Source organism: Musca domestica, unplaced genomic scaffold (assembly GCF_030504385.1).
Source record: "Musca domestica strain aabys unplaced genomic scaffold, Musca_domestica.polishedcontigs.V.1.1 16, whole genome shotgun sequence".
Taxonomy (NCBI): Eukaryota; Metazoa; Arthropoda; class Insecta; order Diptera; family Muscidae; genus Musca; species Musca domestica.
Genome location: NW_026712219.1, coordinates 1,933,282 through 2,005,370, shown reverse-complemented (window position 1 = coordinate 2,005,370; position 72,089 = coordinate 1,933,282). Strand labels below are relative to the sequence as shown.

The 72,089-nt window shown below is 36.1% G+C and overlaps 1 protein-coding gene across 3 annotated transcripts; it reads left to right on the top strand.

The window, feature by feature from the left end:
- Nucleotides 1–31,896: 31,896 nt before the first annotated feature.
- LOC131801371 (uncharacterized) lies at nt 31,897–50,827 on the top strand. Of its 3 annotated transcripts, none has more exons than XM_059119953.1 (9): nt 31,897–32,178; nt 42,169–42,451; nt 42,512–42,894; nt 44,309–44,512; nt 44,573–44,789; nt 45,136–45,360; nt 45,445–45,732; nt 50,372–50,437; nt 50,506–50,827. In XM_059119953.1, the coding sequence occupies exons 2-9, from the start codon at nt 42,202–42,204 to the stop codon at nt 50,667–50,669; spliced, it is 1,797 nt and encodes a 598-aa protein (XP_058975936.1). In that variant the 5' UTR covers nt 31,897–32,178; nt 42,169–42,201; the 3' UTR covers nt 50,670–50,827. The 3 variants fall into 3 exon arrangements, with proteins under 3 accessions (XP_058975936.1, XP_058975935.1, XP_058975937.1); XM_059119952.1 differs by having other exon boundaries at nt 45,130–45,360; XM_059119954.1 differs by lacking the exon at nt 45,445–45,732 and having other exon boundaries at nt 31,898–32,178; nt 45,130–45,360.
- The last annotated feature ends 21,262 nt before the right edge of the window (nt 50,828–72,089 follow it).

Genomic DNA, 72,089 nt, shown 5'->3' with positions numbered 1-72,089 from the left:
GGCTGATCATCTATCATTAAGTCAGAGGAGTTCTCTCAATAATATTGCAAGGCAGCACCGGAACCTGTTCTCAGATCCGGATGAGAGATTAACATACACCTCTGTTGTGGTTGGAGAAATCCGAACTGAAAACGAATCTCCAATCTATACGCGAAGTTATCCTTACCCAATGGCATTAAAAGATGTCGTGGAGGAAGAGATTCGTCGTCTCCTTCGGGATGGCATCATAAGACCATCCAGATCCCCGTACAACTCCCCTATTTGGGTAGTGCCCAAAAAGGAGGACAGTTCTGGTCGAAAAAAATATCGTTTGGTCGTTGACTTTAGAAAGCTCAACGCCGTCACCATACCGGATAAATATCCGATTCCCGAGGTGACGGAAGTCCTATCTAACCTAGGGGGGAATCAATATTTTACGGTCATTGATCTTAAAAGCGGTTTCCATCAAATACCCCTACGGGAGGAGGATAGACAGAAAACCGCATTCTCAATCAACAATGGCAAGTACGAGTTCACGAGACTGCCATTTGGCCTGAGGAACGCGCCAGCAATATTTCAGCGAACGCTGGACGATATACTCAGAGAATTGATTGGAAAAATCTGTTTTGTTTACATCGATGATATTATCATCTTTGGCAAGGACGAGAAGTCACACGCCGAGAACATAAAGAAAGTTTTCCAAACACTAGAGTCCGCTAATATGAAGATCCAGTTGGACAAGTGTTCATTCTTTAAACAAGAAGTGGAATTTTTGGGATTTATTGTGTCGAGGGATGGTATAAAAACCAACCCAAAGAAAGTGGAAGCCATTCTTAATTTCCCGATTCCTAAGACACTTAAGGAACTTCGTTCTTTCCTTGGCCTCTCGGGCTACTATCGAAGGTTCGTAAGGGGATATGCCGATGTAGCAAAGCCGCTGACATCGCTCCTCAGAGGGGAGGAAGGCAGAATTCCAAAGACAGCTTCCAGTCAAATTCCGGTGACATTAGATGTTTCCGCCGTAGAAGCTTTCAACGAGCTAAGAAATGCATTGGTTTCAAACGATGTGATACTTGCGTATCCAGATTTCAGAGAAGATTTTGACCTAACGACGGATGCCTCCAGCGTCGCTCTTGGAGCAGTGTTGAGTCAAAAGGGAAGACCAATTGCATTCATTTCAAGAACTCTGGATGAAACAGAGGAGCATTACGCCACAAATGAGAGGGAAATGTTGGCCATCATATGGGCCCTCACTACCTTGAGGAATTATTTATACGGATCGAAGAAAGTTATAATTTATACCGACCACCAACCCCTCACTTACGCCATTAGTAACAAAAATAGCAATGTGAAGATGAAACGCTGGAAATGTACTCTGGAGGAATATAATTACGAATTGCGGTACAAACCCGGAAGACAGAATGTCGTAGCAGATGCTCTGTCTAGAACGGTACAGAAGGACAATAATTCTATTACTCCGATTAATTCACTGACTCCCACACAGCATAGTGCGGAGAGCTCACCAGAGACCCTTATACCCAGTGTTGAGTCACCCATTAATGTTTTCAAGAACCAGCTTCTCATAAGTGTGGATGACACATCAACGTACCAGTTCAATGTTGTTTTCCCAAGCATCCACCGACACACAATTACTGAACCACATTATGACGAACGAAAACTTCAAACAATCTTGAAGAGGTATTTGAACCCGTCTGTAATTAACGGAATCAAGGCACCCGAACAAATAATGGGAAAAATTCAGAACATTTATCCACTCCATTTTAGCCAGTACAAATGCAGGTTTACTCAGAAGGTAGTAGAAGATATATTATCAGAAAATGACCAGGAAAGAATAATTATTGATACCCACAATAGAGCCCATAGGAACGACAGAGAGAACAAAACACAGATTTTGGAAAATTATTATTTTCCGGGGATGTCGGGAAAATAAAGCGAATTATAAAACTGTGCACGACGTGTAAGAAAAACAAATACGAGAGACATCCCAATGAACCTTACCTTTGTGAGACGCCTATTCCAAATTACCTAGGTCATACTATTCATATTGATATATTCTCTACAGATAGGAAATTAGTTCTGACCTCCATTGACAAATTCTCAAAGTACGTTAAAGTGAAAATACTAGACGGAAGATCTACTGAGGCTATTAGAAGACCACTGAGGGAATTATTATTCTCTTACGGAGTTCCGAAGAATGTGGTAATGGACAACGAACCGTCTTTAAATTCCAGTTCGATATTATTCATGATGAAGGACGAATTAGGAATAAATATTTTTACGACCCCATCCTACAGGAGCGAGGCTAACGGACAGATAGAACGCTTTCATTCTACCCTCGCTGAGATAATGAGATGTTTGAAAGGTGATGGAACATCCAGGAATTTTGAGGAATTACTGGAGAGGGCTGTTAATGAATACAATCACTCGATTCACTCCACGGTGAATAGAAGACCTGTTGATTTGTATTTTGCACGCACAATTGACTTTTCTCCACAAGACATAGAGACTACCAGACGGAATATTGTTGACAAACTCAGACAGAAACAGGCCAACGACTTGACGTATCATAACAAAAAGAAACGACCAGTTAAGGATTATATTCCCGGACAATTAATTTATGTAAGCAACAACAAAAGGTTAGGAACGAAACTAAGCGACCGTTACAAAGAGGAAATAGTTAAGGAAAACCGGAATACCACCGTTTTGACCGAAAGCGGAAGGGTTATTCACAAAAGCCATATTAGAAATTAATAAAATCCTAAATTTTACAGACTGTTTCCTGGAAACGCCCTGGCTGACTTCAGCATCCTCGACTACTCGAACGCAAGACTCATTTCAATTCATAATGGAATAGCAAGGAAACAGAACGGGACATTTAAAGTAATTCATTCAATAGATCTTGAACAGTATGAAAACCTCACTCGTGAAACCGAACACATTCTGGACAAATCTGTGAACCTAGACCATCCTCTCCGTCCATTTATGAAGCAACAATTAATTGACATCAATGGACTATTAGACCGTCTGATGCCGCACAGAGAGAAAAGATCGATAGACTTCATAGGAAGTGCTTGGAAGTGGATTGCAGGCAGTCCAGATAGTCATGATTTTCAGATCCTAGAACAGAAAATTGGCAATATTTTGGAAAATAACAATAGACAGCTGATAATAAACCAATTAATTTCGGAAAGAATAACCGAAATAACTAATAAGACGAATGAAATAATAAAAAGGGAAGGGTGGAACGATGAAGTAGTATTCAAAATCGAAAGAAAACTTAATTTTATTGAAAAAGAGTTACAAAACGTAGAGTTTGCAATACAGTGGGCTAAAGCTAATATCGTCAATTCATTTCTGCTTTCTAAAATCGAAATCGATCAAATAAACACTGTTTTTGAAAAATATAATATTCCTACTTATTCGATAGATGAATTATTAACTTTTGGATCCGTAAAAATTGTTACAAATAAACGAGAAATTTTGCATCCTTAGTATCCCTGTAACTCAAGAAGAAGTTTGTAAAGTATATTTCATAAAACCTATAAAAACTGGAGATGTAATTGATAAAATTGAATACGAAAAAAATTTGGAATGTAATAAAGAATTATTTGGAATAAAAACAGAATGTAAAAGTAATTACGACATAACAATTTGTAATAGAGATAAGCTTATTTCATTAAGAGATGATAATTGTATAACTAATTTGTTCAAAAGTAGAGTAGGGAAATGCACCCAAATAAACAACGAACACATACCAACAATTGAAGAGATCGGATCGGACTTGCTCTTGCTGAACCAATATCAAGGCGCTATCAGTGTAGACAACGAGCAGATTTTTTTAAACGGGACTTATCTCATCAAACATTTCAACGTCACTATAAGAATCGATGGCCACAGTTACAGTTCAAGAGGAATAAGTGCCAATAAACCTCTTCCCGCCTTTTTGCAACCAAAAGGTCCAAAAGACAAATTAGAAGAAGTAATATCATTGGAGCTGCTTAAACAGTTGAACGTAAAGAACATCGAACGAATACGATCTATGGAAACCAAAGGTACCTTAGCAGTCGGCATCGGTTGTGTTTCTGCAATAATCCTTACAACTATAACAATAATATCACTGAGAAGAAAATATGCAAAAAGCTCCGAAAATAATAATCTGAAAATCGAAGATGCCCCAGGAGATGAAATAGAGATTGCGGAAGTAAATTTACCTACAACTTCGAAAGAAACTAAAACATCCAGCATTTACAATATTCATTCATTTTGAACAATCGGGACGATTGTATTTAAGAGGGGAGGAGTTAACACCAGACATATTCAAATTCAACATTAGCAACCCAAAGAATTCATCAACCAAAGTATAAGCGTGTCATTTTGCTGACACTGCAGTTCCCACCGAAACACTGACAACAACATCCAACAGGCAGACAGCAACATTCCATCGCCAACACGAGCAGGTGTCCAGTATCATCTGGGTGCATGAATCCAAAGTATAAGTTAGGGTAGTTTTATTTCATTATTCACTTTGTAGTCCGGAACCTTAACCAATAAAGACGTGATTGCTTGCAGTAAGCAGCAATCACAAATTTTTAAAAAAATAAATAAATTAACATTGAATTAATTGGCGCCCGAGAGCAGGGACCTGTTTTTAAACAGGTACTCGAAACCCGAAGAAAGGATTTCCGACAAAAGTCAAGCCTTCAGGTGGCACCCCAGTAACTTAATTGTGAAAAGGACGTAACGTTATGTTACAGCCCCTAAAGCCCGCGACGCGGATCACTAGATTACGGTAGTTTACAAATAAAATTTTAAAAAAGTGAAAGTAAAATAAAAACATTGATACAAGAATTGTGAAAAATGAAAAACTATTAAAGAAAATAAAAAAAAACTCCTGAAAAATTAAAAAGCAAAGTAAATTAAATTAAATAAAAAGTGAGAATTTAAAAAAAATAAAAAAAGTATCAAAATAAAGGAAATTAAAATGATAATTACAAAATGAAAACTTAAAAAAAAAAAAAAAAAAAAAAAACTTGTGAAAACTTAAATGCAAAGTAAATTAAATGAAGTGAGAAATAAAAGAGAAACAATTGTGAGAAATTATAAAAAAAAAGAGATAAAAAATAAAGCAATTTAAATAAGTTTGAATGAATATAAATAAAAATAAAGTTAAGACAGAAATAAAAATTAAAAAAAAAAAAAAAATTGTTTGAACAATATTAAATATTTTAACAATTTATAAATAAAAGTGAAAAATATCGGACACAACAAAACTTTGAAAACTTTGAAAGGACTAAGAAAAACGATCATCTCATCTCATCTCATCTGTACTAGAAGGATGCTACTCCAGACTCTAATGATGCTGCTATTGTAAGAATAACTTTAAGAATTCAAATTAGGAACAAATTTAGTTCCTAACATTTTATAGTTATAGTTATTTGTTACCTATGAAATTTTTTTTTTTGTTCCCAATACTGATAAATAACGTAACTTTGATAGCTCCACCTTTCCTTTTGATAAAGAGAAAAAATGTTAGAATCAGTGGATGATATTGCCGCAAAATTAAATAGAATTACGATGAATCCATCTTCAAATAACATGGAGACTCAAACAAGGGCAAACACCCTTACATCAGGTAGTTCAGCACTCACGGACAGACAAAGAAATGAAATCACACGAATGATTACAAACCTTTTGGCCGGACGAGACGAAACGTTTGACGATGGTAGTGACATACCGGTAGGAACAGTCTCCTCGAGACTGGAGGAACTGGACAAAGTTCCAGATATAGTGAAATCCTTGAGGGAATTTTCGGGAAAACCCGGAGAATTCAGCTCTTGGAGGAAATCAGTCGAAAGGGTGATTGATTTATACTCATCACTTCGTGGTACCGGGAAATACTACGCAATTTTGCATACAATTCGTACGAAAATTATAGGTGAGGCCGATACTGCTTTAGAATCCTATAGGACTCCATTGGATTGGGCCAAAATACGCAAATGTCTGATGGTGCACTACGCGGATAAACGAGATATAGGTACACTAGAGTACCAAATGAATGTTTTGTGTCAGGGGCACAGAGGTGTCACAGAGTTCTATCAGGACGTCTATCAAACACTATCTCTAATTTTGGATAAGGTTTCCTGCCTGGAATTGGACGACGGTAGTCTCAGAGCCATGACGAATACATATCGAGAGAAGGCACTTGATACCTTCATAAGAGGCCTGAACGGCGACCTTCCTAGGCTGCTCAGTGTCAAGGGTCCTACATCTCTACCAGAGGCTCTACATCTTTGTTTGAAGCTAGACAATATGGCATTTCGGAGAGATTATGCCCAGAAGGGAGGCCATAGACAGGAACCATTGAGGATGTCAACTGGTTCGAAATTTTACCCAGAATTGGCAAATATTCCGACTCATAGGCCTAGAGTATCCCCAGCTTTTCCATTTCCGAACAATTTGAATATGCAGAATCAGCGTCCTCAGTTTGGGGGACAACCATTTGTTCATCGTCCTCAGCAATTCTTTCAACGAAATCAGATGGGAGGACACCAAATCACTCGTCCTTATACGGGAACCCAGAATTTTCCTCAGAACCAATTTAGGCAATTTCCCTCACCATTTTACAATAACCAGAGTAAGCCAGAACCCATGGATATTGACAGGTCAATACAAGTAAGACCCCAACAGAACCAGAATTTTAAAAGACCTGCCCAGTTTTCGGTACAGACTCCTATGAATAAGATTCAGCGTAATTTTCATGTAAACGTGGATAATCAATACCCAGATATTGAGAACCAATCCCCAAATATCGACGATTACCGAGACAACAGTGACTATCAGCCAGTAGACGAAAATGACACAGGGAATTACGGACAACAGGATATAATACCGGACGATTACCAGGAACGTAACCCCGATGACATTCCAGCCAACTTCATAGATATGAATTTTTTAGATTAAACTGTTCCTCGTTGCCATACTTTCAAGTCAAAACGAGGGACGGGAAGACATTAGACTTTTTATTGGATACAGGAAGCAGTAAAAATTATATAAGACCAACTTTGGTCCTGAGACCCAAGTTGAATGACAATAGGTTTAGCGTAAAATCTGTAGGCGGCGATGTGGAAGTTTCACACCACACTCTTCTTAACATGTTCGGCGTCAATGACGTCCCACTAAAATTCTTCCTTCTACCTGGTTTGGTATCTTTCGACGGGATTTTGGGGAATGACAGCTTGAAGGAATTATCGGCAGTAATTCATACTTCCGAAGATTATTTCCAAGTAAGAGGTGGCAAGAAAATTGCCATTAGACAGAGAATATCCCAGAATGTTAATAGTCTGGAGCTGGAGGCTGATCATCTATCATTAAGTCAGAGGAGTTCTCTCAATAATATTGCAAGGCAGCACCGGAACCTGTTCTCAGATCCGGATGAGAGATTAACATACACCTCTGTTGTGGTTGGAGAAATCCGAACTGAAAACGAATCTCCAATCTATACGCGAAGTTATCCTTACCCAATGGCATTAAAAGATGTCGTGGAGGAAGAGATTCGTCGTCTCCTTCGGGATGGCATCATAAGACCATCCAGATCCCCGTACAACTCCCCTATTTGGGTAGTGCCCAAAAAGGAGGACAGTTCTGGTCGAAAAAAATATCGTTTGGTCGTTGACTTTAGAAAGCTCAACGCCGTCACCATACCGGATAAATATCCGATTCCCGAGGTGACGGAAGTCCTATCTAACCTAGGGGGGAATCAATATTTTACGGTCATTGATCTTAAAAGCGGTTTCCATCAAATACCCCTACGGGAGGAGGATAGACAGAAAACCGCATTCTCAATCAACAATGGCAAGTACGAGTTCACGAGACTGCCATTTGGCCTGAGGAACGCGCCAGCAATATTTCAGCGAACGCTGGACGATATACTCAGAGAATTGATTGGAAAAATCTGTTTTGTTTACATCGATGATATTATCATCTTTGGCAAGGACGAGAAGTCACACGCCGAGAACATAAAGAAAGTTTTCCAAACACTAGAGTCCGCTAATATGAAGATCCAGTTGGACAAGTGTTCATTCTTTAAACAAGAAGTGGAATTTTTGGGATTTATTGTGTCGAGGGATGGTATAAAAACCAACCCAAAGAAAGTGGAAGCCATTCTTAATTTCCCGATTCCTAAGACACTTAAGGAACTTCGTTCTTTCCTTGGCCTCTCGGGCTACTATCGAAGGTTCGTAAGGGGATATGCCGATGTAGCAAAGCCGCTGACATCGCTCCTCAGAGGGGAGGAAGGCAGAATTCCAAAGACAGCTTCCAGTCAAATTCCGGTGACATTAGATGTTTCCGCCGTAGAAGCTTTCAACGAGCTAAGAAATGCATTGGTTTCAAACGATGTGATACTTGCGTATCCAGATTTCAGAGAAGATTTTGACCTAACGACGGATGCCTCCAGTGTCGCTCTTGGAGCAGTGTTGAGTCAAAAGGGAAGACCAATTGCATTCATTTCAAGAACTCTGGATGAAACAGAGGAGCATTACGCCACAAATGAGAGGGAAATGTTGGCCATCATATGGGCCCTCACTACCTTGAGGAATTATTTATACGGATCGAAGAAAGTTATAATTTATACCGACCACCAACCCCTCACTTACGCCATTAGTAACAAAAATAGCAATGTGAAGATGAAACGCTGGAAATGTACTCTGGAGGAATATAATTACGAATTGCGGTACAAACCCGGAAGACAGAATGTCGTAGCAGATGCTCTGTCTAGAACGGTACAGAAGGACAATAATTCTATTACTCCGATTAATTCACTGACTCCCACACAGCATAGTGCGGAGAGCTCACCAGAGACCCTTATACCCAGTGTTGAGTCACCCATTAATGTTTTCAAGAACCAGCTTCTCATAAGTGTGGATGACACATCAACGTACCAGTTCAATGTTGTTTTCCCAAGCATCCACCGACACACAATTACTGAACCACATTATGACGAACGAAAACTTCAAACAATCTTGAAGAGGTATTTGAACCCGTCTGTAATTAACGGAATCAAGGCACCCGAACAAATAATGGGAAAAATTCAGAACATTTATCCACTCCATTTTAGCCAGTACAAATGCAGGTTTACTCAGAAGGTAGTAGAAGATATATTATCAGAAAATGACCAGGAAAGAATAATTATTGATACCCACAATAGAGCCCATAGGAACGACAGAGAGAACAAAACACAGATTTTGGAAAATTATTATTTTCCGGGGATGTCGGGAAAAATAAAGCGAATTATAAAACTGTGCACGACGTGTAAGAAAAACAAATACGAGAGACATCCCAATGAACCTTACCTTTGTGAGACGCCTATTCCAAATTACCTAGGTCATACTATTCATATTGATATATTCTCTACAGATAGGAAATTAGTTCTGACCTCCATTGACAAATTCTCAAAGTACGTTAAAGTGAAAATACTAGACGGAAGATCTACTGAGGCTATTAGAAGACCACTGAGGGAATTATTATTCTCTTACGGAGTTCCGAAGAATGTGGTAATGGACAACGAACCGTCTTTAAATTCCAGTTCGATATTATTCATGATGAAGGACGAATTAGGAATAAATATTTTTACGACCCCATCCTACAGGAGCGAGGCTAACGGACAGATAGAACGCTTTCATTCTACCCTCGCTGAGATAATGAGATGTTTGAAAGGTGATGGAACATCCAGGAATTTTGAGGAATTACTGGAGAGGGCTGTTAATGAATACAATCACTCGATTCACTCCACGGTGAATAGAAGACCTGTTGATTTGTATTTTGCACGCACAATTGACTTTTCTCCACAAGACATAGAGACTACCAGACGGAATATTGTTGACAAACTCAGACAGAAACAGGCCAACGACTTGACGTATCATAACAAAAAGAAACGACCAGTTAAGGATTATATTCCCGGACAATTAATTTATGTAAGCAACAACAAAAGGTTAGGAACGAAACTAAGCGACCGTTACAAAGAGGAAATAGTTAAGGAAAACCGGAATACCACCGTTTTGACCGAAAGCGGAAGGGTTATTCACAAAAGCCATATTAGAAATTAATAAAATCCTAAATTTTACAGACTGTTTCCTGGAAACGCCCTGGCTGACTTCAGCATCCTCGACTACTCGAACGCAAGACTCATTTCAATTCATAATGGAATAGCAAGGAAACAGAACGGGACATTTAAAGTAATTCATTCAATAGATCTTGAACAGTATGAAAACCTCACTCGTGAAACCGAACACATTCTGGACAAATCTGTGAACCTAGACCATCCTCTCCGTCCATTTATGAAGCAACAATTAATTGACATCAATGGACTATTAGACCGTCTGATGCCGCACAGAGAGAAAAGATCGATAGACTTCATAGGAAGTGCTTGGAAGTGGATTGCAGGCAGTCCAGATAGTCATGATTTTCAGATCCTAGAACAGAAAATTGGCAATATTTTGGAAAATAACAATAGACAGCTGATAATAAACCAATTAATTTCGGAAAGAATAACCGAAATAACTAATAAGACGAATGAAATAATAAAAAGGGAAGGGTGGAACGATGAAGTAGTATTCAAAATCGAAAGAAAACTTAATTTTATTGAAAAAGAGTTACAAAACGTAGAGTTTGCAATACAGTGGGCTAAAGCTAATATCGTCAATTCATTTCTGCTTTCTAAAATCGATATCGATCAAATAAACACTGTTTTTGAAAAATATAATATTCCTACTTATTCGATAGATGAATTATTAACTTTTGGATCCGTAAAAATTGTTACAAATAAACGAGAAATTTTGTACATCCTTAGTATCCCTGTAACTCAAGAAGAAGTTTGTAAAGTATATTTCATAAAACCTATAAAAACTGGAGATGTAATTGATAAAATTGAATACGAAAAAATTTTGGAATGTAATAAAGAATTATTTGGAATAAAAACAGAATGTAAAAGTAATTACGACATAACAATTTGTAATAGAGATAAGCTTATTTCATTAAGAGATGATAATTGTATAACTAATTTGTTCAAAAGTAGAGTAGGGAAATGCACCCAAATAAACAACGAACACATACCAACAATTGAAGAGATCGGATCGGACTTGCTCTTGCTGAACCAATATCAAGGCGCTATCAGTGTAGGCAACCAGCAGATTTTTTTAAACGGGACTTATCTCATCAAACATTTCAACGTCACTATAAGAATCGATGGCCACAGTTACAGTTCAAGAGGAATAAGTGCCAATAAACCTCTTCCCGCCTTTTTGCAACCAAAAGGTCCAAAAGACAAATTAGAAGAAGTAATATCATTGGAGCTGCTTAAACAGTTGAACGTAAAGAACATCGAACGAATACGATCTATGGAAACCAAAGGTACCTTAGCAGTCGGCATCGGTTGTGTTTCTGCAATAATCCTTACAACTATAACAATAATATCACTGAGAAGAAAATATGCAAAAAGCTCCGAAAATAATAATCTGAAAATCGAAGATGCCCCAGGAGATGAAATAGAGATTGCGGAAGTAAATTTACCTACAACTTCGAAAGAAACTAAAACATCCAGCATTTACAATATTCATTCATTTTGAACAATCGGGGCGATTGTATTTAAGAGGGGAGGAGTTAACACCAGACATATTCAAATTCAACATTAGCAACCCAAAGAATTCATCAACCAAAGTATAAGCGTGTCATTTTGCTGACACTGCAGTTCCCACCGAAACACTGACAACAACATCCAACAGGCAGACAGCAACATTCCATCGCCAACACGAGCAGGTGTCCAGTATCATCTGGGTGCATGAATCCAAAGTATAAGTTAGGGTAGTTTTATTTCATTATTCACTTTGTAGTCCGGAACCTTAACCAATAAAGACGAGATTGCTTGCAGTAAGCAGCAATCACAAATTTTTAAAAAAATAAATAAATTAACATTGAATTAATTTATATATTCTTGATCAGCGTAAAATTCTAAGACGCTTTAGCCCTGTCTGTCCGTCTGTTGTAATCACGCTACAGTCTAAACGAATTAAGATAGGAAGCTAAAATTTTGCACAGACCTCTCTTTTGTCTGTAGGCAGGTCAAGTTCGAAGATGGGCTATATTGGTCCACGATATCGTATAGCCCCCATATAACGGTACCCCCGATATTCGGTATTTTGATGATTTTCGCCACATTTTTCAATGGAATTGTCTGAAATTCCACGAAAGAAGTCCCTTGTGGACTTTTTACCCCTTCAAAAAGAATTGTCTATACAGGTCCACGATATCGTATATCCCCCATATAACGGTACCCCCGATATTCGGTATTTTGATGATTTTACCCGCATTTTTCATCGGAATTGTCTGAAAATCCACACAAGGAGTTCCTTGTGGGTACTTTATACCTCGGCAGAGAATTATCTATATAGGTCCACGATATCGTATAGCCCTCATATAACGGTACCCCCGATATTCGGTATTTTGATGTTTTTAGCCATATTTTTCAACGGAATGGTCGCAAGGGGTTCTTTGTACACAAGGTGTTCTTTGTGAGCACTTTACCCCCCGACAGAGAATTCTCAATATAGGTTAACGATAACGTATAGCTCCCATATAACGATACCCCGCGATATTCGGTATTTTGTAAATCCACACAAGGAGTTCCTTGTGAGTACTTTACACGCAGACATAGATTTGTCTTTATAGGTCCACAATATCGTATATCCCCCCATATCGGCACCTTCCTATATTAGATATTTTAAAGATTTTAATGGATTTTATTTTTTTCTTTGAAATTTTTCTAATTCATTCCAAATGGTGGAGGGTATTCAAAGTTCGGCCCGGCCGAACTTACTGCTTTTTTAATGTAGCTTAAATCATCAAAATACCGAATATCAAGGGTTCCGTTATATGGGGGCGAAGACGTGGACCTGCACAGACAATTTTCTATCATAGGCTATAGTGTTTTTTACGAACTTCAAATACCAATTTCGAAACAATTCCGTTGAATAATGTCGCTAAGATCATCAAAATACAGAACATCGGGAGGTACCGTTATATGGGGGCTCTACGAAGACGTAGATCTGCAGAGACAATTTCCTGCCTTAAGCTGAAATATCCATTGCGAACTTCAAATACCAAATTATAAATAGTTCCGGTAAATAATGTAGCTAAAATCATCCGAATACCGAATATCGTGAGGTACCGTTATATGGGGGCTATACGAAGATGTGGGCCTGCACAGAAAATTTTCTGGCAAAGGCCCCAGTATACATTACGAACTTCAAATACAAAATTTTAAACAATTCCGGCAAACAATATCGCTAAAATCATCAAAATACCGAATATCGGGAGGTATCGTTATATGGGGGCTATACGAAGATGTGGACCTACATGGCCCATTTTCAATACCAAATGTAGTACACATTTAAGTAAATATTTATCAAATTCCTTCATTTCGATCGGAAGCTAGAGTGATTTCTACAGACGAACAGACGTATACACGGACAGACGGATGGACATTGCTAATCGACATAGAATTTTATGCTGATCAACAATATATCTACTTTGTGGGGTCCAAAATATATATTTCGAGGTATTACAAATGGAATGACGAACTTAATATACCCTTCTATGGTGGAAATTATAAACAAATATATCGGAACCGAGTTGCACAAAATGGAACGTACGTCCCGAAATTCATTTCATTTGGGCTAATATTATCCATTATTTGCACAATAAACCTGAAGTCGGATTAAGGATATATATTTAACAAATTTGATGTACTTGCTTCTAGACTGCATTCGGTCAGATGTACCAAAATTTAGGACTTATATTGGTCATTTGGTGCACAATTAACCCGAAATCGGTTGAAGATATACGTGAGCTACATCTAAATCTGATCCGATTATCACCAATTGCAATATTGTTTGTCTTTGGACCAAACAAATATTGCTTGAAAAATTTCATTTCGGGGATAATAAATGCGACCTGAATACGTGGACGGACGGAGGAATGGACAGAAGTAACTATGGATGTATCTTGCTTCCTTCTCCCTGTCACAAACAAGTCCACAAAGAAATAATACCCTTACCACTATGTGGTGTAGGGTATAACAAGGTTTACAATCGTCAAAAAATTTAATTTTGCCCAAATAGTTTCTCTCCTTATCCCACTGATCAGCAATATATTACAAAATAGCATACAGAATATATCATCCATTTTATACTAAAGGACATTCAACTAAAATGTTATCCTAAATCTCAATATTTTTGTCACTGTTGTCATTAATCCAGACTTAAGAACTTAAATCTTCTCATAAAAATTAGCAATCCTTATTAATTTGTTTAATCCTCCATTTCCATATTTTTATCTTCCTCTTATATACTAATGTAATTTGTGGTATCCATGGGTAAAAAGAATATTAATACCATTTCCGCAAAACACAAACACACACACACACACACATGCGCCGACTAGAAGACCACAATACAACGAATGACAAAATGAGACAATGTCTATTAACACTCCGCTACACAAATATCTGCATTGAGAAAAGCAGAAAGAAACAAAAAAAGTCAGCAGACAGAAGAAGCTGTCAATTACAACAATAACAACAACAACGACCACAGGAAGAAGAGGCGACAGATTCAGTATAAAGAAAACAACAATTACACCACTATACCAAAAACAACAAACACATCATTGTTACAACAACAAAGTCATAACAAGAAAAACAATAACATTCATTCATTCATTCATTTAACAGTCGCAAGGAGTAAAAATTCGAGGAGCATGTTTATATTTATGTGTGTTAGTGTGTGTGGGAGGGGTTTTGGGTTGGGGTGTATGTTTGGTCGTTTCTCTCATAGAACACCCATATTATTTAATTTTATTCCATTTGCTTTCGTTTTGTGCTCATATTCTCTATAAAACAAACACACACGTTGTTCCCATTTTATGGAAGCTAAAAACAGTGTTGCCGTGTTTGTGGACATTTCGGCGAAACAATCGTAATAATTTTCAGATTTTTTGGCAAATGAGTTTTATGTGGAGGTCAGTGATTGGCAAAGTAATTTGTTCTAAGAAGAAACACGATTGGATGCAAAACTCAAAACACGAAATTGATTATATGAAAACCGATCACTTTTGACGGTTGTTATATCAGTTATAAACATCTCAAAACACGTTATAGGGAGCAATGATCTTACTATTTTTTAATTTAAAAGTAGAATCAGAATTTTGATATTTTGTATCAGTTATGTCAAATTGCCAACAATTCTGATGAACAATGCCAGATAGCGGGAGGTGCCATTGTAGTTTCATTATGGGGTCTAATAGGCATATAGGTCAAAATTTAAACATACTTGGTTCCGCTCCGGAAATAGAAAATATTGAATCATTCATTCCTATACCTCCCCTGCAAGAAGTTAACACTTTAATTTATAACAACTTCCCTAAAATCGGAAACCAATGACCAATTTTCTTTGCATTTGTTATCTTATTATAGCCCCCATATAGTGGTATCTCCCGATATTCGGTATTATTTATTATATATATTTATTGGTCATAATGGGTTCTGCCTGCGGTGGCGAAATATTGTATGTATGGGTCCACGCTTTGGTATAGACCCCATATAACGGTACCTTCATATATTCGGTATTTTGACGATTTTTTGAATTTGTCTAAAAATTGGTATTTGTGTACCCTATTGGGTTGCTATTGGTACCTCCCGATATTCGATATTTTGATGATTTTTGGGACATTTTGTAACGTGACCGTTTCATTCTCCTTGCATCTTCAAAATAAACCAGTCATTTTTTACTCATACAAAGAAATTCTCATTCACTTCACTGCATAACACGGATTTATAGTTTGGTTACTTTCACAGCGGTCGTCGAATTCCGCCGACAAAGTACGAGTGAATAGTCCGCAGTCTCGGAAACTAGTACTCGTTAGCAAAGACTTCGACCACGCTCATAGCAAGCTCCACGCTCATAGCAAGCTCCACGCTCATAGCAAGCTCCACGCTCATAGCAAGCTCCACGCTCATAGAAGCTCCACGCTCTTAGCAAGCTCCACGCTCATAGCAAGCTCCACGCTCATAGCAAGCTCCATGCTCTTAGCAAGCTCCATGCTCTTAGCAAGCTCCACGCTCATAGCAAGCTCTACGTTCATAGCAAGCTCTACGCTCATAGCCAGCTCCAAGCTCATAGCGCTTGTCGCCCCCACTAATCAAAGTTTCTCCCGACAGCAACCCGCAAGCTTCGGAGGACCCGAATCGACATCAACCCGAATACTCCCGAGTCGATATTAACCGAATACTCCCGAATCGACATCAACCCGAATACTCCCGAGTCGATATCAACCGAATACTCCCGAATCGACTTCAACCCGAATACTCCCGAGTCGACAGCAACCGAATACTCCCGAGGCGACATCAACCCGAATACTCCCGAGCCTACAACTCACGAACACTGACCAGCTGAATTGACCTTCGAATTAACCGTAATCCGTCTTCATACGTACCCAGCCATCTCAAACTCACACCATATTCTTCACATATTATTCGAAATATAATCACCAGAGTTATTATAATCCTCTAACACTAAAATTATTAACACTCGTGTTTTACTTAAGGTTTGTGGGTTCTTAGGTTGATCCTGGCAACGACTGAACTTACCTCAGCCTAGACAAAACCACTCGTTATAATTTTCGCACGAATATGTCTAAAAATTGGTATATGTGGGTCACAATGGGTTCTAATGTTTCCTTTACCCTAACGTGGAGGGTATTAAAATCTTGGCCCGGCCGAACTTAATGTTTTTCATACCCTCCACCATAGTATTGAGGACTTTTGGTATAGAAAATGTGTCATGTAGGTCCACGTCTTCGTATAGTCCCCATATAACAGTACCTCCCGATATGCGGTATTTTAATGATCTTAGCGACATTATTTACCGGAATTATTTTATATTTGGTATTTAAAGTTCCTAATAGATACTTCAGAATATGACAGAAAATAGTCTGTGCAGGTCCACGTCTTCGAATAGCGACATTAGTTATCGAAACTATTTTAAAATTGGTACAGTTTTTTTACTTGTTTTTACTTGTAAATACCAAACATCCTAAAAACAATGCTAATTGTTGTGCCAAATTCTGAAGCTTTACGCCAAATAATTTGGCTGCATCGTGATTTCAACAGACAGTCAGATAGAGGGACAAACAATCGGACATCGTTAAATTGACTTTGAATTTTATGTTGATCATGATGGGGTCTACGACCAGTACAAACGGAATAACAAAGTTAATTTACACTTCTTGTCTAGGTACGACTGACAATAAGTACTATATTTTCTTTTGGGGTATTCCAAACAATGTTGCCAGTTCATTCATTAGTTTGTTCACAGGACTAGAATTGAAATGTGGAAATGAAAATCATTAAAATTTAAGACACCCATTCCAGAAGACAATCGTAGATATAATCGTAGATACGATCGTCTTCTGGAAAGCTTGTCTTAAATTTTATTGATTTTTATTCCCACATTTCAATTCTAGTCTTGTGAACAAACTAATGAATGAAATGGCAACATTGTTTGGAAGACCCCAAAAGCATGCTAAGTTTTATTCTCTTTTCTTTGTTTGGAGCTCAAATTGCTCTCTCTCTCTCTCTTTCTCAATCTTGCATCTTCATTTGATTACACGTTGTTGGCTGGATCCTGTGTGACTCATATGTGTATTGGTGGGTTGGTAATGTTTGTTGCTCCAAGAAAGGGTGGTGGTATGTGATGGATGTATGATTGGGTGGCCCATATATGTGTGTGTGTGTGTGTCGTGGCTCCCCAAACAATGACAAAAACAACAATAACAAACCAACATACCAAAACATTCTGCAAGCCTACTCTGTTGCGACTAATGTCGTGTGTGTATGTCAGTCGGTAGATGGGTCTGTGTGTACGCGGTGTATGTTTATATCTTGCCAACAACAACAACACAAGTGCGTGATTTGCTCCTTTCCCATGTAAAGTGGTTATGCTGTTGTTTTTGTTTTCATTTCATTTTTTCTATTTTATTTTTCCGTTTCTTTTTATATTTTTTTCTGGCCTATAAATTTATCCCTTTTTTCTTTATTCCATTTACATACATTTACGTGTTGTTGTGAGCTGCTTCTGCTACTGCTAAGGCTGTGACTGCTTCCGCTATGGATTTGGGTAATTTAATGATTCCTTTTGAAATGGAATTTAAAATATTTTTGGAGATGTCATTTATGACTTGGCATTATTCCCAATTGAGTTGCAGCTTTTTTTATTTATTTATTTTTTTTTTTTAAGGAATCGACGTTTTCACTTTGCTCCAGGAGCGCATATTTTTTTCAATTTTTATTTCATTTTCTTTGTTATTTTCTACATTAAATTTCTAGATTTTTTGAATTATTTTGTGTTTTTCTTTTTCACTTCACTTCACACTTCAAGTTATATTCACTGGACCGTCCGCGTTATATCCACATTCCGCTGTGGCAATTTACGTCGTTTCGCGCTTTGTATTCCGTTCGTATGAAGAGTAGGCACGCAACTGATTTCTTCTGGTGTGGATGTGAAAAAGCTTTCCGTTGTTAGACCTCTGCGTTTGTGTGTTGCTCTTGTGACATTTGCCGTTGTTATTATTTTTTGCTGGTTTTCCTGACCCGGGTAGCAAAGTAAGAGAATGAGAGAGCGCGCGCAAATAGAGCTTTTACGAGTTAGTGTTGTGTTCAAGTGACTGTTGCATTAGGGATATAAAAAGGATACGGATATTCGTTAACGTTGGGACTATATATTTTGATGAAGGGTATTGGCGAATTCGAACTGAAAAAAAATTGTATTATTACTAAACAATAAGTCTGCAGTTTTCAATGGGGATGTTTATACCGCCACCATAATATGTAGGGTATATTAAGTTTGTCATTCCATTTGTAACACCTCGAAATTCACATTTAAGCCCCCATAAAGTATAAATATTCTTGATCAGCATCAAATTTTATGCCGATTTAGCGATATCCGTCCGTATGTTCGTCTGTGGAAATCACTCTAGCTTATGGACGAATTGAAGTAGATTGATAAATTTTACTCAAATGTATATAATGTTTGCATGACTTTTGGTATTGAAAATAGGCCATTAGGTCCACGTTTTGGTATAGCCCTTATATAACGGAACCTCCCGATATTCGGTATTTTGATGATTTTAGCGACATTATTCACCGGAATTGTTTCAAATTTGGTATTTGAAGTTCGTAATGGATGCTGTAGCCTAAGACAGAAAATTGTGTGTGCAGGTCCACGTCTTCGTATAGCCCCCTTATAACGATACCTCTCCATATTCTGTATTTTGATCGTTTTAGCGACATTATTCAACGGAATTATTTTAAATTTGGCATTTGTTGTTCGTAATGGTAGCTACAGCCTATGACCGAGGACTGTCTGTGCAGGTCCACGCCTTCGTACAGCTCCCATATAACGGTACCTCCCGATATTCGGTATTTTGATGATTTTAGCGACATTATTCACTGGTTTTGTTTTAAATTTGGTATTTGAATTCGCAATGGATACTACAGTCTATGACAGAACATTATATGTGCAGGTCCACGTCTTCGTATAGCCCCCATATTACGGTACCTTCCGATATTCGGTATTTTAATGATTTTGTCGTTATTGTTATTCATCGGAATTGTTTATAAATTTGGTATTTGAAGTTCGTGATGGATATCGTCCATGTCGTCGTATAGACCCTAATATAACGGCTATTTCGACATTTTTAAGATTTTAACAGAATTTTTAACGGATTTTATTGTTTTTGAAAATTGACAAATTCGATCCAAATGGTGGAGGGTATTCAACGTTCGGCCCGGCCGAATTTACAGTATTTTTTTTTATTTAAATCCGAGTTGAAAGCGTATCAATTTTTTGGATATTCGTACTAAGAGGGTACGAAACTTACTAAAAATGGAAATTTTGGTGTTGGACGAACGGAATGTGTGACCTGTACTAAATGGTACTAAATTTGGAATAATTTGGTTTGGTGTAAACGGATGAAGCAGAAAATTTTGGGGGTGGTGGTAGATTTGTGATAAAAAGGTGTGTACTATATTTGTACGAAAAGTACTCAATAGTACTATATTTGGTACAATTTTGGTATTGAGTGAACAGATAGTGCTTGAATTCTGAAATTTGGCATTGGCATCGCAGTTCATGTGTAGCCTGGAAACATGGAGGTAGTGTCGGAAATTTGTACAATTATTGTCCAAAAAGTACTACATGGTGTTATGTAGTGTATTGGGTGAAGGGATAGATAATTGTACGAAAAATACTAAATAGTGGTTTTGGAAATTTGTACCATAATTGTACGAAAAGTACTAAATAGTATAAAATTTTGGTATTGGGTTAAGGGACAGAGCTGAAATCCCGAAAATTGATATTGAGGTCTCTGTTGGTATCCGATATTGATATATGACGGTGGTTTTTAGATTGTGTACAATATTTTTCCGAAAAGTACATACTACATATTACTTAGTAAATTTGGTATTGGGTAAAGGAGCATAGCTGTTGGTGGCTGTAGTTTAGATATGGAAGTGGTTTTGGAAATGTGTACTATAATTGTTCGATCTGTATAAGAGATATAAGTATTGCAAACCGTGAAGCTTTGTTAGAGAAGTACCAGTAGGCCGATGTCTGTCCTTTCACACCGGAACTTGCGTTAGTAGAAATATTTGGATATACTAAGTTGGAAGAGAATCTTTTGACCCGTTGTGCGGGAGATACCAGAAGAAGTGGTCCGACATATTTCATCTTCGCACCTGGTTTTGTGTTCATAGAAATATTGAGATATATGAAATTTGTAGAAAATCTGATGCTTATTTTTGCATTTTTTAAAATTCAGGGGAGAGGTACCAGAAGGAGCGGATTGATATATTGTATCTTCACAGCAGATCTTGTATTAGTAGAAATAATGGGATGTGTGAAATATGAAGAGAACTGGATGCTCATTTCGGATTATATAATCGTTTTGCTTATTCAAAACTTGGACCCATTTTTGGGGGAGTTACCAGAAAGAATGGTCCAATCTCTACCCTTTTTCTAACAGATATTCCGTAGATAGAAATATTGGGATGTGGCAAGTCTGAATGGAATCGGATGTTAATTTCGCGTTTTACGAGCTTCATGGATATTTACAAATTTGAGCCTTTGTGTGGGAGGTACTAAAATGAGTGGACCGATATATTCCATCTTCAAATAAAATAAATAAAATAAAAAAAAATAAAATATTTTACTGCCTAAAAAGAGAAAGTATAATCCAATTTTGCTCCAACTTTGCAAATCCTAATATTTGTATCAGTCCTAGCTCAGGTGCGAAAACGGACAATATCAGTCCGCTCCATCAAGTACCTCCACCACAAGGAGTCCAAATATTGATTAATTATAACTCTTATAAAATGTGATGTAAGAGCCCGCTTGCCTTAAAATTACACACACCACAATACTTTTATGAACCCAAGGTCTGGGTTCTTGATGGAATGGACCGATATTGTCCGTTTTCGCACCTGAGCTAGCACTGATGCAAATATTAGCATTTCCAAAGTTGGAGTAAAATTGTATTATCCTTTCTCTTTTTGTGCAGTAAACTATTTTATTTTTTTTTTATTATTATTATTATTATTTTTTTTTTTAATTTCGACCTTCTGTGGGGGAGGTACCAGGTGAACCTATATTGCCTATCTCTGAAATCGATCTAAGTTTGATAATAATATTACGATGTACAAAAGTTTGGACACAATCGGATACTCCTTTCGAGAGATATCGTGCGCACCAAGCAGACGAAGGGACTGACGGACATCGCTAGATCGACTCCAAAAACCCTGAAACGGACTTGGTTTAAGGAGACCTAGGGTCTAAAATGGTTATTTCGATGAGGCGCATTTTGGCCGTATCAAATGGTATTTAAGAATAATCATCTGTATTAAGTCCAACTTATATTTTCGCTCCAAACAACAATTTCATATATTCCCTATTTATGTAAATTTCAATTGTCGGGTACATAGGGTCACCAAGAGGCCGCTAAATAGAGCAACTGAAAACAATCAGATGAACTCAACACAATTTCCATTGATAATCTACAAATTGCCCGAATGTCATGATGTCATAATTACCAAGCATCATCTTCCATAGATACTGGAGAATTTTAAATAAGCTTTTGCCACACACACAAATGCACACACACAACACGCTAGACACATTAGGTGAGACAATACAATATGTTTGTTCCAAAATACAAAACACTCATTAAAACAATTATTTATTACTTTGCAAACAAAAACTAGAAATGAGAGCGAAAGAAGCTCATTCGAATGCATTTACCGGCTGACTGGCCATAGGTATGACATTGTCTGAGATTAAGAATCGATAGCGATTCTGAAATGAATATTATTTGGAATGTGAATAGCAAAGAAAAATGAAAACAAAAAGTAAACAAACATCTATGACGTCATGATATTTGAATATTTTAACAACAAAAACAAAGAAGAAAAAAAAAACATCACAACTTTCATGACTTATTGGATGATGATTTGTTGCGGACTGAGTTGAGGGGTGAACTGTTTCTTGTTATTCGTGCGTTGTAATTATATACTCGGGAAGTCTTTCAACGTATTTAATTGAAAGCAACAAAAAATTAACATTGAATCAATTAATTTATAAGCTATTTATTTGTAGCTAATTAATTTCAAAATAGTACGACGAATGAGATTTGTGTGGGGGTAATAGAGTAAATATGATAGTACGTTTTCGTTGTAGGACATTTGAAAAATCCAGTCGCATTAAATTGTAAATTCCAAACAAAAGCTGTAACTTCGGCCGGGCCGAGCTTTGAATACCCTACAAACAAAAAAAAAAACAAGTAAGCAAAGGCTATAGTCGTGCGGGGCCGACCATATGATACCCTACAATACTACAATATGTTAGAAGCCCCCTTATGTCCAAATCCATTTTGGAAGATTTCGCTTTTGAAATTACGTCACGGAACACTGCCCAGATATTACCCTAATATTTTGCCTAGGGGCATTTGCCCAATATTTACGCACTCCTTCGTGCTGTTAGTCGTTGCGCACCATTTTACAGCTAAATATAATCTAATGGTCATCCAAAATGCTAGAACTTTTCCCTGTCATTAACTCTCTTCTCAGGCGCGTCAATTGGCTTCAATTGTGTGAACAGGATTTTTTTCTGTTTTTGGGTCATATTTTGCGATCATCTCCAAAAGGAAGAGGCCCATATGTGTCTCTAAATTTGGACTCTTCTATATGATTTGATATCTATGACAATTGACTATATTCTTCAACAAAATCAGCATAAAAAAGCCAAAAATTCGCCTCTAGTGTATTTTGAATCGTGCCTGTAAGTTATTTTCAGTGTTTCGGTAGAATGGAAATGTTGGTATTTCTTCCCACAAAAGTAGTGATCCATTCTACCTGCTGTCTTAAACTCTAACTTTATGCGAGAATTCGTGTCCTTTGGTTTCTATTTGTGACCTTTATAATGGCTACAAAATCAGGACAATTTTTTAGTTGTTGGTCCATTTCAACCCCTAAATATATTGCGGACGTCTTAGAAAACAATAGGCCTAGCCCTTCTGAGCCCAACCGTACCCTTGTGAAAATGTTCGTGATGATCGGACGATATTTGCAATAATTATATAATATCCCCAACCTGTGTTGTAAGGTGAAAAAATATTACAAAATATTATAAGTCAAATTGAAAAAATCGCATGCGATAAAAAATATGAAATAATAAAAAATGTCACAAAACTCTACAAAATCTATAATAACATGATAATAGGCATCTTTTTATGCGATTTTTTTAGATTTTATATTTTTATAGTCGTGCGGGGCCGACCATGTGATACCCTACAACACTACAATATGTTACCCTACCCTTGTGAAAATTTTCGTGAAGATCGGACAATAATTGCAATCTGTATATAATAACCTCAACCTGTGTTGTAATGTGAAAATATTACAAAATATACACTTCAATATTTCAAGTCAAATTGAAAAAATCGCATGCGATAAAAAAAAGAAAAAAATAAAATATGTCACAAAATACCAAAAAATCTATATTAACATCATTATTGACATGTTTTTTTTGCGATTTTTTTTAGATTTTTTTTAGATTTTATTCTTTTATGCCAAGAGGGCTTTCTGAATTGACAAAATTTGTCAAAATCGGTAAAGCCATTCCTGAGATATATACATTCTAGCTAACACCCCCTTCCATTGTATATTTACATTGTATATATTTCCCGATATATATATCAGATATATTTACAATCGGCATCTACGTAACGGTCAGAATTGACCTCTTCATCTATTTGTGATTTCGCTGGGATTAAAAATATTCGCGGTTTAATGAAAAATTTGACTTTTATTTAACACAAATGCTATGGTCTATTTCCACCACTAAATATTACCCGATGGCCATCAAAATTGGAAGACTTCTAGCCACCCCTAAGCTCTAGCCCCATGCTAACTTCCGCTTCGATTGTCACACTATCACGCTTCGAAATCACACTATCTCGCTTGAATTCCATCACGAATAACTTTTTTTCTGGAAAATTCTCACCAAAATGCTTTGGTACGCTTGTCACTGGAATAATTTTAACAGCTTTCGGATGAGTGGCTTAGAAATGACAGCAGTCTGAATTTGGTTGCAGTTTTTTCATTTCACCCTGTATAGCCACACACTTTTGAATAAAATATTATCAACCTACTTTAATTCGTTTGGAAGCTAGAGGGATTTCCACAGACGGACGGACAGACAGACGGGCGGTCAACGTTAAATCGACATAGAATTTTATGCTGATCTAGAAAACATATACTTTGTGGGGTCTAAAATTTTTCGAAGTGTTACAAACGGAATGACAAGCACAAAATACCCTCCATAGCCTGGTGGAGGGTATAAAAAGTATTTGTGATTCTGAGAAAAATATATAGAAAACTAACTGACCCGGGCCACGTTGCTGTCCCGTAGCATTAGTGTATAATGCATATGTTTAGGAACCTAATATAAGATGTAAAGTTAAGCTTTTCTCTTTGAAAAAACCTAAACTTTGATATAAATGTTGACTTACAACTATGATATGGGAACATTGATATGTTAACACTTTTAAAGTTTTTTTTTTTTCAAATTTGGTATTTGATTTTCGTAATAACAGCATATGACACAAATATTTCAATATTTTGGTAAAAATAAGGATTTTAGATAAATAAAAATAGTGGGCGTAAAAGTGGACCAACAAACAACAATTGATTTTCATATATAGAAAATGTGCGACAAAATTATATTTTTCAGAATATATGTTTATGTGAAAATTTAATTTAAAGAAATTTTAAATTTCAATATTTGTACACAATTTTTATGATGTCATGTTCATTGAAATCATTACCTCCATAACAGCACCATCTGTTGATTTCTGTCGGCGAAATGATTTTTTAATATTGTGTGAAAAATCGGTAAACGTAAACAAATGTGTTCATGTTTCACGTATCATTAAATAATGATTTGTGACTTTTTGGCTGGTTTGCAATTTTGTGGTCTTGTTGAATACATTTTAGAATAAATGAAGCAACCGTTTCGGGTTGTAGCATTTATTAAAGGAAATAAATAAGATATTCTTCAAAATGATATTTATATCCTACAACACTATGTGTTGGGGGTATTATAAGTTTGATTGGGCCAAAAATTATGTAACACCTCGAAATATTGGTTTCCCACATAGAAAAGTATATATGGATCTTCCTATCTCGCCGAGGTGAGTCGATCTGGCTATGTATGTCCGTCCGTCCGTCTGTCCGTCTGTCCATGTTAATTTGTAATCACTCTACAGCTCGCAATTATGGTCCGATCTTCACGAAATTTAGAATGGAGGTGGGGCTAGGGTCAGAATAGAACTTTATTTCTTTTGGAGATGATTGCATAATATTTATGGACCAATGGACCAAAAACTGAAAAAATCCTGATTTTGCAGTTGCTCTACAGGTCGCAATTATAGACCAATCATAGTGGAGTTTAGCATGGGGCTAGAGCTTAGGGCTGGGCAGAAGCCTTCCAATTTTGATGGTCATCGGGTATTATTTAGTGGGCGAAATAGGCCATAACATTTGTGTTAAATAAAAGTCAAATTTTCCATTAAACCGCGACTAATTTTAATCTCGGCGAAATCACAAATAGACGAGCAGGTCAATTCTGACCGTTACATAGATGCCGATATTAAATATATCGGTTATATATAGCGAAATATGTACACAGTGTATATTCAAAGGAAGGATATGTTAGTTAGAATGCATATATCTCCAGAATGGCTGGAGCGATTTTGACAAATTTTGTAAATTTAGAATGCCCTCTTGACATAAAAGTATAAACTCTAAAAAAATCGCAGAAAAATAAGCCAATAATGATGCTAATTTTGTAGTATTTTGTGACATTTTTTATATTTTCATATTTTTTATCGCATGCTATTTTTTCAATTTGACTTATAATATTTTATAATATTTTTTCACCTTACAACACAGGTTGGGGATATTATATAAGTATCGTCCGATCCTCACGAAAATTTTCACATGGCTAGGGTTGGGCTCAGAAGGGCTAGGCCTATTGTTTTCATAGATGTCCGCAATATATTAGGGGTTGAAATGGACCAACAACTAAAAATTTTCCTGATTTTGCAGCCGTATTAAAGGTCACAAATAGAAACCAAAGGACACGAAATTTCGCATAAAGTTATAGTTTACGACAGCGGGTGCAATGGACCACTAATTTTGTGTGGAAAAATACCAGCATTACTTACAGGCGATATCCGAAATACACAAAAGGCGAAAATCTGGCTTTTTTTATGCTGATTTCGTTGACGAATATAACCAAATATCGTAGACAAGCAAATCATATAGATGAGTCTAAATTTGGAGATACGGAGGGGCTTCTTGCTTTTGGAGATGATTGCAAAATATTTAGGGGTTCAAATGAACCAAAAACAGAAATGTTATTCCGATCACACAATTGAAGCCAAACGACACGCCTGTGAAGAGAGTTAAGGACAGGGAAGAATTCTAGCATTTTGGATGATCATTGGATTATATTTAGCTGTAAAACGGTTAATATTAATATTGTCATTTGGTTAGAAACACCTTAGTCGAAAACTTCATAAAGGCTCGATTACACATTGTGTTAGGGTCATGTGTAAAGTGAGTTTTTCATATTTTTATACCTTCAGCCATATGGCTAGAGACGGTTTAATACGGCCAAAACGGCTTCATCGAAATAACGATTTAGACCCTAGGTCTCCTTGGACCAAACCCGCTTCAGGATCGATGACTGGCGGGTGCGCACGATAACTCTCGATATAATACCCGATTTTATTTAACAGTAAATTGGGTGAAAGAATAGAGATATAATTCGGAAATTGTACATATAGACTAGCAGGCAAAAGGAAACAAGATAGACCCATAATTCCTTTCGATGTTACATTTTGAGTCGATATATGCATATCCTTCTGTCCGTCCGTCTGTCCATGAATTTTTGTAAACAAAGTACAGGTCGCATTTATTGCCCGATCTAGGTGACATTCTGAACAAAATGTTTAGTTTGACCCAAAGACGAACTCTATTGAAAGTGGAGATAATCGGTCAACATTTAGATAGAGCTCCCACATACAGTGTTAAATGAAGAAAATGAAACCAACTTCAGGCTGTTGTCATTTCGAAGCCACTCGACCGACAACTTTTAGAATTATGTGACAGTGACAGCTCATTATGTTGTTTACAAGCATTTTGGTGAGAATTTTCTAAAAAAAAAAAAAAAAACGTTATTCGTGATGGAATTCAAGTGTGATAGTGTGATTTCTTTATATTTGGCTGGAAATCCACAAGTAGCTATCGTTTGAGCACTCCAGCATTTAAATGCGAATAAATCTTTTGTGTCTCGTACTATCGCTCATTAGCGTGATATTGGTAGCGTAGCTCGACGTCAAGGAAATGGACGAAAGAAAGCAGCAACATCTACAGAAATGGTTCGAAAAGTAAAGAAGCGACTTGATCGGAACCCGCATCGCAGTGGCCGAAAAATGGCACGTAAGCTGATCATATCGCAATATTCGATTCGGCAAATATTGAAAAATGAGATCGGGGTAAAACCATTGAAATTCCAAAAAGTGCAAGAACTTACACCGCAACAGGAAGAAAATAGACTCAAAAGAGCTAAAGAGTTGCTTAGCTTAGCCGAAAGTGGTGAACTGTCGAATTTGGTTTTCTCCGATGAGAAAGCATTCGTTGTCCAGAAGTTTGTAAATTGGACAAAATTATCGTGTTTACGTGCCGAAAAAGTCAGCTGAAATTGTGCACCTTCGTTTGGCCACCAGAACTCAAGCGCCGGCCATGGTGATGATGTGGGCCACCATAACAGCCGATGGTCACTTTCAGCTCGTATTAATCCACCGTGGCATCGGAATAAATGCCGAATATTATCGTGAAAATATTCTGGAGGGTGTATTAAAGCCTTGGACACGCAAATATTTTGGCCGCAGACCTTGGACATTCCAACAGAACTCAGCACCATCGCACTCAGCATGCGCCACCCAAGAATGGTTGCAAAATGAGGTTCCTTGCTTCATTTCCAGCGCACAATGGCCACCAAAATCTCCGGATACCAATCCGTTGAACTGTGGTGTCTGGAGTATTTTGGAAAGCAAGGTTGGCACTAAAAAGTACTAAAGTGTCGATCACCTCAAGCAAGCGCTTCGCCGGGAATGGGTCAAAATACCGCAGAGCAACGTTCGGGCAGCATGTGACGGTTTCATTGGCCGTCTGAAGTCCACAATTCGTGCCAAAGTTAACCAATTCGAGCAAATCTAAACTTATTCTAAAATTTAATGCTATTTCCGACATTATTTGCTTTCATTCAATAAAATTTAAAAAAAATAAAAATTATGGCGTTTGACTTTGTTGCAGTTTTTTTATTTAACCCTTCTTCGTCCGCTTTGCTTTTTGTTGTGCACCAAACTTGTAATATTAGCCCAAATGGGATGGAATTTGGCGTTTACGGCCAAATTGAGTCTAGTAGAAAGTATGTCAAATGTGGCGAAAATCGGTTCAGATATAGCTATAGCCCGCATACATATTGTTCATCTTATTTGTTGAGTTTGTCTTGCACAGCCATAATATGCAATATGAAGTAGTAACGATATTCGGCGAAATATATTAAATACAGCTCAGAAATGGCTTTGACAAATTTTTCTGAGATCGGATCAGATATCTTTATCCGATTTCAAGTTAATCGTTCACCAAATGAGTATTACAAATTTAGTAGAAATCGATTCAGGGGAGAAGATCTTTTTCATATATTAGTTCCTTTGGCCTTTGAGTTATAACCATAATCAGGGTGGTTCACCCAAATTCAAATTGTACCAAATTTAGTAACTTTTAGTACACATAAGTAGATTTCCAATCTACTCTCATTCCTCAGTCCTGAAAGCAATAGTAATCTTATATCTAAATTTCAGAATTCCACCTCAATCGGTTGACCCAAATCCAAATTTAGTACCATTTGTGCACATAAACCGCCAGTAGTGTTAATTTTAAATTTCAGAATTCTAGCTTCATCCGTTCCTCCAAATTCAATTTGTACTAAATTTAGTACCGTTTAGTATTTTTCGTATACATGAATACAGACTTCCAAGAACTACCTCCTTACGTCGACTCTGCTCCTCAACCTTGATTCCCATTCTTAATTTCTATTATACCCTCCACCATAGTATGGAAGGTATATTAAGTTTGTCATTCCGTTTATAACACCTCGAAATATACATTTTAGACCTCACAAAAGTATATACATTCTTGTTCACCTACAATTCTATGTCGATTTAGCGATGTCCGTCCATTTGTGAAAATCACTCTACCTTCCGAACAAATTGAAGTAGATTGATTAAATGTTACTCAAATGCATAATATGTCTGCAGGACGTTTGGTATTGAAAATATGCCATGTATATCCACGTTTTGGTATAGCCCCCATGTAACGGTACCTCCCGATATTCGGTATTTTGATGATTTTAGCGACATTATTCACCGGAACTGTTTCAACTTTGGTATATGATGTTTGTAATGGATGCTACAGTCTATGACAGTAAATTGTCTGTGCAGATCTATGTCTTCGTAGTGCCCCCATATAACGGGACCCTCCGATATTCGGTACTTTAATGATTTTAGCGACATTATTTCCGATTTGTTTTAAGTTTTGCATTTGATTATTGTAATGGGTTATGACAAATATTACCTATGCAGGTCGTCCCTGTAGACCCTAATATAACAGCTAAATTCGGTATTTTTATACCCTCCACCTTTGAAAGGAGGGTCGATAAGTCGATCTAACGATGTCCGTCTGTCTGTCTGTTGAAATCACGATACAGCCCACATTATTTGACATAGATCGCCAAAATTGAGCAGAGCAATTTGTATTGTGTCTAGGATGGTTGGTGTTAAAAATGAGTTTTATCGGTCCACGTCCCCATATAACGGTACCTCCCGATATTCGGTATTTTGATGATTTTTGCCACATTTTTTCACTGATGTGTCTGAAATTTGGTATTTGTAGGTTATAATGGGTCCTAATTTGTGTGCCGAGTTATTATATGTATAGGTCAACCCTTTGGTATAGCCCCCATATAAAGGTAACTCCCGATATTCGGTATTTTGATTAGTTTTGCCAATTTTTTTTCACGGATTTGTCTAAAAATTCGTATTTGTTGGGCATAATGGGTTCAAGCTCCGGTGCCGAAACATCGCATGCATAGGTCCACGTTTTGATATAGATCCCATATAACGGTACCCCCAGATATTCGGTGTTTTGATGTTTTCGCCAAATTTTATCACGGATTTGTCTGAAAATTGTTATTTGAAGGTCATATTGGGTTCTAGCTCCGGTGGCGGAACATTGCTTGTATAGGTCCACGTTTTTATATAGCCTCATATAGCCGTATTTCCCGATATTCGGTATTTTGATGATTTTTGACACATCTTTCCATGAATATGTCTAAAATTTTGTATTTGTGGGTCATAATGAGCTCTAATGTTTCCTTAATCCTAAGGTGGAGGGTATTAACAGTTTGGCCCGGCCGAACATAATGTTTTTTTACTTGTTAAGATTTTAACAGAATTTTTAACAAATTTAATTGGTTTTGAGAATTGTATTCATAGTTCGGCCCAGCCGAACTTACAGCTTTTTTATTTGTTTTTAACTTTAACCGTTCACATGATACGAAATTGAACCAAATGTAGTACATTTTCGTACTTTTCGTATACTTATAGTGCGAATTTCCAAAAACCCTTTAATACAACTATCATGCACCCCATCAGTGACCCTCATTCCAAATTGTAGAGTTCTAGCTCTACTGCTACAAAGGGTATGATATTTAGTACCTTTTTGTCCAGTCTATCCATGGACTGACACGGAAGTCTCGACCAAAATGTATTCATAGAAATCCAATAGTACTAATTTTTCCAACACTGGCTTCAATTAATCATGCTTAAAAATTATAATTGTCTATGTAGTTCTATATGTAAATCACAACAACAAAATACATATGATAAGAGATCAGCTTATTTCCAGCGATCTCTTTTCGAACAACATAACAAAGAGAGAGGGAGAGAGAGAGAAGAAGCCGAATCGAAAACAAAGATTTAAATCACTGATAAATTCACCACTCCGCCATGATCGAGATTTCATTTAGACTCTCTTTCTCTCACACACGGAATGCTTAAATCTCATTAACGCCAAATATGATTATTCCCTACTTCCAGAAGTGATCAAAAACAATTCCAGAAATTTAGTCGATTTTTAATGGGACTGCGGGACAGTAGCAAATGCTAAAGGTTTATTGTTGTTTTTCGTTGGTGGACTAAGAAAAAGCAAAAAAAAAAATTAAAAAAAAAAGAAAATAATAAAGAACAATTAAAAAAACAAGTGTCTCGAAATATTTATAATCAAAGTATACGTGATACAGTTTATGGAAATTTCCTAAAATTCATTTTTACTGTTTTCTAACAAAAAAAAAAAAAAAAAAAAAAAAAAAAAATCGTTTGTTTCAATAAGCGGTAAGTTTTGTTGCTGCAACTCTTGAAAAATCTCCACAACTTTTGGCTCGGTTATCTTCCACATTTCTAGTTGTCCAGTTTTCTAAAATGTCCATTTACCGTTATCTTTGTTTTACACCAAGCGCCACGCGTTACTTGATTGGAATTTTTTGTTGTTTCTTTTTCTTTTTCTCACAAATCAACAATGTTTGCATTTGGGAGTGAATTGAAATGCAATCGAAAAATCATAAAAATTATCACAATGCTGGGCGACGACGATGGCGCCATAGTTGCTGCCTTTCAATTTATGGAGCTTAAATGCTCCAGCGTTTATACAGTCAGCGCCGACAATAGCCCAATAGCAGGGTCAATGTCAATGGTGGCGATCTATTTCACTATTGTTTTTTTTTTTTCATTTGTTGCTGTTGTTGAAATTGATCAGCGTAATTAAATTGGCTGATTGCTTCTATTTTTAAGTTTTTTCGTACCCACCCTGTTTGCTGTTGTGTTTTTTTTTTTTTTCATGGTATTATTCAGCGCTGGCAACAGCAATTATTTTTGATTATTATTCTTTTTATTTTCTTTCTTACCGCTGAGGTGTTATAGATTTTAGAAAATTAAAACATTGTGAGACAATAATAATAATAATACAGAAACGCCATAATTTTTACATTTTTTTTTTTAAATTTTATTGAATGAAAGCAAAAAATGTCGGAAATAGCATCAAACCGTCACACGCTGCCTGAATGTTGCTATGCGGTATTTTGGCCCATTCATGGCGAAACTCTTACTTGAGGTGGTATTTCTAGTGCCAACCTTTGGCAAGCAAACACGATCATTTTGATTGTTAACAAACTATTTTCTTTCTGTTGCGGTGTAAGTTCTTCCACTTTTTGGAATTTCAATGGCTTTACCCCGAGCTCATTTTTCAATATTTGCCGAATGGAATATTGCGATATGTTCAGCTCACGAGCCATTTTTCGGCCACTGCGATGCTGGTTTCGATCAAGTCGCTTCTTTACTTTTCGAACCATTTCTGCTGATGTTGCTGTTTTCTTCCGTCCACCCTCTTGACGTCGGGCTACGCTACCAGTATCACGGTAACGAGCAATGGTACGAGACTCAAAAGATTTATTCACATTTAAATGCTGGAGTGCTCTAACGATAGCCACTTGTGGTTTTCCAGTCAAATATGAAGAAATCACACTATCCCGCAAATAAGAATTTTCTGGAAGATTCTCATAAAAATGTTTTTGTAATTAGCTGTCATTGGAATGATTTTACCAGCTGTCAGACGAGTGGCTTAGAAATGACAACATTTGGTTGCAGTTCTTTCATCTCACCTTGTATAATCCATATAGAGGTACTTTCGAATATTTGACGTATTTTTGATTTTAGTAAAAAAATTTAATCCGAACATTTTTTACATTTTATATTTTTTTTTTTAATTTTATATTTTTAAGACTTTTTACCAATCCATTTTACTGGGAAAAAATGGAAGTGGACCCAATACTCAACCTCGATACTTTTATTTTAAATGTTGCCTTTAACTCATGGTGGAGGTTTAAAAAATGTTGGCCAATCGAACTTAAAGCGTTTATACTTGTATTATTTTTCAAGGTACCGGAAGAAGTGGAAGTGGGGTCTGAAAGCCGAACCTTCAATACCCTCCACCGTTTGATAAAAAAAATCGCAAAATGTTAAAGGATTCCGTTCATAAATGGCGCTAAAATGTTGAAAATCTTGAATGTTGGGTGTTGCAGTAATATGGGTCTGTAGGAAAAGGTGGAGTTCTATTGCCAATTATCGGCTAGATAAGGCGATGCCTATTACGAACTCCAAACACGAAATTTAGGATAATTCTATGTAGCTAGAATCAGCGTAATATCCAATGCTGGGAGGTACCGTCACATAGAGGTAATACGTAAACGTGGATCGATACAGTCAAATATCGCCAGAGAAGGCGACGCCTATAACGAACCCCAAATTCCCACTTCTAGATATATTTGTTGAAAAGTGTAGCTGAATTCCGAATATTTTGGAGGTACGGATATTAGGGAACCATGCATCCATATGGTTCCATTAAAGGATGTCTTTTCATAATGGGCACACATTTTGCTGATTTACAGCAAATTCGGGTTAAAACTGTGACTAAACAACAACAAAACCGATGTTAAACCTACAGGTACAGTTATATGGAGGTTGTGTCAAAACATGGGCTTATATATATATACTTTTGGGTTCCAATATGAAATATTTCCAGGTGTTACAAACAGAATGACAAACTTAATATACCCTCCATACTATTGAGGAGGGTATACAAACAAAATGTCACTGGGCGGAAATGATTGGAAATATACAGTAGTCAGCTATAATTATTTTACCTCTTGAAAATCTTGCAGGATAAAGTGTCCAATTTAATTTAATGTGAATTTCTATTTACAAATTATCCATCATTGCTTAGTATATACATTTCGTTAATATTTGTGCGATAATCGATTGCACCTTATTTAAAAGAGATAATTCCATTGCATTCTGAATTTATTTCGATTCTATATAAATTGTGTATATAACATACGAAATAAAACAATGAGTATTGGTAATAAAATAAATAATTAAATTATCAAAGTAATTGACAGTTAAGAGATCAAAGTGTATCGAAAATTAAACCACGAAAACATGCAGTGCCGTAAAAGATTACCGTAACAGATTGAGAATCCAAAGCGTTTTCTAGTGATTCTGCTTGAGAATAGATTTGAGAAAGCGAAAGATATATTTGATTTGGCCAGAAATTCTGTAGTCATTGCAGTTGTATTTTTAAACAATTTGTTATACCCTCCACCATAGTATTCCGTTTGTAACACATCGAAATATACATTTTAGACCCCACAAAGTATATGTATTCTTGATCAGCATAAAATTCTATGTCGATTTAGCAATGTCCGTCTGCGGAAACCACTCTAGCTTCCGAACGAAATGAAGTAGGTTGATTAAATTTGACTCAAATGTGTGTTATGTCTGACGGACGGTACCTCCCGATATTCGGTATTTTGATGATTTTAGCGACAATATTTACCGGAATTGTTTCAGATTTGAAATTTGATGTTCGCTATGAATACTACAGCAAATTGTCTGTGAAGGTCCAAGTCTTCTAATAGCCCCCATATAACGGTACCCCCCGATATTCGGTATTTTGATGATTTTAGAGACATTATTTGCCGGAACTATTTCAAATTAAGTATTTGAAGCTCATAATAGATACTACAGCATAAAACAGAAAATGTGCCATGTAGGTCCACGTCTTCGTATAGCCCCCATATAACGGCACCTCCCAATATTCGGTATTTTGATAATTTTAGCGTCATTATTTACCGGAACTATTTCAAATTTAGTATTTGAAGTTCGCAATGAATACTACAGCCTATGGCAGCAAATTGTCTGTGAAGGTCCAAGTCTTCGAATAGCCCCCATATAACGGTACCCCCCGATATTCGGTAGTTTGATGACTTTAGAGACAGTATTTACCGGAACTATTTCAAATTTGGTATTTGAAGTTCGTAATCGATACTACATCCTAAGAAAACGGAACCACCCGATATTCGGTAGTTTGATGATTTTAGAGACATTATTTACCGGAACTATTTCAAATTAAGTATTTGAAGCTCGTAATAGATACTACAGCATAAAACAGAAAATGAGCCATGTAGGTCCACGTCTTCGTATAGCCCCCATATAACGGCACCTCCCAACATTCGGTATTTTGATAATTTTAGCGTCATTATTAACCGGAATTGTTTCAAATTTCGCATTTGATATTTGTAATGGATACTAAAGCCTATGACAGAAAATTGTCTGTGCGGATCCACATCTTCGTACAGCCCCCATACAACGGAATCTCCAAAATTCGGTATTTCGATGATTTTAGCGACATTATTTTCCGGAATTATTTAACATTTTGTATTTGAAATTCGTAATGGATACTACAGCCTATGCCAGAAAATTTTCTGTGCAGGTCCACGTGAACCTCATGGTACCTCCCTATATTCAGAATTTTGATGATTTTAGCTACATTATAAACCAATTTTTTTTCAAGTTTCGCATTTGAATATTCTAATAGTTTGTAACAAAAGTTGCCTGTGCAGGTACACGTCGTCTTATAGACCCTAAAATATGGCTACATTCAGATTTTTTTTAGATTTTAACAGAATTTTTAAAGGATTTTATTTTTTTTGGAAATTGCCAAATTTGCACCAAATGGTGGAGGGTTCGGCTTTTTACTTGTTTTTATCGTTTTCAGGGTGGATGGTGTAATTAAAATAAACCAAGTTTGAAAAAAATCGCAATTTTAATCCGAATTGGTAAATAATTAGCAGTAAGTGTTGTCGTTATGTGAGAAACTATGCATAAAACTGTAAGTCCATATTACTGTACCTCCAGATATTCTGTATTACCTCTCTCACAAAGGCTCTACATAAATAAATTGTTATTTGCCGATCGTACATATCAAACGAGGGTATCTCCAACCCGAATTTCTTTTCAAATTCGGTATATGATGTTAATAATTCGTTCCAAAACCTATGGCAATTTTGGCTGTAATTAAAAAGAATGAAGAACTTTAATTCCTCTTGTGGATTATATTTATTTAATCATTAGGTTTTCAAGTCGAGAATATGATGTCAAGTAAATGACCGTCGCCAATTTAATGTCATTTTCGCCCTTTTTATGGCATTTGGCCCGAACTTCCGGGGATAGGTTCTCACATTCTTGACGGATATTGTCTTTAAGTGTTGAAAGAATCGGAGGCTTATTGACATAAACCCGCGACTTCAAAAAGCCCCACAAAAGGAAATCTGGTGCGGTAAAATCAGACGATCTTGCTGGTCAGTGCAAATAGCCAAAACCGAAGATTAGACGCCCGGAAAATGCATCCTTCAGCATCTTTGCGTCCTTTTATGGTATTTGGCCCAAATTTCCGGCCATAGGTTCTCACATTTTTTAAAGGATATTGTCTTTAAGTGTTAAAAGAATCGGAGGCTTATTGACATAAACCCGCGACTTCAAAAAGCCCCACAAAAAGAAATCTGGAGTGGTAAAATCAGACGATCTTGCTGGTCAGTGCAAATAGCCAAAACCGAAGATTAGACGCCTGGAAAATGCATCCTTCAGCATATCAATTGTGACACGTGCAGTGTTGAGGTTGCACCGTCCTGTTGGAACCACATGTTTCCAATCCCAACTCATCAAGTTGTGGAAAAAAGAAAAGTCGTTGATCATTCACAGTAACCCTTTGGCCCGCGACGTTTTCGAAGAAAAAAGTCGGATGGCTCCTCCAGCACAACATACAGTGAAATTGAGCGGGCATAATGGCTCTTTGTGGGCTACACGCGGATTTTTAGTGCCCTTGTAGCGTAAACTTTGTTTATTTACGTACTCGCTAAGATAAAATATGATCTTCTTCTTGGTGGTGATTTAGGATGGCTTGAGCGTATGTTAGACGCGATTGGCGGTCAGCAGCTAACAGCTTATGCACCATCTGGATTTATTACGGAAACATCTTCAAATCTTGTACCGTGGCACTTCGTCTGGTCGATGTCGACGGCGCTTCCACGACATCCTACAGCAGCAATATTCTCCTCAGATACTCCGAGGACTGCCACGCCTGGCAGGTACTCCAGGGACTGCAACGTGAGGCGAGCGGCTAAAATTCGCAGTGTTTCACCAGTAGGGGTTGGACGGCAAGGAAATATGCTACGAAATTTATGTTGTGCCAAAGTCATCGACCGATTATTGGTCAAATAAATAGTCACCAATATTCCGGGTTTGGGGGCAGTGTAGCGTATCGTTGTTTTTTTTTACGTGTATTTCGCATGTGTTTACTATGAAAATGTCAAAACAGAACTGACCAATCGTAAAATTGATAGCAATTTCTGATAGGAGTATTACTTTTGCGCCACCTTGTATACTGGGTGAGATGAAGAAACTACAGCCAACTTCAGACTGCTGTCATTTAAGCCACAGGTTCGACAGCTGTTAAAATTATTCCAGTGAGAGTTCATTATATTTTTTACAAGGGTACAAAAGCATTTTGGTGAGAATTTTTCGGAAAAAAAAGTCATTCGTCATGGAATTCAAGCGTGATAGTGTGATTTCTTTATATTTGGCTGGAAAACCACTGGCTGGCTGGCTACCGTTAGAGCACTCCAGCATTTAAATATGAATAGATCTTTTAAATCTTTATAAATCTTCCCTCGTTACCGTGATACTGGTAGCGTAGCCCGACATCAAGGAAGTGGAAAACTTTAATATCAGCAGAAATGGTTTGAAAATTAAAGTAGCTACTTGATCGAAACCCGCGTCGCAGTGGCAAAAAATTGGCTCGTGAGCTGAACATATCGAAATATTCTATTCGACAAATATTGAAAAATGAGCTCGTCTTAAAGCCATTGAAATTCCAAAAAGTGCCAGATCTTACACCGCAACAGAAAGAAAATAGATTCAAAAGAGCTAAAGAGTTGCTTCGCTCGGCTAAAAGTGGTGAATTGCCGAATTTGGTTTTCTCCGATGAGAAAACATTCGTTGTAAACAAAAAAAAAAAAAAAAAAATGATCGTGTTTACTTACCAAAAAGGTTAGCTGAAGATGTGCACCTTTGGTTGGCCACCAGAACTCTATCGCCGGCCATGGTGATGGTGTAGGCCTGATGGTCGCTCTCCGCTCGTACTAATCGTCCGTGGCATCAAAATAAATGCCGAATATTATCGTGAAAATATTCTTAAGGGTGTATTGAAGCCTTGGACAGGCAAACATTTTGGCCGCAGATCTTGGATATCCCAGCAGGATTTAGCACGCCCCGCCCAAGAATGGTTGCAAAATGAGGTTCCTCGCTTCATTTCCAGCGCACAATGACCTGGAGTATTTTGGAAGGCAAGGTTGGCCCTAAAAAATACCAAAGTGTTGTTGAAGGGGCCGAAATTCCGTAGAGGAACACTCGGGCAGCGTGTGAGGGTTGCATTGGTTTGAGGGTCTTAGTTCGTGCCAAAGGTGACCAATTCGAACAAATCTAAACTTATTCTAAAATTTGATGCTATTTCCGACACTTTTTGCTTTCATTCAATAAAATTAAAAAAAAACAAGTAAGCAAAGGCTACAGTCGAGCGGGGCCGACCGTTGAATACCCTACAACACTACAATAAACGATACAGTTTATATAGGCGAGATACTCGAAAGAATTCCACAAGATATTGTGACAAATTATAAAAGAAAACCATCAGGTTTCGTTCTCTAATTTTCGAATAATAGCAATTTGCTAATTTGCTCATTTCCAATTTATTGGTAGATGGTGCACGTAAATGGTCTTCCTAGATCTGGAACCAATATTTCCCAAAGACCTATAATCTCTCAGAAGTGGCAAAACATTAACATTTATTATTGGTTTTTGACTGAAACACATCTATATGAGATACAGCAATTTTACTATATTCTTCAAATATTCCTGTATTTGTGAATTCTCCAAAAAGTCACTGGAATGGACATTTTCGTATTTTGTGTATAAAAGTTGGCAAACTCCTTCACACATTGAATATTTTTGGATGGCCATCCAAAACTGCTTGGCTTTTGCAATGTTCGGTAACTCCCATTCCTGCTGACAATTTTGCAGTTTTTTTGGTCCATTTCAACCCCTAAATATACGGCGATCATCTCCAAAAAGAGTAGGCTTCTATTCTGACCCTCATCTTATCCCCATGCAAAATTTCGTAAGGATCGGGCCATAAATGCGATCTGTATATGATATCCTGATATCCCAACTACTTAGTTTTGTTAGCTGTAGAAATATTACCAAATGCTTAATTCAAAATGAAAATATGCCAAAAATATGACAAAATTGAAAAGATATGAGAAAATTTTAGAAAATCAATATTTTCCTCTTTAAAGAGATATTTTTATGCGATTTTCTAGGCGTTTTTTCTTTTCTGCCAAGAGGCCAATCTGAATTAATGAGAACTGTCGAAATCAGTTCAGCCGTTCTCGACATAAAATAGATCTTTCAAGCATATCTTCTTCGATAGACATATATATCGCACAAATTTTGCTATATATTCGATTTGTTGGATCTTAACATCAATGTAAAGATCAGAAGTACCCTTGTCATGGCTTTGTGATTTCGCCGGGATTTGAAATATTCGCGGTTTAATGAAAAATTTTGAATTTTTTCAACAAAAAAGATATGGTCTATTTTACCCGCTAAATATTATCCGATGACCACCCAAATTGGTAGGCTTCTTCCCCGGCTTAAACTCTAGCTACAAGCGAAATTCCGCGTCGATTGGTCTATAATTGCGACCTGTATAGCTACTGCAAAATCCGACATTTTTTCAGTATTTGGTCCATTTCAACCCCTAAACATTTGGCGATCATCTTCAAAAGAAATAGGGTTCTATTCTGACATTAACCCCACCTACATTTTAAATTTCGTGAAGATCGGGCCATAATTGCGACCTGTAGAGTGATTACAAATTAACATGGACAGACGGACAGACGGACAGACGGACAGACGGACGGACGGACATACATAGCTAGATCGACTCAGCTCGGCGAGCTAGGAAGATCCATATATACTTTCCTATATGGGAAATCAATATTTCGAGGTGTTACATAAATTCTGGCCCAATCAAACTTATAATACCCCCAACACATAGTGTTGTAGGGTATAAAAACAAGTAAAAAACATTAAGTTCGTCCTGGCCGAACTTTTAATACTCTCCACTTTAGGGTAAAGGAAAAATTAGAACCCATTATGACCCACAAATTCCAATTTTTAGACATATTCGTGGGAAAATGTGGCAAAAGTCATCAAAGTCATCGGGAGGTACTATTACATGGGGGCTATACCAAATCGTGGACCTATACATGAAATGTTTCGTTACCGGAGTTAGAATCCATTATGATCAACAAAAACTAATTTTTAGACAAATCCGTAAAAAAAAAATTGGCAAAAATCATCAGAATACCGAATATCGGGAGATACCGTCGTAAGGGGACTATACCAAAGCGTGGACCCGTACATACAATATTTCCCTACACGAACTAAGAGCCACGATGACCTAAAAATACCAATTTTTAGACAAATCCGTGAAAAAGTGTTGCAAAAATCATCAAAATACCGAATATCAGAAGGTATCGTTGTAAGGGGACTATACCAAAACGTGTACCGATATATCTCATTTTCAATACCAACCATCCTAGACACAATACTAATTGTTCTGCTAAATTTTGACTTTATGCTATAATCATAATTATTTTGAATTTTATGCTGATTATGAATATATATACTTTATGGGGTCTACGAGGAATATTTATGGAAAAATGTTAATATACCCTCCTTTTCAAGGTGGAGGGTATAAAAAATGTAAAAATTATGGCGTTTGACTTTTATGCAGTTTTCATATTCTCATAGCACCTCCAAGTAAACGTTCTACAAATATTGGCAATTTCTTTTCTAATTTAAAATGTTTTGATGAAAAAATCTCGGTTCTGAAAATAAGCATTATCACTATTACAACGTCTATAGTTTGCAACTGGAAGACACACGTGACCCACATTTTCCATCATACTCCTTGTCATGTGACAGTATGTATTATATAATTTTGAAATCGAATTATAGCTAAAATGACCTACGGATCACTCTCCTGATACTTTCACATTACATCATCATGACAAGAAAATATGAAACAATTTTGATAATTTTCCGAAAGAAATTCGCGCAAAGTTCAAAATCAAAATATTGAAATTAGTCATATTCAAAATATATTAAATATATATACAATATATTAAAATCGAAAACAAACAATGTTAAAAATAAATGCAAACAATTGCTGTCAGACAAAAAAAAAACTATTCAAACCGGCGAACTGATAACGACAGACGACCGTCGGAGAATGGCGCAGATTTTTTCATTTTGCTTCTGCCATTATCACAGAAAAAATACTCAGACCGATGTTTTGAAACATTTCAGTAACGATCACGGTCAACAGCAGCAGCATTGAGAATGGCTCAGGAAACCAAAATCCAACAGCAACAACCACAAGAATCCGCCGGAGATGAGATCACCACAGCTCCGCCAGGTGATGAAGAGGAGATCGAAGAAATCGAAATACCTCAAAATAAAACCGTAATGGATAAATTGCAAATGATTTGCGAGAAATTTGCCGCAACTGGGATGGGTCAGACGATATTGGGAAGCTGTGATCGGGTGCTGAAAGTTTTGGAAGAGACATCGAAATGGAGTTTGCCACAAGGTAAGATTAAAAAACCAATTGAGTGAAAAACTTTGTTATCTCCTTACGTTTCTCCGGCAGATGACACCGATGCCAAGCTGGAACGACCTCTTCCCTGGATATTCTTCATACCCCTGATTGTGTGGTTGCGTGTCATTCGAATGTGGCTATCCTTTGTTTGCATCATGATGGGCGGTTCACCCATGACAGCTGAAAAAATGGTCTATAACATTCAGATTAAACGTCGTCGTTTAAGAGCTATCCGAGTACCCGCCTTGAGGGCTGCTCGTCGTATGGAACCGGATTCAAGTGGCATGATGGTTTCTGGTAAAAATCAAACCTTTATGGGAAAGATTCGTTCGCTATTTGGTAGTGCTGTTTGCAAGCCGGGCCAACGTCGTGATGTACCGTCAAGACGTGCTTTTGGCATGGGGAATATATCGAAGGTGATGGAGGAAATGTCGGTAAGTATAAAACACATTGTACAAGTCTTCCATGGTAAGAACACTTACTACAGAAAACCTTTTACAAATCTTCTATAAAGAGCCTACCTTCTTCTAGTCCTCTATGAATATAACATTTTCTTTAGGTCTTTAATGGCTAGAAGACCCTCCTCAGGTCTTCAATGGCTGGAAGACCCTCCTTAGGTCTTCAATGGATAGCAGACCTCCCTTAAGTCTTCTATGGTTACAAGACATATATTCTGTGGATGGAAGACCTTTCCGAGACTTCTAAGGCTTGGAGACCATCTGCAGGTTCTCTAGTACTAGAAGACCTTATTCAAATCTTCTGTAATCATCTTCAGGTCGTCTAATATTAGAAACCTTCTTCTAGTCCTTTAAAAGCTAGGAGACCTTCCCAACGTCTTCTATGGGTAGAAGATTTTCTTCAGGTCTTCAAGGGTTTTTTCTGGTCCTTTATGCCTTAAGTATAATATTTCTAGAAGACCTTCTTGACGTGTTTTTGGGCTAGAAGATCATCTTTAAGTCCCCTAAAGCTTTTCAGGTCTTATATAGCTGGAAGACCTTCTTTGCGTTTTCTAGGGCTTCTTTTAGTCTTTTGTAGCCAGAGGACCGTTTTCAGGTCTTTTATAGCCAGAAGACCTGATTCAGGTCTTCTACACCCCGAAGATTTTCTTCAGGTCTTCTATAGCTAGAATGTCTTCTTCATGTCTGCTATAGCCAGATAACCATCCTCATGTATTCCATAGCCTGAAGACCTTCTTCAGGTCTTCTATAACCAAAAGACCTTCTTCAGGTCTCATATAATTAGAGGACCTTTTTCAGGTCTTCTATAGCCAGGAGATCTTTTTTGGTCCTCTATAACCAGGAGACCTCTTTTATGCCCTCTATAGCGAGAAGACCTTTTTAGGTCCTCTATATCCAGGAGACCTTTTTAGGTCTTTTATAGCCAGATGGCTTTCTTCAGGTCAAAATAACTTCTTTAGGTGTTTTATAGTCCGAAGGCCTTCATTTCTTTTTCAGCCGGAAGACCTTCTTTAGGTCTTCTATAGCCAGGAAACCTTTTTCAGGCCTCTATAGCCAAAAGATCCTCTAAGGCTTTTAAGTTCTCTATATCCAGGTCCTCTATATCTAGGAGACCTTTTTAGGTCTTTTATAGCCAGAAGGCCTTCTTCAGGTCGTTTATAGCCAAAATAACTTCTTTAGGTGTTTTATTAACCTGAAGGCCTTCTTCAGGCCTTCTTTAGCCAAAAAACCTTCTTCAGACCTATAGCCAAAAGACTCTCTAGGGCTTAAAGACCATCTTTAGGTCATTTAGGACTAGAAGATCTCTTTAAGGTTTTCTAGGGCTAAAAGACCTTCGTCATGTTTTGTAGGGCTAGAAGACATTATTCTTTTAATTTGTCTAATCCTTTAGGGTGAACGTTCCGTTAAACGGCCACGTGATGATGACAATGCCGATCTCAATATGACTGTGGATCAAATGTTAGAAAAATACGCCAATGAAGATTCTGAGGATGATTCAGACTATGTGCCAAACGAAGAAGACGAGGAGAGCTCATCATCGTCTTCTAGTGAGAGTATTTCCAGTGCTGAAGCTGCAGATTTGTCCAAATCTAAGGTATATCCATCATAAAGCCTTAAAAATGCGCATTCAATTAAATTTCCATATTTTGAAAAGGCCTCCAAGGATCAATCGTCATCTCTGGATCACAGTGTGGTTGAGGTCAAAGAAAACGGCGGGCCTAAACATCGGCCAATGCCCAAGCCCATAGCCGATATAAAACTGGAACCCATCTCAGATGCTGACAGTGGCAGTGACATGGCAAAAACGCCAAAGCCGCAGAGTGGTGAAACGAACAAAAGTGGATCACAGACCAAAAGCTCAACAGAAGTCGGTAATGGTTTTTAGAATTACATATTTCTCTTTCGATAATTAATTAATTGCATACGTACATAAATATAAGCATGAATTCCGATATATCTCTTATTCTCTTATCTCTTGTTGAGCATCATTTGAAGTTAAGATATTTTTTGCTATTACATACATAAATAAAATAATTGAATTACAAATGTTATACATAAGTCGTTATCCCATATCTCCCAAAAAAAAGATAGAGACAAAACACAAAAAAAAAAAAAAAAAAAAACTAAATTCTAAAAATCATATCCTTTATTTGGCCTTTGGTTTCTATATCTATATCCCTTTTTCCCCCCACCTAATGAATTCTTTGACAGCCACAGTTGAAAAACAGCAGCAACAAAAAGACCAACAGCAGCCACCACAAAAACAACAGCAATCACAACAACACCAAGAAAAAGAAAAGGAACAGCAAAAGGAAGTTCTAACCCCGAAAAACCAACATAAATTAAATATAATTCAAGATCCGGAAGCTAAACAGAAGTCAACACCTGGTCATGAGTCAGCAGCCTCCTTAAAACCAGTTTTAGGTGCTAAAACCGCAGCAGGTGAGTTGCAATTCATTCGTATTTTGATTCTAGGTTTCCAGAAATATTTAGTTGGATTTTAAAAACTCCTGTTATTACCTCCAGCATCCCAACAGACCGCGAGTCCCAAACCTCCAAGTCCCCAAGTGACAACATCACCAACTTTCCGTGAGAAACATTATCGAACGATTACAACCGAAACATCCATAACCGAATACGATTGGTCCATAGTTGTTAAGACCGAAATTACCCAAAGAAAATCGTCGCCGGCATATCGAAGATCATCGCCAACATATCGAAGATCATCGCCCGTGCCCATTCCTAGAGATGCCCCTTCTTCTTTTCAGTTAACACCCGCCTCATCGACTGAGGATATTTTCTATAGCCCCATTGGTTTGTCTTAATTTCGTTCATAGATTTTTCTTCTTCATTCACATTCATTGCATTCATCAAGTATTCCATTAGAATCCATTATCGACAATACCGCCGTACTCCTCCTCCATACTAGATTTTAATTTATCGCTGTATCGCTCCAGTCCTTCTGGTAACTCCAGCATAAATTATCAAAATAAAAAAAATCTAAATCACATTTCAATCACATCCTGGCCAAGTAGGCGATCGTTCGTAAAATATTTTCAAGAGCTTCATATCAAAGAAGCTACACCACATAGTGGTAAGGGTATTATGTCTTTGTGCATTTGTTTGTAACATGGAGAAGGAAGCGAATAGGCCCATAGTTACTTTTGAGGATCTTCATAGAATCCCTTTCTGAGTCGATTTATGCATCTCCGTCCGTCTGCCCATGTATTTTTGTAAACAAAATACAGGTCGCATTTATTGTCCGACTGAGATGGAATTTACCAATAAATATTTATTTGGACCAAGGATGAACCCTATTGAAATTGGTGAGAATCCGTTCAAGTGTAAATATAGCTCCCATATATATTTTCTACCGATTTCGGGTTAATTGTGCACCAAATGGTCAATATCAGTTCAAATAACCCGGTTCTTGCGAACATCCAACCGAATTCACTCTAAAAGCAAGTACATAAAATTTAGTGAAAATCGGTTCTGATAAAGTTTTAGCCCACATATATATGTTTCATCCGATTTGCTTTTAAAGTCTCTCACATTCGTAATATTCCTCCCACAAGAAAGAAATGTTTACCAGATATCAGATACAGCTCAGAAATACCTCTGCCGAATTTTATCAATATCGGTTCAGATTTGGATATAACTCCAATATATATCTTCAACCGATTTCGGGTTAATTATGTACCAAATGGCCAGAATCAGTGCAAATGTACAGAATTTTGGTACATCCGAACGAATTTAGTCTAGAAGCGTATATATCAAATTTGGTTCAGATATAGCTATAGCTCCCATATATATGTTTCATCTGATTTGGTTTTAAAGTCCCTTTTGGTTTAAAGTCCCTATACATTTAGCAACAATGATATTTGGTTCTAGATAACTTATAAAGCTGAGAAATACATTTGCCAAATTTTATCGAGATCGGCCAAGATTAGGATATAGCTCCGATTTCCGGTTCATTGCGCAAATAATGGCTAATATCAGCCCATACGTATTAAATTTCAGGACGTACGTTTCCGTTTGGTGGAACTCGGCTCCGATATATTTTTATACCCTCCACCTTGGAAAGGAGGGTATATTAACTTTGTCATTCCGTTTGTAACATCCCTAAATATTCGTTTTAGACCCCTTAAAGTATATATATTCATAATCAGCATAAAATTCTAAGTCGATTTAACGATGTCCGTCTGTCTGTCTGTCTGTCTGTCTGTCCGTCTGTCTGTTGAAATCACGATACAGCCCACATTATTTGACATAGAGCTCCAAAATTTAGCAGTGCTATTTGCATTGTGTCTAGGATGGTTGGTATTGAAAATGAGATATATCGGTCCACGTTCTGGTATAGTCCCCATATAACGGTACCTCCCGATATTCGGTATTTTGATGATTTATGCCACATTTTTTCACGGATTTGTCTTAAAATTGGTATTTGTAGGTCATAACGGGTCCCTGAGCGTGTGGCAAAACATTGCATGTACAGGTCCACGTTGTGGTATAGCCCCCATATAAAGGTACCTCCCGATATTTAGTATTTTAGTTTTTTTTTTTACCACATTTTTTCACCGATTTGTCTAAAAATTGGTATTTGTGGGTCATAATGGTTTCCAGCTCCGGTGGCGGAACATTGCATGTATGGGTCCATAATTTGGTATAGTCCCCATATAACGGTACCTCCCGATATTCGGTATTTTGATGATTTATGCCACATTTTTTCACGGATTTGTCTTAAAATTGGTATTTGTAGGTCATAGCGGGTCCCTGAGCGTGTGGCAAAACATTGCATGTATAGGTACACGTTGTGGTATAGCCCCCATATAAAGGTACCTCCCGATATTTAGTATTTTAGTTTTTTTACCACATTTTTTCACGGATTTGTCTGAAAATCGGTATTTGTTGGTCATAATGGGTTCCAGCTCCGGTGGCGAAACATTGTAATTATAGGTCCACGTTTTGGTATAGCCCCCATATAACGGTACCTCCCGATATTCGGTAATTTGATGATTTTTGCCACATTTTTTCAGGGATTTGTTCGAAAATTGGTATTTGTTGGTCATAATTGGTTCCAGCTTCGGTGGCGAAACATTGCATGCATGGGTCCATGATTTGATATAGCCCCCATATAACGGTACCTCCCGATATTCGGTATTTTGATGTTTTTTGCCACATTTTTTCCACTGATTTGTCTAAAAATTGGTATTTGTGGGTCATAATGGGTTCCAGCTCCGGTGGCGAAACATTGTAATTATAGGTCCACGTTTTGGTATAGCCCCCATATAACGGTACCTCCCCATAATCGGCATTTTAATGGTTTTTGCCACATTTCTTCTAATGTTTCTTTTACCCTAAGGTGGAGGGTATTAAAAGTTTGGCCCGGCCGAACTTTATGTTTTTTTACTTGTTTTAATATAATCCTTCTCGAAGTGATATAATGCACTCTATAGCAATATTAAAAATGTCTTCGCCAAATTTATATGAAAATCGATCCAGAATTGGATATACCTCCCATATATTTGTTCCGCCTGAAAAAAATTATAACTGCTCTAAAGTCAAATGTTAATGCGGTGTGATCTACTTCAAATAAATTCTTTTGTTATGGGAGCTCTACGAAACATGCATATTGGTGTAGGGTATCATATAGTATCATATCATTAATATTTTGAAGGATTTTTTCGACTTTCATGCTAAGCTTCACGGAATTTTAATACATTCTTATACCAGGGAATTCCTAGCAAGAATATTTTCTAAAAAAAAAATCAATCGTTCCCTAGTTAAGAAATGATTCTTTTTTAATGGATGATTTTTTTTTTTTTTTTCAAAACAAGGCTATTCAAACAGCTCTTACTAAAATTGTGGGTATTTTAAAAATATTATTTAAGAAGTCTTAATTGAAAAACCTCTTATGAAAATCATGGATATTTTAAAAATAAATTTTATGATTTGTTTTTCAATAACAACAGAATTTCATAAAAATATTGAATGTTTAGTAAGAAACCTTTTTTAATAACTTCTGCCCATAAGATGTGCCCAGAAATTGTTTGATTTGATACGGTCAAAGATTGCCTAGTCGAAATAACGGTTTTAGACCCTAGATCTCTTTGGAATATATCGGTCTACTCCTTTTGTTACATCCCCCACAAAAGGTCGAAATTTTCAAAAAATATATTTTTTTTTGCACAGAAAGCGAAAGGATAATGCAATTTTGCTCCAACCTTGCAAATCCTAATATTTTCTTCAGAGCTAGGTCAGGTGCGAAAATGGACTATATCGCTCTACCCCATCAAGCACTTCCCTCACAAAGGGTCAAGATTTTGAATAATTACAGCTCTTATAAAATGTGATGTAAAAGTCCGATAGCCTTAACATTTCACACATCCCAATATTAATATTAACCCAAGGTCTAGTGTTAAGATGGTGTATATCAGTCCACTCCTTCAGGTACCACCCCCCCCCCCCACAAAAGGTCAAAATTAAAAAAAATATATATTTTCTGCACAGAAAGGGAAGCAATAATCCTTATATTTCCATCAGTTCTAGGTCAGGTGCAAAAATGGATAACATCGGTTCCTCCCATCAAGTGTCTCTCCCATAAAGGTCAAAATTTTGAATAATCATAAATCTTATAAAATATGATGTAAGAGTCCGATTTTCTTCAAATTTCACACATGCTACCGTTTTAATGAACCTAATATTTGGTGGTAAGACGAAATATATCGGTCCACTCCTTCTGGTGGTAAGACGAATATTTCGGTCCACTCCTTCTGGTACCTCCCCCACAAAAGGTCGAAATTTTGAATATCCATTAAGCTCATAAAACTCGAAATTAGCATCCAATTCTATTTAGACTTGGCACTTCTGAATATTTCTATCTACACAGGATCTGTTATAAAGATGGTAAATATCGGATTATTTCTTTTGCTACCTGCCCCACATAGGGTTCAAGATTTTGAAAAATGAAAAGCTCAAAGAAAGCGAAATAAGCATCCAACTCTTTTGAAATTCCACACATATAAACATTTTTGATAACATAAGATCTGGTGTGAAGATGCTGCGCTGATCTGCGAACCCCTCACCCACAAAGGGTTACAATTTTCAATACTTTTATCTGTCACAAATTGCGAAACAACTCAGCGATTCTATACAACTTGCAACATTTATATCATATTTATTCAAATAGACAATTGTGGCACATTCTTTCAAAACCCGCTCCACCCCGCATTTAAAGTCCGGTCCTCTTCCAAAATTGGTAACTTAGATTAAAAGTCCATTATGATCTAAACCCCCCATGTTTCGGTCAATTTCGGCCTTTCGTAGCTATTTATGGAAAGTTTCAATCAAAACACATTTTTTCATGTCACTTTCATTTCCCATAAACATTTTTAGGTTAATTAACTTTGTAGCTATAAAAACAAACTTTTAAAGCAAATATTTCTAATCTTAGGCTCCCCACAAGATTTCCATCACATCTTTCATCCAGCACCCATTGTAAAAGTTACTCCAGCTGAAGGTGAGTTTTCTTATTTCACAAATTCATATCAACTTTTACCAGTTTTGACTTTTTTCTAAATCTTCCAGCCCACCACTCAACACCCAAGGAGGCTGATGAACCAAATGATAGTTCGGCTTCCGAAACACCTGAAAGACAACAAAAGAAACCGCAAAATAAACAACAGCAACATCACCATTATCAGCAACACCACCACCACAACAACAAGAATCGCAATAAAAATCGTCGTTAAACTTTTGTGGCCAATTCCTTTCCTTTTTTCCTCCTTTTTTCCAAAGTTTTTCTAATTTATTTCCCCTTTTCCTCTACTTAAAAAATAATATTTGTTAAATCTTAATTTTGTTATAATTGAATTTCAATAAAACTAATATTATAAATTTTCTTATAAAATGACATTGCGATCATAGGATTTGATGGGCGTAGGCAAAGTCTATCGATAGCCCCATGGAATAAGTTTAAAAACCGAATGAGGCTATATAGAGACTTTTAGGGCAGATATCACATCTTATTATGTGGACATTTTTTTCACCCATCTTTTGAAATCATAAACATATATTTATACCCAGTCGTTATTTATATAGTGGGGCTCTAACAACAGGGTGAGATGGAAAAACTGCAACCAACTTCAGACTGGTGTCATGTCTAAGCCACTCGTCCGACAGCTGTAAAAATTATTCCAGTGACAGTTCATTATATTGTTTCCAAGCGTACACAAGCATTTTAGTGAGAATTTTCCAGAAAAAAAGTTATTCGTGATGGAATTCAAGCGTGAAAGTGTGATTTCTTTATATTTGGCTGGAAAACCTCAAGTGGATATCGTTAGAGCACTCCAGCATTTAAATGTCAATAAATCTTTTGTGACTTGTACCATCGCTCGTTACCGTGACACTGGTGGCGTAGCTCGATATCAAGGAAGTGGACGAAAGAAAACAACAACATCAGCAGAAATAGTTCGAAAAATAAAGAAGCGACTTGATCGAAACCCCGCGTCCCAGTGGCCAAAAATTGGCTCGTGAGCTAAACATATCGGAATATTCCATTAGGCAAATATTAGAAAATGAGCTTTACCCCGAAAGATATTCAAATTGCAAAAAGTGCAAGAACTTACACCGCAACGGAAAGAAAATAGACTTGAAGGAGCTAAAGAGTTGCTTCGCTTGACCGAAATTGGTGAATTGCCGAATTTGGTTTTCTCCCATGGAAAACATTCATTGTCCAGCAGTTTGTAAACAAACACAATGATCGTGTTTACTTGCCGAAGAAGTCAACTGAAAGTCCCTCGGTTGGCCACCAGAACTCAAGCGCCGGCCATGGTGATGGTGTGGGCCACCATAAAAGCCGATAGTCTCTCCACCCAAGAATGGTTAAAAAATGTGGTTTCTCGCTTCATTTCCACTGCACAATGGTCACCAAAATCTCCGGATACCAATCCGTTGGACTATTGTGTCTGGAGTATTTTTGAAAGCAAGCAAGCACTTCACCGGGATTGGGTAGAAATACCGCAGAGCAATATTAAGCAGCGTGTGACGGCTTCATTGGCCGCTTGAAGGCCATAATTCGTGCCAAAGGTGACCAATTCGAACAAATCTTAAGTTATTCTAAAATGTGATGCTATTTCTGACAGGTTTTGCTTTCATTCAATAAAATTAAAAAAAAAAAAAAAAAAACAAGTAAAAAATAAGTAAGTTTGGTCGGGCCGAACTTTAAATACCATCCACCATTTGGAATGAATTAGGAAATTTTCAAAAAAAAAAAAAAAAAAAAAAAAAAAAAAAAAATCCTTAAAAAATTCTTTTAAAATCTTTAAAATCGGAAGGTGCCTAATATGGGGGGATATGCGATATGTGGACCTATATAGACAAATCTATGTCTGGGGGTAAAGTATTCACAAAGAACTCCTTATGTGGAATTTCAGACGATTCTATTGAAAAATGTGGCTAAAATCATCAAAATATCGAATATAGGGGGTACCGTTATATGGGGGATATACGATATCATGGACTGATATAGCCCATCTTCGAGCTTGACCTGCCTGCAAATAAAAGAGAGATCTTAGCTTCCTATCTTAATTCGTTTTGACTGTAGCGTGATTACAACAGACGGACAGACGGACGGACAGGGCTAAATCGTCTTATAATTCCAAAATTATTATTTCGATAAGTTACAAACGGAATGAAGAACTTATTATATACCCTCCATATTATGTATGGTGGAGGGTATAAAAATGTTAAAATTATGACGTTTGTCTTTGTTGCAGTCTGAAATTTGGAATTGGGATTACTGTGGGAGTGTAGAATTTGGTTATGTTGAAAGCTTTGAAAATTTGTATTTTTGTGTTCTAAATTAAGTTCAATTTGGATTTGGGTGAACCGATAAGGCTTCAATCCTGAAAATGGATAATGAGATTTCTACTGCTGACCAAATAGCGTTCGCTTGCTAGTATAAAATATTTAGTCTTCGCATGCTAATAGAATATATGGGAACTCCGATGGATACAGAATGGAAAATTTGAAATGGAAGGTACACAACTACTCCATTTTATATTTGTCCAGTAAATTTTTAACAAAAATTTTAAAACTCATCTATTTAGGTACGCTTTTCTGCTAATTTTTTGTAATAACGTTTTTTTCTATCTGATATGAAACCTATGCTGCCATCTACATGTCAAAATCTGAACTAACTAGTTGGCAACGCAATAAAATAACTAACCATAAATGAACGAGCCGATTCTCAAACCAACCATGAATTTGTATCACCATGTGCTCATACATTTATCCATGACATATTTATATTAAATCATATAGACACCACTAGATGACAGTCACGAATGTGTTTTATTAAAAATACAAAATTTAGTTATATTGAATTATTAAGTATATGCTTACATATATATTAAAAGGTATATATTAATAAATAAATATTGTATTCAAAAAAAAAAAAAAAAAAAATAATAATAAAAAATAAAAATAAAAATGACAAAACTGTTCCCTAAATGCTTATTTGGTGATGAAAGTGTGTAATTAATTTGGAATCTAACTAGATTTGAATCGACTTACCTGCCACAGATGTATTACGTCGAGTGAGGCATGGGGTCTAAAACTATTATTTAGATGAGGCAAATTTTGGGGGTATACAAGGATATATAATGTCGTCGAAAAAAAAGAAATATTTTAATTTATCGATTAGGATTTGACTTCAGAATTTACGCAGTGATACATTTTTACGTAGTCTAAAAAATATGAACAGTAAAAAAAGTCCTAAAGTCGGGCGGGGTCGATTTTTTGATACCCTACACCACTTTGCTAATTTAGTTGAGCTCCGCATAAAAATTAAAAGTTTTTTTTCAATCGTACACCCTATGATCATAATTATAATTTAAAATTCAAAGGACTAAATATGCCACGCATTTGTATCTTTTAAATTCGGACTTGCATTGCCCATTTGGTGCACAATTAATTTGAAATCAGATAAAGATATATATGGGAGCTATATCCAAATCTGAACCGATCTCGATAAAATTTGGCAAAGATATTACAATTTTATATATTTCCCTGAATATCGTTGTTACGGAGTGCATATTACAGCTGTGGGTAACATATACAACAAATCGGATGAACAATACATATGGGAGCTATAGCTATATCTGAACCGATTTGGATCAAAATTGGCATACATATTTTCAGGCCTAATTTGGTTGTCTGTGCAAAATTCCATACTATTCGGGCTGATATTACACGTTTGGTGCACAATAAAAGACAAATCGGACGAAGATATATATGGAAGCTATATTTGAATTTTTACCGATTATCTCCAATTTCAATGGGGTTCGTCCTTGGGCCAAACAAATGTTGTTTGGAAAATTTCATCTCACTCGGATAATAAATGCGACCTGCATTTTGTTCACAAGAATACATGGACAGACAGACCGACGGACGGACAAACGGACTGCCATGCATAAATCAACTCAGATCATCAAAAGGAACTATGTGTCTATCTCGTTTACTTTTGCCTGATACAAACAAATGCACAAAGACATAATACCCTGACCACCTTGTGGTGTAGGGTATAAAAATGGAGTGAAATAAATGACTGAGTCGTATCGGCTAGATCTTGAAATTTTGCACGTCATCTTGCGTGCGTATCCGAGTAATAAGGCTCGAATACAAAGGATACGAAAAGTTGTAATATTTGGATATTTTCTATTGCACAACCGGAATTTGATAGAATTTGGAAAAGAGATATACTGATGGATTGCAGGTGAGATGTATCAAAGCGTTTTTGGAAATTCGAACCTAAAACTTGGATTTTGGAAATTTATGTTACCAATACTAATTTCGTCATACTTTGGTTCAGAGTGAGCTTATGGAGCTGGATTTTGAAATTTTGTATTCGGGTTCATGTTGCTGGTAAGTTTGTGATAAAGTGGTTATTTTGGAAATATTTACCTCAAGTGCACGAAAGGATTAAACAGCACCATATTTGGTACAATTTGGTATTTGGTGAACATATACAGTGTGATATGAAAAAATTGTAACAAAGTCAAACGCCATAATTTTTATTTATTTTTTTTAATTTTATTGAATAAAAGCAAAAATGTCGGAAATTATGCTATTTTAGAATAATTTTAGATTTTTTTGAATTGATCACCTTCGGCACGAATTATGGCCTTCAAACGGCCAATGAAACTGTCACACGCTGCTCGTATGTTGCTCTGTAGTATTTAGGCCCATTCCCGGCGAAGAACTTGCATGAGGGCATCGACACTTTGCTTGAGGCGCCATACTTGCTTTTCAAAATACTCCAGACACAATAGTCCAACGGATTGGTATCCGGAGATATTGGTGGCCACTGTGCGCTGAAAATGAAGCGCGGAACTTAATTTTGTAACCATTCTTGGGTGGCGCGTGCTTAGTGCGATGGTGCTGAGTCCTGTTGGAATGTCCCTCAGGAATATTTTCGCTATAATATTCGGAATTATTTCTGATGCCACGGTCGATTAATGCGTGCGGAGGGCGACCATCGGCTATTATGACGGGCCATCATCACCATGGCCGGCGTTTGAGTTCTGGTGGCCAATCGAAGGTGTACATTTTCAGCTGACCTCTTTGGCAAGTAAAGACGATCATTTTTTTTGTTTACAAACTGCTGGGCAACGATCGGCCAAACGAAGCAACTCTTTAGCTGTTTTAAATCTATTTTTTTTCTATTGCGGTGTAAGTTCTTACACTTTTTGGAATTTCAATGGCTCATTTTTTAATATTTGCCGAATGGAATATTGCGATATGTTCAGCTCACGAGCCATTTTTCGACCACTGCGACGCGGGTTTCGAAAAAGTCACTTCTTTACTTTTTCTGTTAATGTTGCTGTTTTCTTCCGTATGCTTCCTCACGCCAGTATCCCAGTATCACGGTAACGAGCGATGGTATGAGCCACAAAAGATTTATTCAAATTTAAATGCTGGAGTGCTCTAACGATAGCCACTTGTGGTTTTCCAGCCAAATATGAAGAAATCACACTATCACGCTTTAATTCCATCACGAATAAATCTTTTTCTGGAAAATTCTCACCAAAATGCTTTTGTACGCTTGTAAACAATATAATGAGCTGTCACTGGAATAATTTTAACAGCTGTTCATGACTATTAAAAGTAACGCTGGATACGTTATTGGGCCACCCTTAAAATTATCGAGGGCGTGGTTCATTTCTTCCCAAAGGAAGAGAAAGTAATAACAACCGCGATGAAAGGTGTGAGTTCTAAGTGATTTCCGGAATATTGTTGTGCTTGCAGGGAACCTTATTTTAGATCAGAACTTGTCAACCAGTATCAACACAAAAGCTTTGATTTTGTATGCTTCACAGACGTGAGCATCAAGAGAGTAACTCTCCCTCTCTCGGTAAATATTTTGAGTGATAACTCCTTGCGAAGCATGAAATCAAGTTACTGTCCGTCTACACATCAAATTTGTTGTTGGCAAGCAGTCTGGTGGTGACTTTACCGATCGATGGTGAGTTTTATACACAAACCTAAGATTGTGTGCGAGGTGTGGTGAATTTCCCATGGGCGGTGTGTTGGCGAGCACTGCCCTAGATACTTACTCTTAATTTGGAGGGAAATCTTTAACTTTTAATAAAACACAGCTATGTATATTTTTTAATCTTTTTTTTTATTTTATTTCATAATTTTTATTTTTTTTTTTTTGCTTTGAATTTTTTACATTTATTTAATTTTCATGCTTTATTTCGAATTAAACTAAAATTGTATATGTTGATTTTTTTTTTATTCTTAAATTTCATAGTTGTTTGTTTAACTCATTCTTTTCTTTCCTGCTTCCTTTCATCGTCATTATTTTATGCTATGCTTTGTTGAAAGTCATTACACTGAGAGAAAAAAGTAACATAATAGAACATACAATAAAAATAAGTTCTGCATTTTTTTTTTCTCATTTATCATTTATAGCTTTCATATTAGATCAATAAAATGTTGAGTTTCGAATTTTACCACAATAATTTGATATGTATCGTTTTATTTCCTTTCATTTTGAGGACGTGATGTGAATGCTGACGAGATTGACTAGAGTAATAGTTGTAGTATTGAATAAGTTCGGTTATGTAGATGTAAATGTATGTAAATTTATATAGAGAATAATTTCGATATCTTTTGGTTTTTTATTTATTTTTGGTTTTGCCTTGAATTTTTATTTTCGATTTATATATTGTTATATAAATATACATGTTGTGTATGTGTATATTGTGCAAGTGTATATTGTGTATGTATATAGATAGAGATAGAGACAGAAGAATTATGTAAGGTACATCAAAGTTACAAAGTATTTTATTTCATTATCGTTTTTTAGTTTGAATTTAGTTTTTTTAGGAGAGAGAAAGAGAGGAAGTTATTGGGAGGGATTGGGATAATAGAAAAAGGGAAAGAAATTTAATTAGTAATAAAATAAAAAATGATAATTGATACTGTCCCTGCAAGCATTTGGAAGTGAGTCACTCACTCTGTTTTTAAGATGTCACTTCTGCAATGCTTCTAATCCTAATAAAAGTGGTAGTATGTAGATTTACAATAAAAAAACTACTGTTTTCTACTTTCTCTCGTCACGGATTTACTACGTAGTGGCGACAAGAATGTTAAAAAAACGGGTCGCGTGTGCAGACACTATCTAGTGACTGCCATCGGATAAAACAGTGATAGTTTGCAATCATTTAGGAATTGAACATATATAAGACTTTATTCTATCTGAGGAATATAAGACATTGTGGCGTAGAGTTAAGCATGCCTGCTTTGCTCTCTGAACACCCAGGTTCAATTTCCAAGACAGACATCACTTTTTTCAAAAAATATGTAAGTATTTTTGCTAATAATTAAAAGTACAAATAACAATAAAAAACAAGTAAACAAAGGCTATAATCGTGCGGGCCCGATTATGTGATCCCTATAACACCACAATATGTTAGAAGCCCTCTTATGTCCAAATCCATTTTGGAAGATTCCGCTTTTGAAATTATGTCATAGAGAACTACCCAGATATTACCCTTAGTATTTTGACCAGGGACATTTGCCCAATATTTACGCACTCCTTAAATATTTTGCTATCATCTCCAAAAGCAAGAGGCCCCTCTAAATTTTGACTCATCTATGTGATTTGGTTGTCTACGATACTTGTCTATGTTCGTCAACGAAATCAGCATAAAAAGCCAGAAGTTCGCCTTTTGTGTATTTCGGAAGTAGTGGTCCTTTCTACCCGCTGTCCCAAACTCTAACTTCATGAGAGATTTCATGTCCTTTGGTTTTTATTTGTGACATTTATAACGGCTGCAAAATCGGTATCATATTTAGTTGTTGGTCCATTTCAACCCCTAAATATATTGCGTACATCTTTGATCTGAACCTAACCCTACCCTTGTGAAAATTTTTATGAGGATCGGACAATGATTGTAATCTGTATTTATTAACCCCATCCTGTATTGCAAGGTGAAAAAATATTACAAAATGTACACTTCAGTATTATAAGTCAAATTGAAACCAGTAAAGAAAGTCTTCAAGTCGGGCGGGGCCGACTTTATGATACCCTACACCACTTTGCTAATTAAGTAGAGCTCCACATAACAATTAAGAGTTTTTTATGGGAGAATTCAATCATACACCCTATGATTATAATTATAATTTAAAGTTCAAAGGACTAAATATGCCGAAGCATTTGTATCTTTTAAATTCGGAATTGTATTGCCCATTTGGTGCACAATTAATTTGAAATATCCAAATTTGAACCGATCTCGATAAAATTTGGCAAAAATATTTCTGAGCTGTATTTGATATATTTCCCTGAATATCGTTGTTACGGAGTGCATATTACGGTTGTGGGTAACAAATATAACAAATCGGATGTATAATATATATGGAAGCTATAGCTATATCTGAACCGATCTTCACCAAATTTGACATACTAGCTTCTAGACTCAATTCGGTCGTAAGTGCCAAATTCCATCCCATTTGGACAAATATTAGACGTTTGGTGCACAATAAAAGGTAAATCGGACGAACTTATATATGGGAGCTATATCCAAATCTAACCCGACCTCGATAAAATTTAGCAAATGTATTTCTGAGCTGTATTTGATATATTTCCCCAAATATTGTTGTTACAGAGTGCATATTACGGCTGCGGAGGACAAAAATAACAAATCGGATGAACAATATATATGGGAGCTATAGCTATATCTGAACCGATTTCGATCAAATTTGACATACTTATTTTCAGGCCTAATTTGGGTGTATATGCAAAATTCCACACAATTCGGGCTGATATTACACGTTTGGTGCACAATAAAAGGCAAATCGGACGAACATATATATGGGAGCTATATCTAAATTTTGACCGATTATCTCCAATTTCAATAGGGTTCGTCCTTGGGCCAAACAAATGATCTGTGCAAAATTTCATCTGGATCGGGCAATAAATGCGACCTGTACTTTGTTTACAAAAATACATGGACAGACGGACGGACGGACAGACGGACGGACATGCAGACGGACGGACGGACATGCATAAATCGACTCAGAATGTGATTCTATGCAGATCATCAAAAGGAACTATGGGCCTATCTCGTTTCCTTCTGCCTGTTACAAACAAATGCATAATACCCTGTCCACATTGAGGTGTAGGGTATAAAAATAGCACGCGATAAAATATATGAAAAAATAATTTTTTTTTTCACAAAATACTACAAAATCTATATTAACATCATTATTGGCATTTTTTAAAGCGATTTTTTCAGATTTGATACTTTTATGTCAGGAGGGCATTCTGAACTTACAAAATTTGTCAAAATCGGTCCAGCCATTCTTGAGATATAAGCATTTTAGCTAACATCCCCTTCCTTTGTTTATACACATTGCCTATATTTCACTATATATCCGATATATTTACTATCGGCATCTACGTAACGGTCAGAATTGATCTGTTTGTCCATTTCAGATTTATCCGGGTTAAAAAATATTCGCGGTTTAATGGAAAATTTTAATTTTAAATTGGAAGGCTTCTTCCCAGTCCTAAGTTCTAGCCCCATGCTAATTTACGCGTTGATTGGTCCATAATTGTGACCTGTAGAACAACTGCAAAATCAGAATTTTTTTCAGTTTTTGGTCCATTTTGCCTTAATATTATGCGATCATCTCCAAAAGCAATAGGCTTTTTCTGGCTCTAGCCCCACCTCCATTCTAAATTTCGTGAAGATCGGGCCATAATTGCGACCTGTAGAGTGATTACAAATTAACATGGACAGGCGGACAGACGGACGGACGTACATACATAGCTAGATCGACTCAGCTCGGCGAGATAGGAAGATCCATATATACTTTCCTATGTGGGAAACCAATATTTCGTGGTGTTACATAATTTTTGGACCAATCAAACTTATAATACCACCAACACATTGTGTTGTAGGGTATAAATATTTGCTCAAGTCCGGAGTAAAAAATGTTTTTTTTTTCACTTCCAATAATTGTCGAGGAAGTGACATCCACGATTATTAGAAGAAACACTGTATGCGCTATTAAGTCAGGCTTTAAAATAGCGCAGGCGTGGTTCATTTCTTCTCGAAGGATGCTCCTTACCGGGTTAAGAAAGCGATTATTTTTATTGCTTAGGTGTGCTTTCTTAGTGATTTGCGGGTATTTTTTTTCCTTGCAGGGATATGGGCACTATTGTCCCATGTATTTTTCAATAATATTTAATTAGAATTTTGAAAAAAAAAAATCTATTTTTCGCTAGTTTCTCTTTCCATTTCTTTTTCTATTTCCCATTGCATTTGTTTGGTGATATAAATATCTTACACTTTCCTTTATGGGATTTCATTTTTTTTATTTTGGTTTGATATATCATTCTTATTTTTGCTCATATTTTCTTAGGGTTAATAATTGTATGATATTTTAATTTTTTTTTATTTTTTTCTGTTTTGTGAAAACAAATATAAAAAACATTTTCTTTTGGTTTTAAATCGGTTCGGTATAAAATATAATGGAAATTATAAAAAAAAAACAATAATAATTAATATTTGTTCGTTGTTTTAAATAATTGGTTGGGTTGGTTTTCAATTGAATTGTTGTTGTTATTTGGTTATTTGTGTCTTATTATGATTGCTTAGATTGTTGTTGTTGCATATTATTCAATAAATAATTTACTGCAATTTATTTATCAAAAAACACAGATAATTCACACATACTCATGCAACAATCATTGTACACTGATTTATTCATACTTCTATTTTATTTATTTTTATATTAAATTTATGAATTTTTTACACAAATAAAGTTTATTTGGAAAGGTGTTGTATTTGGGAACAGACCTTTAATTATGGGGAAATTAAAATAATATATAAAAAACCATAAGAGATGTCTTCTACAGGAAGTAGAGGATTCCAGATTTTCTGTTTTTGATGTCCTAGAAGTTTTCTTTAGGCAACATAGGGTCTCAAGGACATCTGTCGATAGTAAAATACTAAAAGGGCTTCTACAAACCGCAAAAGGTACCAGAAGATCTCTACTACAACCAATAGTAGACCTCAAGTCATTTGTTCACGGTAGCAGACATCAAAGCCTTTTATGGACAGTAAAATACCTCAATAGAGAGTAGAAGGTTTCACGAAATTCCGCCGACAGTAAAATACTTCCAGCTTTTCTATAACCAGTAAAAGGCCGGTTAATATCGCTTTTATTTATAGCAGAAGACCACAAGGTTTTTTTATCGCACTTAGTAGACCTCTAGGTCATCTATCCACAGTAGAAGACATCAAGGTCTTCTAAGAACAGAAGAGGACCTCAAGGTCTTCTGTAGATAATGGAAGACCTCCAGGCTCTCTCTGGTCCATAGCAGACCTTCAGGTCCTCAGTAGACAAAAGAAAATTTCCAGGTCTTCAATAAACCATTGAAAATCGATAGGTCTTTTATAGATCATAGAAGACCTCCAGGTCTAATACAGATTACCGAAGACCTCCAAGTCTTCAATAGGCCACAGAAGACCACCAAGTCTTAGGGTCTTCAATAGTCCCTCGAAGACCTCCATGTCTTCTACAGACCTTTGAAGACCTCCTAGTCTTTCACTGAAGACCTTCAGATCATATATAGACCATCGAAGACATTCAGGTTTTCCGTTGCCTAATAATTTATTCTAATAATATTCTAATTACAGTAGTCCTGTAGTCTATAAGGATCAATATAGTCCATAGAAGCCCTTGAGGCCTTCTGAAGTCAAAACAATACCTTGAGGCCATCTGAAGTCAAAAGAAGACCTTGAGGCCTTCTGAAGTCAAAAGGAGAACTTGAGGCCTTATGAGGTCAACAGAAGACCTGTAGTCTATAAGGGTCAATATAGTCCATAGAAGGCTTGAGGCCTTTTGAAGTCAAAACAATACCTTGAGGTCTTCTGAAGTCAAAAGAAGAACTTGAGGCCTTATGAGGTCAACAGAAGACCTTGCGGTCTTCTATAGTCCATATAAAACCTTGCGGTCTTCTGTAGTCCATAGAAGAACTTGAGGTCTCCTATAGTCTATAGAAGTCCTTGAAGACTTCTATAGTCCATAGAAGAGCTTGAGGTCTTTTATAGTCCATATAAGAGCTTGAGGTCTTCTATAGTCCATAGTAGAGCTTGAGGTCTTCTATAGTCCATAGTAGAGCTTGAGGTCTTCTTTAGTCCATAGTAGAGTGTGTTTCGGATCTAAAATGATTGGATTAAATTTCCCCCACAATTAAAAGTTAGTTTCAACTTGTAACTCAATAATTTGAAGGGAAATATATATTTCAATATGTATGCGACATGAATTTCATGTTTATTTCACTATTTATAATTTTTAGCTTTCTTTCCAGTTTTCTTGATTTGGAAAAAATATCCAAAAATTGATTTTGCAATAAGTTTTTATGTTTTTCAAGTCTAAAGTAATTCTGCTTCTAAATTTCTAAGACCAATAAAATTTCACTTATACAAATTAATGTCTACTTACAATATTTATATATTTTATAAAAAAACAACGATATATAAAAATCTGTCTACAAAAAAATTAAAATAAAAAGTGTGCAATAAGATTCTGTTTTTTTTGTTTTAATATTATAAATTTTTAATATTTATGAAGGAAAGATGAGCAAACAATGCAAACATGGATTTACATAGAAATTTCTGAAATATGGCATAAAAAATAAATTATTTCTGGTTTCGTAGGAAATAATATATTAATACGAAGGTAAATATTTCATTAGAAAGATTCTAAAAAATCGTAATCTCATGCAGCAACATCAGCAGAAATGGTTCGAAAAGAAAAAAAGCGTCTTGATTGAAAAATTGGCTCGTGTGGTGAACCTATCGCAATATTCCATTCGACAAATATTGAATCATGAGCTCAGGGTAAAGCCATTAAAATTCCAAATTCCAAAAAGTCCAAGAACTTACACCGCAACAGAAAGAGAAAAGACTTAAAAGAACTAAAGAGTTACTTCGCTTGGCCGAAAGTGGTGAACTGCCGAATTTGATTTTCTCCGATGAGTAAACATTCGTTGTCCAGCAGTTTGTAAACAAACAAAATGATCGTGTTTACTTGCCAAAGAGGGCAGCTGAAAATGTGCACCTTCGGTTGGCCACCAGAACTCAAGCGTCGGCCACGGTGATGGTGGGTGCCGCCATAACAGCCGATGGTAGCTCTCCGCTCGTATTAATCGACCCTGGCATCAGAATGAATGCCGAATATTATCGCGAAAATAGCATGTGACGGTTTCATTGGCCGTTTGAAGTTTTGTGCCGAAGGTGACTAATTCGAAAAAATCTCAACTTATTCTAAAATTTGATTCTATTTCCGACATTTTTCTTTCATTCAAATAAAATTAAAACCAAATTTGAATACCCTCCACCATTCGGAACGAATTTGGAAATTTTCAGAAAATAAAATCATTGCAACATTCTGTTAAAATTTTAAAAATACCAAATATAGGCATTATATTGAGGTGTATACGATGTAGGCCTACATAGGCATTGTTTGTCATAAGCTATTACCATATTCAAATTCGTAACTTGAAATAAACGGTGAATAATGTTGCTAAAATCATCAAAATATCGTATATAGGGTGGGGTATTGTACCTAAAATCGTCAAAATACCGAATATAGGGATGTACTGTTATATGAGCCCTATACGAAGAACTGAACCAGCATAGATAATTTTGTTAGGGTGTCTTAGGGTGTAGTATTCAATTCGAACTTCAAATACTAAATTTGAAGCAATTCCGGTGAACAATGTCGCAACAATCATCAAAATACCGAATATAGGGGGTACCGTTATATAGGGGCTATACGAAGATGTGGACCTGCACAGACAATTTTCTGTCTTAGGGTGAAGTATCAAAATCGAACTTCAAATACCAAATTTGAAACAATTCCGGTGAATAATGTCGCTAAATTCATTAAAATACCGAAAATCGGGAGGTACCGTTATATGGGGGCTATATGAAAACGTGGACCTACACGGCCCATTTACGAACTTAAATTGCCTACTGGAATACTAAACATGTGTGCAAAATTTTAGCCATCTATCTCAATTCATTCGAAAGATAGCGTGATTACAACAGACAGACGGACAGACAGACAGACAGACGGACATGGCTAAAACGTCTTAGAATTTTTCGCTGATCAAGAATATATATACTTTGTTGGGTCTGACATGAGTATTTCGAGGAGTTACAAACGGAATGACAAAGTTAATATACCCTCCATAGAATGGTGGAGGGTATAAAAACCTGTAAGTTCGGCCGGACCGAACTTTTGATACTCTTCACTATTTGGAACGAATTCGGCAATTTTCAAAAACAATAAGATTCGTTAAAAATTCTGTTAAAATCTTAAAAATACCGAACGCAGCTAATATATTAGGGTCTATACGAGGACATGAACCTGCGTAGATAACATTTGTCATAAGCTATTACAATATTCAAATGCGAAAACTATACGAAGACGTGGACCTGCACAGACAATTTTCTGTCACAGGCTGTAGTATCCATTTCGAACTTCAAATATCATATTTGAAACAATTCCGCCGAATAGTGTCGCAAAAATCATCAAAATACCGAATATCGGGAAGTATCGTTTTATGGGGGCTATACCAAAACGTGGACCTACATGGCCCATTTTCAATACCAAAAGTCCTACTTCAATCTACTTCAATTCGGACGGACATCGCTAAATCGACATAGAATTTTATGCAGATCAAGAATATATATACTTGTGGGGTCTAAAATGTGTATTTCGAGGTGTTACAAACGGAATGACAAACTTAATATACCCTCCATAGTATGGTGGAGGGTATAAATATGTAAAAATTATGGCGTTTGACTTTGTTGCAGTTTTTTATACCCTACACCACAAGATGGTCAGGGTATTATATCTTTGTGCATTTGTTTGTAACAGGTAAAAGGAAACGAGATAGACCCATAGTTCCTTTTGATTATCTGTATAGAATCACATTCTGAGTCGATTTATGCGTGTCTGTCCGTCTGTCCATGTATTTTTGTAAACAAAGTACAGTTCGCAAATATTTCCCTATCCAGAATGCATCAGCCCAAATAGTATGGAATACAACCAATTTAGGCCAAATTTGATCGAAATCGGTTCAGATATAGCTATGGCTCCCATATGTATTGTTCATCCGATTTGTTATTTTTGTCCTCCGCAGCCGTAGTATGCACTCTGTAACAACAATATTTGGGAAATATATCAAATACAGCCCAGAAATACCTTTGCCAAATTTTATCGATATCGGTTCAGATTTGGATATAGCTCCCTTATATAACTTCGTCCGAATTACTTTATATTGTGCACCAAACGTCTAATATTTGTCCAAATGGGATGGAATTTGGCACTTAGGACCGAATTTAGTCTAGAAGCTAGTATGTCAAATTCGATGAAGATCGGTTCAGATATAGCTATAGCTCCTATATATAATGTTCATCCGATTTGTAATATTTGTTACCCACAGCTGTTATGTTATGCGGAGCTCTACTAAATTAGCAAAGTGGTGTAGGGTATCATAAAGTCGACCCCGCCCGACTTTAAGACTTTCTTACTGGTTGTTATCTCACTCTGTATTCATACGAGCCTGAAAGTATGCAGTGCTTAACGATGATGTTATCGCTGTTCTATTCCTTTGAAAAAAAAAAGAAATCTCTGAGAGCAAAAATCGTAATACATACGAAACGATATTCGTATTCGACCAAATTTTATTTTTAATTTTTTTTTGTTCCTTCTAAAGTACCTTAAAATATAATGTTTGGGTTTCAAAAAAAAAAAAAAAAAAAAATAAATAAATAAATAAATGAATAAATAAATAATTTTAATATCAAAAAATCATACTTGCATTGTTTGTCAACTTCCTTCAAAATTTAGACTAGTTATTTCTTTTAATTTTCTATTTTAAGGCAGTGCATTTTACTAAAACAGAAGAACAATTAACAAAGAAGATTGTGAGGAAAGAAAAATTTCATTTTTCTCCAAAATAACAAAAACAGTTTTTTTTTTTTAATTTGTTTGGAATAAATTTTACATAAACAGGCAAATAGTTTACTAGGACAAAAAAATTGTAGTAAATGGGTTTTCCACAAAATTTTTAAAATCTAAAACATGTTTGATTTTGTGTGATTTCTTGTTTTTTTTTTTTACAAAGCTTAGTTAGACTAAAAGAGTAAACAGATATGTATTTGTTACTTTAAAAATATTTCATAGATTTTTAGCTTATTTCAAAAGAATAAAATATATGTATGTATAAGTATGTGATATGTATATGATTTGTAAAGTTTGGTTTTTTCTTTTGGACTTAAAATCTAAAAAAAAAATCTTTTACGTTGGAATAACCCAATTGATATGTATCGATTTCTTTGGTTGTTAGCCGCTTTGCCGTTTGGTTTTAGGCTTGATATGTTTTGTTTTGGAATTTCCCTCAGAATGGAAATGACGGTCGGCCATTATCCATTCCGGATTTGTTGTTATTTCTCTAATAATAATTGATATTTTTAGTTTTGAGTTTTTCTTCTTTTTTTTGTTTGTGTGGCCACTATTTCTAAATGTTGTAGTAACTTTTGTTTAGTCTGTAAATATTTATGTCTATTTTTTTTTTATTTTATAATTAGCAAATAATTCTAATTCTAATTATACTAATATTAATGCTTTCTATGTTTGGTTTTCAATTAAACTAATAGCTGTTTTTGTTGTCCGATTCTCGTAAAAAAGAACCGTCAACAGGGTTATTTTTTATTTTATTTTTATTCTGCACTCATTTATTCAGCCGTTAAATATTTTCTGTCACTTAAGTTTCATGCAATTTTTAACATTTGTTTTTCTTGTTTTTTTTTAAGCTTAATAAACATTTTAAAAATGTCTTTTTTTCTTATTTAACATTGATTTAATTATTTTAGCTTTTTTCTTTTTTAATTTAAACTTAAGTTCTAAAAAAAAATCACATTGAGTTGCTTAATTTTTTCTCCTTTCTCTTGACTTTGTTTTCTTGCTTCTTTTTTCTTGTGTCTTATTTTTTTTTTTCTTTTTTGTTCTTTGTTTGTTGTTATGTTACTTAAAATATAGTTAAAGTTGCTGTTTAAAATTTATATTTTCTTGTGTCATGTCTTCAGTTGATATGTTTCGGTTCGAAATAATTTTTTTGGTTATTTTCATTTGCTTAAAAAAATATTGCTTATCTAATTTCGCATCGTTTTTTTTCAATGTTGCAATTCTTGTTGGAAGTAAATAAGTAATGAAATGTTGTTAAATATTTACCACGGCATCAAAATAAAAATTCAATATGAAATTTCATAATAATTTATTTATTTTTATACCCTCCACCATACTATGGAGGGTATATTAACTTTGTCATTCCGTTTGTAACTCCTCGAAATACTCATTTCAGACCCAACAAAGTATATATATTCTTGATCAGCGTAAAATTCTAAGTCGATTTAGCGATGTCCGTCTGTCTGTCTGTCTGTCTGTCCGTCTGTCTGTCTGTCTGTCTGTCCGTCCGTCTGTCTGTCTGTCTGTCTGTCCGTCTGTCTGTTGTAATCACGCTATCTTTCGAATGAATTGAGATAGGTGGCTAAAATTTTGCACACATGTTTATTTTTCCAGTAGGTAGTAAGTTCGTAAATGGGCCATGTAGGTCCACTTTTTCATATAGCCCCCATAACGGTACCTCCCTATATTCGGTATTTTGATGATTTTAGCGATATTATTCACGGGAATTGTTTCAAATTTGGTATTTGAAGTTCAAAATGGATACTACACCCTAAGACGGAAAATTATCCGAGCAGGTTCACGTCTTCGTATAGCCCCCGTATAACGGTACCTCCCGATATTCGGTATTTTGATGATTTTAGCGACATTATTCACCGGAATTGTTTTAAAATTGGTATTTGAAGTTCGTTATGGGAACTACAGTCTGTGACAGAAAATTGTCTGTGCGGGTCCAGGTCTTCGGATAGCCCCCATATAACGGTACCTAGCTATATTCGGTATTTTGATGATTTTAGCTACATTATTCACCGTTTATTTCAAGTTTCGAATTTGAATATGGTAATGGCTTATGACAAACAATGCCTATGTATGTCCACGTCGTATAGACCCCAAAATAACGGCTATATTCGGCATTTTTAAAATTTTAACAGAATTTTTTAAGGATTTTATATTTTGAAAATTTCCAAATTCGTTGTAAATGGTGGATGGTATTAAAAGTTCGGCCCGGCCGAACTTACTGCTTTTTAACTTGTTTTTTTGGAAAACAAACAATTGAAAAAGCTGTAAGTCTACCACCATTTGGAACGATTTTGCCAATTTTCAAGAAGAAGACCTGGACCTGCACAGAAAATCTTCTGTCATAGGCTGTAGTACGAACTTCAAACACCAAATTCCGGCGAATAATGTCGCTAAACTCATTATAATACCGAATATTGGGGGGCACCGTTATATGGGGGCTTTACGAAGATGTGAACCTGTACAGACAATTTTCTGTCATAGGCTGTAGTATCTATTACGAACTTCAAATACCAAATTTGAAACATTTCCGGTGAATAATGTCGCTTATATCACCAAAATACCGAAAAAAGGGAGGTACCATTATATGGGGGTTATACCAAAACGTGGACCTACATGGCCCATTTTCAATATCAAAAATCCTGCAGACATAATGTACATTTGAGTAAAATTTTATCAGTCTACTTCATTTCGTCCGAAAGCTAGAGTGATTTCCACAGACACGGACGGACATCGCTAAATCGACAAAACATTTTATGCTGATCAAGATTATATATACTTTTTGGGGTGTAAAATGTATATTTCGAGGTATTACAAACGGAATGACAAACTTAATATACCCCCCATACTATGGTGAAAAATAAAATGAAGAAATATGATATCGTACACCGCTATGAGTATTTAATAGAGCTCCCGTTACAAAAACAGTTCATATTGGGAATATAAATATTTATTGGGGCAATAGATACGCCGGAGCGAGTTTCACCAAATGGAAAAATTCGGTTGATTATGAACAAATCTATCCAATTTTCGAACTGTATCTGATGTCCTGTATTAAATATCATTGTTGTGGAGTGTATATTAAGCATGCGAGGGATATATAGATATATCTGAACGGATTTTCCCCACAATTTTAAGCATTCGCTTTTAGGCTAAATTCGATCGGAAGTGCCACAATTCCCTCCATTTGGGCTGAAATTAGATATTTGGTGCACAATAAACCTGAAATCGGGTAATGGAATATATGGACGCTATGTCCAAACCTAAGCCGATGTTGATAAAATTTGCCAGATGTATTTCTGGGCTGTATCTGATATCTGGAACCAAATATCACTTAAACACCGAGCGAAAAAGTGATGGAATTCAAGCGTGAAAGTGTGTTTTTTATATTTGGCTGGAAAACCACAAGTGGCTATCGTTAGAGCACTCCAGCATTTAAATGTGAATACATCTCAGCAACATTAGCAGAAATTGTTCGAAAAGTAAAGAAGCGAATTGATCGAAAACCGCGTAGCAGTGGACGAAAAATAGCTCGTGTGCTGAACATATCACAACATTTCATTCGGCAAATATTGAAAAAATGAGCTCGGGGTAAAGCCATTGATATTCCAAAAAGAGTAAGAACTTACGCCGCAACAGAAAGAAAATAGACTCAAAAGAGCTAAAGAGTTGCTTCGCTTGGCCGAAAGTGGTGAAATGCCGAATTTGGTTTTCTCCGATGAGAAAACATTCGTTGTCCAGCAGTTTACAAGCAAACTAAATTATCGAGGTCAGCTCATGCGCCGGCCATGGTTATAGTGTGGGCCGCCATAACAGACGGATGTATTAGAGCCTTGGGCACACCAACCATTTTGGCCGCAGACCTTGGACATTCCAACAGGACTTTGCATCATCGCACTCAGCACGTGCTACCCAAGAATGGTTACAAAATGAGGTTCCTCGCTTAATTTCCAGAGCACCATTTTCCAGGGCACCAAAATCTCCGGATACCAATCCGTTGGTATATTGTGTCTGGAGTATTTTGGACAGCAAGGTAAGAAATACCAAAGTGTGGATCACCTCAAGCAAGCACATCGCCGGGAATGGCCCAAAATACCCAAAAGCAACATTCGGACAGCGTGTGATAGTTTCATTGGCCGTTTGGAGGCCATAATTCGTGCCAAAGGTGACCAATTCGAACAAATATACACCTATTCCTAAATTTGATGCTATTTCGGACATTTTTCGCTTTATTCAACAAAATGTATTAAAAAATGTAAAAATTATGACATTTGACTTTGTTGCAGTGTTTTTTTTATCTCACCCTGTAGGTTATAGGGTTCAAATTTTCTCGAAGACATTCCTAAGTTATATCAAAATTTGAATGTTTCGACTACGCTTTTCTAGAGGATATAAAGTTTGAAATTTGATATTTTTGGGCTATACTTTTCTAGAGGATATTAAGTCTAAAGTAGGTGGTGTATATTAATTTGGGGAGTTCTTTCTTAATTTATGAATTACAGAAAGCTACTCATGCCTTATTTACGCATCAAAATAATTCTAAAATTAAAAAATATATATAAATCATGGTTTGTTCCTTTGACATCCTTGAGTGGAAATATCTTCCGATAAAAATCCCAGAAATCTAGAAAATCCTGAAAATTCAAGAATATTTGATTACTTTATGTCGAATCATAATCAATTCGTGATTTTTTCATTTTTTGAATTCAGTCCAATTTTTGCACACAACTTAATTAAAAAAGAGCATATCTGTTGTTATTTAAAATATGTATAAATTAATCAATTGTGACAAAAACCACATCATATTAAAACATAAAACAATAATAAAAGAAACGAAAAAACGCAATCGCAAAGATAAAATCAATATTAAATTTAATTTTTTTGTTTTTTGCAACGTGGTAAATATTTTTTTATGACACTGATTTTGATGTTTTAACAAAAATGGTTTCTATGATGGCGTCGTTCTGATATGCATTGACGGAGATATAAATTTATATTAAATCTGAAAAACATACACTCACACACACATACACTGGAAAACAAACACACATACATATGAGAAAAAAAAAACGAAAAAAAACCTGAATGAATAAACAAAACATTCATCCATTGAAATTAATAATTTTTACTGACAGTCTCACACACACGCACACACAGAGACACTCACTGGCATTCATGTATACAATCTTTAACCACAAACTCATTTATTCAGATAGTATTTGTTGACATTGATAAACTCGAATGAACTTTTCTGAGGGATAGATAGATAGACAGGAAGATGAAGAGAAGAGAGAGAGAGAGAAAACAAACAAGCAAATAAGCAAAGAAACAAAAAATTGAATTAAAAAATGATAATATTACATTGTTCTGCAATTGAGGTATCCCTTTATACTCCAGATAAATACTCAAATGGGACAGAGGACACAGAAAGGACTGAGACGTCTTGTGTAAACTTAATTTCAATATAGAATGGGGTTTCTATCCTTTTGTTGAACAGGTAACACAGTGCAACAAATTTGAAGTGAAATTAAAATTTTCAATACCCAAATCTGAACCGACCGCGACAAAATATGGAAAATGTATTTTTAGGATCT

What these genes read in the sequence shown, in the direction of transcription:
- LOC131801371 (XM_059119952.1), top strand. Translation starts at nt 42,202, where the DNA reads ATGGCTCAGGAAACCAAAATCCAACAGCAACAACCACAAGAATCCGCC. An exon ending in AGGTGATGGAGGAAATGTCG is followed by an intron (nt 42,895 to 44,308) that starts GTAAGTATAAAA and finishes CTAATCCTTTAG; the next exon opens with GGTGAACGTTCCGTTAAACG. An exon ending in TATTTTCTATAGCCCCATTG is followed by an intron (nt 45,733 to 50,371) that starts GTTTGTCTTAAT and finishes TTCTAATCTTAG; the next exon opens with GCTCCCCACAAGATTTCCAT.